The sequence below is a fragment of the Mustelus asterias genome, chromosome X, assembly GCF_964213995.1.
Source record: "Mustelus asterias chromosome X, sMusAst1.hap1.1, whole genome shotgun sequence".
Lineage (NCBI taxonomy): Eukaryota > Metazoa > Chordata > Chondrichthyes > Carcharhiniformes > Triakidae > Mustelus > Mustelus asterias.
The window spans coordinates 7,308,577-7,380,665 of record NC_135834.1 but is presented as its reverse complement, the minus strand read 5'-3'; the positions used below and the strand labels follow the sequence as shown (position 1 = coordinate 7,380,665).

Below are 72,089 nucleotides of genomic sequence, written 5' to 3'. Positions count from 1 at the left end.
AATGCATGACCTCACACTTATCCACGTTAAACTTCATCTGCCACATTTTGGCCCACTCTCCGAACCTATCTATATCCATTTGTAAAGTTCTTATTTCCTCATTGCAACTTACTGCCCCGCCAATTTTTGTGTCAAAATGCCAAAATCGAATAAAGGTGGGGTCCAGGCTAACTTCCTAATATACCCTGGAGTTTCTAATCTGGTTCCGAACAGCCTTGGGAGAGAAGATGGAGAAACACAGGCTGGAACTCTGTTCAGGGTACAATTATTCCCCCCTTCCCCACCTCAAGCCCCCATCACAGAGTTCCAGGTGTTGCTTTTTGCTCCAATAACTGAATCTTCCCTTATATGTGTGCCAAAAACCCAGACAAGTTCAGCCATGAGGATCTGGGCTGTCAGAGCCTGGAACCAGAAGCCTGCCTTTATGTCTGCTGAAGACACAAGGGTGCGTCTGGGATAGTTTCCTCCAACAATATGTCCTCAAGCCTTCAAGGAGGCACACCAGACTAGACTTAGTAATGAGTAATGAGCCAGATTTAGTTAACAGCCTAACGGTGTATGAACACTGATTTAATTGCCGTCATTATATGATTGAGTTCACCATAGTATTTGAAGGAGAGAAATGCGAAATAGCTATTAAGATTCTAGATTTAGTTAAGGCTGTCTCCAATGGGATGAGACCGAGAGTGTCCACAGTAAAGTGGCAGAATCAGTTCATTGATGGATATACAAAAAATCAAAGGGAGGTGTTCATAAATAAGCAACACCTGCCAAAAAAACAACAACTCAAGAGGTAAGAGATGGCATCCAATTCACAGGAAAAGGATAGAAAAACGCAAAGAATAGCGCAGATCCTGGCCAGTGGGGAAGATATAATGAACAATAAAGACCAGTAATGCTCGCGGCGGGACAGTGGCACAGTGGTCAGCACTGCTGCCTCACAGCGCCAATGACCTGGGTTCAATTCCTGGCTTGGGTCACTGTTTGTGTGGAGTCTGCACGTTCTCCCTGTGACTGCGTGAGTTTCCTCCGGGTGCTCCGATTTCCTCCCACAGTCCGAAAGACGTGCGGGTTAGGTTCATTGACCATGGTAAATTGCCCCTTAATGTCCAAAGATGTGCAGGTTTGGTGGATTGGCCATGCTAAATTGCCCCTTAGTGTCCAAAGATTTGTAGATTAGCTGGGTTGGCCATGCTAAATTGCCCCTTAGTGTCCAAAGATGTGTCGATTAGCTGGATTGGCCATGCTAAATTGCCCCTTAGTGTCCAAAGATGTGTAGGTTAGGTGGATTGGCCATGCTAAATTGCCCCTTAGTGTCCAAAGATGTGTAGATTAGCTGGATTGGCCATGCTAAATTGCCCCTTAGTGTCCAAAGATGTGTAGGTTAGGTGGATTGGCCATGCTAAATTGCCCCTTAGTGTCCAAAGATGTGTCGATTAGCTGGATTGGCCATGCTAAATTGCCCCTTAGTGTCCAAAGATGTGTAGGTTAGGTGGATTGGCCATGCTAAATTGCCCCTTAGTGTCCAAAGATGTGTAGATTAGCTGGATTGGCCATGCTAAATTGCCACTTAGTGTCCAAAGATGTGTAGGTTAGGTGGATTGGCCATGCTAAATTGCCCCTTAGTGTCCAAAGATGTGTAGGTTAGGTGGATTGGCCATGCTAAATTGCCCCTTAGTGTCCAAAGATGTGTAGATTAGCTGGATTGGCCATGCTAAATTGCCCCTTAGTGTCCAAAGATGTGTAGGTTAGGTGTATTGGCCATGCTAAATTGCCCCTTAGTGTCCAAAGATGTGTAGGTTAGGTGGATTGGCCATGCTAAATTGCCCCTTAGTGTCCAAAGATGTGTAGATTAGCTGGATTGGCCATGCTAAATTGCCCCTTAGTGTCCAAAGATGTGTAGATTAGCTGGATTGGCCATGCTAAATTGCCCCTTAGTGTCCAAAGATGTGTAGGTTAGGTGGATTGGCCATGCTAAATTGCCCCTTAGTGTCCAAAGATGTGTAGGTTAGGTGGATTGGCCATGCTAAATTGCCCCTTAGTGTCCAAAGATGTGTAGATTAGCTGGATTGGCCATGCTAAATTGCCCCTGAGTGTCCAAAGATGTGTAGGTTAGGTGGATAGGCCATGCTAAATTGTGCCTTAGTGTCCAAAGATGTGTAGATTAGCTGGATTGGCCATGCTAAATTGCCCCTGAGTGTCCAAAGATGTGTAGGTTAGGTGTATTGGCCATGCGAAATTGCCCCTTAGTGTCCAAAGATGTGTAGGTTAGGTGGATTGGCCATGCTAAATTGCCCCTCAGTGTCCAAAGATGTGTAGATTAGCTGGATTGGCCATGCTAAATTGCCCCTTAGTGTCCAAAGATGTGTAGGTTAGGTGTATTGGCCATGCTAAATTGCCCCTTAGTGTCCAAAGATGTGTAGATTAGCTGGATTGGCCATGCTAAATTGCCCCTTAGTGTCCAAAGATGTGTAGATTAGCTGGATTGGCCATGCTAAATTGCCCCTTAGTGTCCAAAGATGTGTAGGTTAGGTGGATTGGCCATGCTAAATTGCCCCTTAGTGTCCAAAGATGTGTAGATTAGCTGGATTGGCCATGCTAAATTGCCCCTTAGTGTCCAAAGATGTGTAGGTTAGGTGTATTGGCCATGCTAAATTGCCCCTTAGTGTCCAAAGATGTGTAGGTTAGGTGGATTGGCCATGCTAAATTGCCCCTTAGTGTCCAAAGATGTGTAGATTAGCTGGATTGGCCATGCTAAATTGCCCCTGAGTGTCCAAAGATGTGTAGGTTAGGTGGATTGGCCATGCTAAATTGTGCCTTAGTGTCCAAAGATGTGTAGGTTAGGTGGATTGGCCATGCTAAATTGCCCCTTAGTGTCCAAAGATGTGTAGATTAGCTGGATTGGCCATGCTAAATTGCCCCTTAGTGTCCAAAGATGTGTAGGTTAGGTGTATTGGCCATGCTAAATTGCCCCTTAGTGTCCAAAGATGTGTAGGTTAGGTGGATTGGCCATGCTAAATTGCCCCTTAGTGTCCAAAGATGTGTAGGTTAGGTGGATTGGCCATGCTAAATTGCCCCTTAGTGTCCAAAGATGTGTAGGTTAGGTGGATTGGCCATGGTAAATTGCCCCTTAGTGTCCAAAGATGTATAGGTTAGGTGGACTGGCCATGCTAATTTGTCCCTTAGTGTCCAAAGATGTGCAGGTTAGGTGGATTGGCCATGCTAAATTGCCCCTTCCTGTCCAAAGATGTACAGGTTAGGTGGACTGGCCATGCTAAACTGCCCCTTAGTGTCCAAAGATGTATAGGTTAGGTGGACTGGCCATGCTAAATTATCCCTTCATGTCCAAAGATATGCAGGTGTCCCCCCGCCCGCCATAGGCCCCGCTCCATCAACAGGCCCTGTCACCCTCTGTCCCTGCCCCCTTGGCACAGCCCGATGCCCAGTGGGAAGTGTCACTTTGGGCGTTGCCACTTTGCCCCTTGGGCAGTGCCAGGGGGCCAGGCTGGCACTGCCAGGCTGGCAATGCCCAGGGGGTACCCCCCCCCCCCATTACCCCTGACCTCCTGAGGGGGCCTCCATGACCTCCCTTCACTCCAGCGGGGTCGGGCCGTCAGAGCCCCGTTAGTGGGAACCTACTGTAAACCCCGCTGGAGTGAACCACTCCTGGATGGGTGAAAGACGCGAGCGGGGCAAGGATCTGAGTCCCAGGCCCGCGAATAGGATTCAAATGCTGATTTTCATATTTACAACAGGTCCACACCAATTTCCGGCAAGGAGATGACGACACCGTAAGTCCGGGTCTTGGAGACACACGTGGCGCCCAGAGGGGAGCCCGCAAAATGGTCTCCGCTGCTATCTCCCGACTGGAAGAATCGCCCCCTCTATCTTTGCAACCTTGATGATATCCTCCACTTAGCAACCAGAGCCCATCACCTCGGCTTTTCAATATATAACTTAAAGAGAAAACTAGAAGGCAGTCAAATTCCTTCAAATTGGTTTTCCTATCGTCACCGTGGGGCCTGTCTTCCGGGTGTAGAAGGTCTCCAACGCCACTTATAAATCGAAGCCAGGCTATGAGTAACCATCTGAGCCACAATCCGAGTATGTTATGAGGGAGGATGTTCAAATGCATTTGATTGTGTGAAAGAGCTGGAAGTATTCCCAGATTAATCTTCATCAACAGATTAGTGAAGACAAGAGATTCTTGTGCAATGTTGCCACCAACATTCTTCATCTCACTGTGATTCTCCGCATTCCTCTCTGCTTTACCATTTGATTGCTGGACCAATCATATGTCAGAACCACTGGGGAACAAAACACCCAGGTATGGGAACCAACGGATTTGAAGATTTTTGTGGGGGGGGGCGGGTGGTGAGGGGGGCAAATGCCCTCTCGTTCTCAAACCTTTTATAAGTGGCAATAATTTCTTCACCAATGTTCCCATTAAGCCTTTCCAACTCCTCGCCCAATTAACATAACCGATTAATGTACCACACCGCTGTTTAAATTATGAGGCCTAGTGGTATTATCGCTAGACTATTAATCCAGAAACTCAACTAATGTCCTGGGGATCTAGGTTCGAATCCCGCCACCGCAGATGGTGGAATTTGAATTCAATAAAAAATATCTGGAATTAACAATCGACTGATGAAACCATTGTCGGAAAAACCCATCCGGTTCACAAATGTCCTTGAGGGAAGGAAATCTGCCATCCTTACCCGGTCTGGCCTACATGTGACTCCAGAGCCACAGCAATGTGGTTGACTCTCAACTGCCCTCGGGCAACTAGGGATGGGCAATAAATGCCCAGCCAGCGACGCCCACGTGTTAAGTTAAAGTTTATTTATTGGTCACAAGTAAGGCTTACATTAACACTGCAATGAAGTTACTGTGAAATTCCCCACGTCACCACACTCCAGCGCCTGTTCGGATGAATGCACCTAGCCAGCATGTCTTTCGGACTGTGGGAGGAAACCGGAGCACCCGGAGGAAACCCACGCAGACACGGGGAGAACGTACAAACTCCACACAGACAGTGACCCAAGCCAGGAATCGAACCAGGCTCCCTGGCGCTGTGAGGCAGCAGTGCTAACCACTGTGCCATCTCACGAATGAGTTAAAAAAAAATGAAAAATAGCATACCTTCTAAGTATCTGGGGGATACCAGCTTACCCATAATAGTTTCCGATGTTGTCGGCAAAACTCCCAGTGGAGCATCGCTGGCAAGTTTGTCAAGATCTTTGGGAGTTGACATTGAACAATGGGAATCCTGCACCTTCCTGGGATGGATTGGGAAACCCAGAGGATATAAAGATGTTGTCTGAATAGAATGCATTATCAACACACACTACCTGCAATTTTTATCTCACTGTAGCATGGCTATGATTCATTCTGAACTTTGTTTCTATGGCGCCGTCAGCCCTGGCCACACACGGAATATAAATCGCACTCCACCGATTTTCCTGCCTAACTCCCCACATAAACTCCGACATAAATACTGCCTGATTGCTTCACACTTCCGCTGAACTCCTTTCACATTAACCGCAGAATGTTAAGGCCGCACGTTTGTAAACTGAGGGATTTTGAGGGGTTTAATTCCCGCCGTTCCAAGGGCAAAATGCGATCGGCGTGTATAGTGCGGAGATGTCAAGGAAGCAGCGATGAGGGAAGTTAAAAACTAAGGCTGGATTCACAGGAGCAGAAAAGGAGGTGGAATCGAAAATAAAGCCTCAACATCATGGAAGGATTCGATGGGGTGAATGAACAAAGAACAAAGAACATGTCCCTCATAATCTTGTCGACTTCTATCAGGTCGCCCCTCAACCTCTGTCATTCCAGTGAGAACAAACCAAGTTTCTCCAATCTCTCCTCATAGCTAATGCCCTCCATACCAGGCAACATCCTGGTAAATCTTTTCTGTACCCTCTCCAAAGCCTCCACATCCTTCTGGTAGTGCGGCGACCAGAACTGAACACTATATTCCAAGTGTGGCCTAGCTAAGGTTCTATAAAGCTGCAGCATGACTTGCCAATTTTTAAACTCAATGCCCCAGCTGATGAAGGCAAGCATGCCGTATGCCTTCTTGACTACCTTCTCCACCTGCATTGCCACTTTCAGTGACTTGTGTATCTGTACACCCAGATCCCTCTGCCTATCAATACTCTTCAGGGTTAGCTGTCAGGTCTTGACATCGAACTCAAAGCAGAGGAACCGGCGTTGTTTATCTTCATGAGGAAGCGAGTGGAAGTCCAAGCACAAAACGTCTGTTCCCCTCTCCACACACCGCTTCCTACCCTCCCCATTGTTTCCAAGATGTCACAAAGGATTTGCTCCATGATAGATTTCCTCGGCTCAGGCCCCCACAGGAACGCAGCCCGAACAAACCTTTGGTTCTGGTTTCAGGGCCATAAGGTGAATGTGTATGAGCAATGTCGCCCAGTCCTCCTTTTCAAGGAACAAAGAACAGTACAGCACAGGAACAGGCCCTTCGGCCCTCCTGCGCCGATCATGATGCCTGCCTAAATTAAAACTGTCTGCACTTAGAGTCCGCATCTGTAATGACTTTAATCAGGCAATTGATGTTCTCCTGTTAGGCGTGTCAGTTCCTCTGGCGCTCCGAGTGTAGACTGCAAACAGAAAACACTCTGTACGCTGTTGTCAGACTTGTAAATAAAGGGAAGTTGGTGGAGGGGCTTCTGCCTCCGAGGACTTATTACAGTATCCTTCCATTACCATCCTATTCATGTATTCATCTAGATGCCCCTTAAATGCCGCTATCATACCCGCTCCCACCACCTCCCCGGGCAGCGCGTTCCAGACATTCACCACCCTCTGTGTAAAAAAAAACTTGCCCCACACATCTCCTCTAAACTTTTCCCCATGCACCTTAAACCTCTGTCCCCTAGAACTTGACTTTTCCACCCTAGGAAAGAGCATCTGACTATCCACTCTGTCCATGCCACTCATAATCTTGTAAACCTCTATCAGGTCGCCCCTCAACCTCCGTCATTCCAGTGAGAATTCCTTTGATGGTCTGGATAGGCTTCCAGCTGTCATTGGACATCTTCAGAGACCTTCACAGACGTGCTCTTGGAGGCTTGATGACGTGACGTCAGATTGTGTGTGTGTGTGGTCTCCTTTAAGGGATGTTCTCTGAGGGAGGAGGCATGTGACCCGCTAGTCTAATCAGGGACAGAGTTGGGGATTCACTGGGACGGGTTGGGACTTGTCCCAGCAGTTGGACCCGGTACTTGAGTATGGAAAGGTTATTTAAAGCACTCTGTAAATAGTTGGTTATAGTTTGTTGTGTTTTATAAGTTAACTGGTGGAGCCAATCCTTGAAGTTATTACAATGTGACACCTCGCTCACACTGTGTCCGATCACATGACGCTTGCCTGGAATTGGCGTCTGTCTCTGTGTCCCAGTGGGTGAGGGTCTCTGCTGGGGCCTCTGTGCCAGGAGCGACTATTTGAAAGGTGCTGAGGGGATTTGAAGAAAGGTTCTCCCGGCTTCCTCAGTGCCGAGGGCATTGATCCGCAGTAGTTCCCGGAGACTCCTGGAAATCCAGGAACATTGCTGACCCTGTGCACTCCGGCTGTGAGTGGCTGGAAAAGAAGGATTGATTGGGTTTAAGAACAAAGAACAAAGAAAATTCCAGCACAGGAACAGGCCCTTCGGCCCTCCAAGCCTGCGCCGACCATGCTGCCCGACTGAACTAAAACCCCCTACCCTTCCGGGGACCATATCCCTCTATTCCCATCCTATTCATAAATGAAGTAAAAGTAAAGTTTATTTATTAGTCACAAGGCTTACATTAACACTGCAATGAAGTTACTGTGAAAATCCCCCAGTCGCCACACTCCTGTTCGGGTCAATACACCTAATCAGCACGTCTTTCAGATCTGTGGGAAAAAACCGGAGCACCCGGAGGAAACCCACGCAGACACGGGGAGAATGTGCAAACTCCACACAGACAGTGACCCAAGCCGGGAATTGAACCCGGGTCCTTGGCTCTGTGAGGCAGCATTGCTAACCCACTGTGCCACCGTGCCGCATCATCCTATTCATGTATTTGTCCAGACGCCCCTTAAAACTCACTATCGTATCTGCTTCCACTACCTCCCCCGGCAATGAGTTCCAGGCACCCACCACCCTCTGTGTAAAAAGACTTGCCTTGTACATCTCCTTTAAACCTTGCCCCTCGCACCTTAAACCTGTGCCCCCCAGTAATTGACTCTTCCACCCTGGGAAAAAGCTTCTGACTATCCACTCTGTCCATGCCCCTCATAATCTTGTAGACTTCTATCAGGTCGCCCCTCAACCTCCGTCGTTCCAGTGAGAACAAACCAAGTTTTTCCAACCTCTCCTCACAGCTAATGCCCTCCATACCAGGCAACATCCTGGTAAATCTTTTCTGTACCCTCTCCAAAGCCTCCACATCCTTCTGGTAGTGTGGTGAGATTAGACAGAGGTCTGATGTGGAGGGAACCAAGCACAAGGGCCTGACTCTTTGTTATTCATTTAGGGGATGTGGGTGTCGCTGGCTGGGCCCAGCATTTACTGCCCATCTCTCATTGCACCTTGAGAAGGTGGTGGTGAGCCACCATCTTGAACCACTGGAGACCATGTGGTGTAGGTACACCCACAGTGCTGTTAGGGAGGGAGTTCCAGGATTGTTATTGGACATCAGTCAGTCCATGTGGTGTAGGTACACCCACAGTGCTGTTAGGGAGGGAGTTCCAGGATTGTTATTGGACATCAGTCAGTCCATGTGGTGTAGGTACACCCACAGTGCTGTTAGGGAGGGAGTTCCAGGATTGTTAATGGACATCAGTCAGTCCATGTGGTGTAGGTACACCCACAGTGCTGTTAGGGAGGGAGTTCCAGGATTGTTATTGGACATCAGTCAGTCCATGTGGTGTAGGTACACCCACAGTGCTGTTAGGGAGGGAGTTCCAGGATTGTTATTGGACATCAGTCAGTCCATGTGGTGTAGGTACACCCACAGTGCTGTTAGGGAGGGAGTTCCAGGATTGTTATTGGACATCAGTCAGTCCATGTGGTGTAGGTACACCCACAGTGCTGTTAGGGAGGGAGTTCCAGGATTGTTATTGGACATCAGTCAGTCCATGTGGTGTAGGTACTCCCACAGTGCTGTTAGGGAGGGAATTCCAGGATTTTGTCCCAGTGACAGTGAGGTGATATATTTCCAAGTCAGGATGGTGAGTGACTTGGAGGGGAACTTGCAGGTGGTGGCGTTCCCAGGTATCTGCTGCCCTTGTCCTTCTGCATGGAAGTGGTCGTGGGTTTGGAAGGTGCTGTCTAAGGATCTTTGATGAATTTCTGCAGTGCGTCTTGTAGAAGACACACACATCATTCAACTGAGCATCTTTGGGCTGAGTGAGGTGGTAAGGTGAGGTGTCGACGAGGTGATCTTTACATAACGTGAGAGGGTTGGCTTATGAGGAGAGACTGAGTAGACTGGGGCTATACTCATTGGAATTCAGAAGAATGAGGGGAGATCTTATCGAAACATATAAGATTATGAAGGGAATAGATAAGATAGAAGCAGGGAGGTTGTTTCCACTGGCAGGTGAAACTAGAACTCGGGGGCATGGCCTCAAAATAAGGGGGAGCAGATTTAGGACTGAGTTGAGGAGCAACGTCTTCACCCAAAGGGTTATGAATCTGTGGAATTCCCTGCCCAGTGAAGCAGTTGAGGCTACCTCGTTGAATGTTTTTAAGGCAAGGATAGATAGATTTTTGAACAGTAAAGGAATTAAGAGTTATGGTGAGCGGGCGGGTAAGTGGAGCTGAGTCCACAAAAAGATCAGCCATGATCTTATTGAATGGCAGAGCAGACTCGAGGGGCCAGATGGCCTACTCCTGCTCCTAGTTCTTACGCTCCAACATTGATTTGGAATTTCAACGAGGAATGTTTTGACCTTCATTTCACCAAAGTGGATTTGTGGTGAGATATATTTCCAATTCAAGGTGCCCCAATTCATTCAAGAATATTGTGAAAGTTATAATGCTCATTGATGTTTTCCTTGCTAAATTCTTTGGGCACTTCATGTGATTTTTCCACCAGTGGAACCAAGATAAAAAGGGTGATTATACAGTGTTCTGTACAGCAGCTCACGAGTTCCAGTTGATGGTCAGAGTGACTGAACAGCAGCTTTTCACTAATAAGTACAGCGTGAATGAAAAGCTGACTTGGTAGGCTAGCTGGGAGATATGGCTGCTCTCAAATCCACCTCCCCACCTGTGTTCCCCATATCCCCTTATCCCTTTCTTTATTAGAAATATATCTATCTCCTTCTTGAAACCAGTTAATGATTCAGATTCCACCGCGCTATGGGGCAGCGAGTTCCACAAATTCACCCCCCTCTGCGAGAAGTAGTTCCTCCTCATCTCAGTTTCAAATCTACCGCCTGCCTCTCAACCAGCGGTTAGCACTGCTGCCTCACAGCGCCAGGGACCCGGGTTCGATTCCCAGCTCGGGTCACTGTCAGTGTGGAGTTTCTCCCCGTGTCTGCGTGGGTTTCCTCCGGGTGCCCCGGTTTCCTCCCACAGTCGAAAGATGTGCACGTTAGGTCCATCGGCCATGCTAAATTGCCCCTTAGTGTCAGGGGAACTAGCTAGGGTAAATATATGGGGTTATGGAGATAAGGCCTGGGTGGGATTGTGGTTGGTGCAGACTCGATGGGCCAAAATGGCCTCCTTCTGCACTGTAAGTTTCTATGATCTATGATCAACCTATACCTGTGACCTCGTGTTCGAGATTGCCCCACAAGAGGAAACATTTGGTCCACATTTACTTCATCAATCCCATATACCTCGATCAGATCCCCCTCATCCTTCTGAACTCCAGCGAGTACAAACCCCAAACTGTTTAATCTCTCCTCATACGTCAACCCTTTCATCCCCGGAATCAATCTGGTGAACCTCCTCTGAACGGCCTCCAATGCCACCCACATCCTTCCTCAAATAAGGGGACCAAAACTGGACACAATACTCCAGATGTGGCCTCACCAACACCCTGTACAATTGCAACAACACTTCTCTACTTTTATACTCCAGTCCCTTTGCAATAAATGCCAACATCCCATTTGCTATTTTAGTACATGCTGCACCTGCATACCGACTTTCTGAGATTCATGAACAAGGACACCCAGATCCCTCTGCACAGACGCGTTTTGAATCTGCTTTCCATTGAGATAATAATTTGCCTTTCTATCCTTTCTGCCAAAATGGATAACCTCACAGTTATACCTCACACTCTGTGAATCACAAACAGTGGTCCCGTTCCTGGTTTTTGACATCATTTAGGGTAGCATGGTGGCACAGTGGTTAGCACTGCTGCCTCACAGCTCCAGGGAGCTGGGTTCAATTCCTGGCTTGGGCCACAGTCTGTGTGCAGTCTGCGCATTCTCCCCATGTCTGCGTGGGTTTGATTTGATTTGATTTATTATTGTCACTTGTATTCACATACAGTGAAAAGTATTGTTTCTTGCGCACTATACAGACAAAGCATACCATTCATAGAGAAGGAAATGAGAGAGTGCAGAATGTAGTGTTACAGTCATAGCTGGGGTGTAGAGAAAGATCAACTTAATGCAAGGTAAGTCCATTCAAAAGTCTGACAGCAGCAGGGAAGAAACTGTTCTTGAGTCGGTTGGTACGTGACCTCAGACTTTTGTATCTTTTTCCCGAAGGAAGAGAGAATGTCCGGGGTGCGTGGGGTCCTTAATTATGCTGGCTGCTTTTCCGAGGCAGCGGGAAGTGTAGACAGAGTCAATGGATGGGAGGCTGGTTTGCGTGATGGATTGGGCTACATTTACGACCGATTGTAGTTCCTTGCGGTCTTGGTCAGAGCAGGAGCCCATACCAAGCTGTGATACAACCAGAAAGAATGCTTTCTATGGTGCATCTGTAAAAGTTGGTGAGACTCGTAGCTGACATGTTTCCTCCCACACGCCAAAGATGTGCGGGTTAGGCGCATTGGCCATGCTAAATTGGCCCTTAGTGTCCCGGGATGCGTTGGTTAGAGGGATTAGTGGGGTAAATATGTGGGGTTATGAGGATAGGGCCTGGGTGGGATTGTTGTCGGTGCAGACTCGATGGGCCGAATGGCCTCCTTCTGCACTGTAGGGATTCTATTCTATGATTTGAAACCTTTGAATCTTCCTTGCAAGATCTCTTTTGGGAAGAGAATTCACGAATTTGAGATTATGTGACATGCGACAAGAGTGATGAATGCATTGATACGTTTTTGTACAACTCCTCTGGATATTATTTCATTGAAGACGGGTTAATACCTCAGAGGCAGTGGGCAAAAGAATGGCATTGAAACGCACGAGTGCGTTTGGTGCCAACCTCTTCTCATTTCAGCCACTTGGTAATTTTCTAACAGCAGTCAAGGTTACAGGAATAAGTTCACTATTTGTTAGCAGACGCCTAATCTAATTGTTACATTTTGAGGACAATAGATTAGAAGGTGCAGTGTGCACGAATCAGAATTGAAAATTAAAGCAGTTTCTCAACTCTGTACTTTCGGATTACTCAAGCGGGCATTTCCTATACAGAAGGGACTGAAGTATTGACCATAGACTCAGAGAGTCTTAGAGATATACACTTGGAATCAGGCCCTTCGGCCCAACTCGTCCATGCTGACCGGATTTCCGAAACTGAACTAGTCCCATTTGCCTGCGTTTGGCCCATATCCCGTTCCCATCCATGTACCTGTCCAAATGTCCTTTAAATGTTGTCATTGTACCCGCCTCTACCACCTCCTCTGGCAGCTTATTCCATACACACACCACCCTCTGTGTGAAAAAGTCGCCCCTCAGGTCCCCTTTCCCCTCTCACTTTCGACCTCTGCCCTCTAGTTTTGGACTCCCCTACCCTGGGGAAAAGAGCGTGGCTTATTCACCTTATCGACGCCCCTCATGATTTTATAAACCTCTATAAGGTCAAACCCTCACCCTCCCACGCTCCAGGGAAAAAAGTCCCAGCCTATCCAGCCTCTCCTTATAATTCAAACCTTCCAGTCCCGCTAGCATCCTTGTCAATCTGTTTTTGCACCCTTTCCAGTTTAACAACATCCTTCCTATAGCAGGGCGAGCAGAATTGTACGCTGTACTCCAAATGTGGCCTCACCAATGTCTTGTACAGTTGTAACAGAACGTCCCAACTCCTGTACTCAGTGCTCTGACCGATGAAGGTAAGTGTGCCAAGCGCCTTCTTCACCACCCTGTCTACCTGTGATTCCACATTGAAAAACTATGTACCTGCACCCCTGGGTCTCTCTGTTCAACAACACTACCCAGGGCCCTGCCATTAACTGTACAAGTCCTACCCTGGTTTGTCTTACCAAAAATGAAACACTTTGCATTTATCTGAATTAAACTCCATCTGCCATTCCTCGGCCCAGTTGATCAAGATCCCGTTGTAGTCTTAGCTGAGGAATATATCAACACAATGGGTGTAAATTGAGAGAGATGGATACTCAGCGAGACCTTGGAGTCCTCGTGCATCAGTCGCTGAAAGTAAGCGTGCAGGTACAGCAGGCAGTAAAGAAGGCAAATGGTATGCTGGCCTTCATAGCGAGAGGATTTGAGTATAGGGATAGGGATGTTTTGCTGCAATTGTACAGGGCGTTGGTGAGGCCACACCTGGAGTATTGTGTGTAGTTTTGGTGTCCTTATCTGAGGAAGGATGTCCTTGCTATAGAGGGAGCGCAGCGAAGGTTTACCAGGCTGATTCCTGGGATGGCAGGTCTGTCATATGAGGAGAGATTAAGTTGGTTAGGATTGTATTCATTGGAGTTTACAAGAGTGAGAGGGGATCTAATAGAAACTTATAAAATTCTAACAGGGTTAGACAGAGTTGATTCAGAAAGAATGTTCCCAGTGGTGGGGGGAGTCCCAAACTAGGGGTCATAGTTTGAGGATAAGGGGTAAAGCTTTTAGGACTGAGGTGAGGAGAAATTTCTTTACCCAGAGAGTGGTGAATGTGTGGAATTCACTCCCACAGAAAGTAGTTTAGGCCAAAACATTGTGTGATTTCCAGAAGGAATTAGATATCGCTCTTGGGGTTAAAGGAATCAAGGGATATGGGAGGAAGGGGGGATCAGGATATTGAATTCGATAATCAGTCATGAGAGAGTGGGGAGAGTGGGGAATGTGTGGAATTCACTACCCAGGGCAGCACGGCGGCACAGTGGTTAGCATTGCTGCCTCACAGTGTCAGGGACCCGGGTTCAATTCCCGGCTTGGGTCACTGCCTGTACGGAGTCAGCATGTACTCCTCGTGTCTGCGTGGGTTTCCTCCGGGTGCTCCGGTTTCCTCCCACAGTCCAAAAGACGTGCTGGTTAGGTGCGTCGGCCGTGCTAAATTCTCCCTCAGTGTACCCGAACAGGTGCCGGCGACTGGGGGATTTTCACAGTAACTTCATTGCAGTGTTAATGTAAGACTACTTGTGACATGAATAAATAAACTTTAATTGCCCCCTTAGTGCCCAAAGATGTATACGTTAGGTGGATTGGCCATGCTAAATTGCCCCTTAGTGTCCAAAGATGTGCAGGTTAGGTGGATTGGCCATGCTAAATTGCCCCTTAGTGTCCAAAGATGTGTAAGTTAGATTGATTAGCCGTGCTAAATTGCCCCTTAGTGTCCAAAGATGTGCAGGTTAGGTGGATTGGCCATGCTAAATTGTCCCTTAGTGTCCAAAGATGTGCAGGTTAGGTGGATTGGCCATGCTAAATTGCCCCTTAGTGTCCAAAGATGTGTAGGTTAGGTGGATTGGCCATGCTAAATTATTCCTTAGTGTCCAAAGATGTGTAGGTTAGGTGGATTGGCCATGCTAAATTGTCCGTTAGTGTCCAAAGATGTGCAGGTTAGGTGGATTGGCCATGCTAAATTGTCCGTTAGTGTCCAAAGATGTGCAGGTTAGGGGGAGTATCAGGGTAAATAGGTGGGGTTACGGGAATAGGGCCTGAGTAAGCTGCTTTGTCGTAGAGTCTGTGCGGATATGCTGAGCCAAATGGCCTCCTTCTGCACTGTACGCATTCGATAATTGTATGAACCTTTGAAAGTGTTATATATTCCTGGAAGTTTTGTCACATGACCTTTCCCCTACACTCCAGCCATTGGTCGGCCAAACATCCCATCCTTGTGACATACTGACCTTCCTGAGCCAATTGGAAAGCAGAAAGACTCATTACCCAATTGGGCAATGCGACTGTCAGCCAAAGAGCCCTGTCCCCCATTTTCAATATTTTTATATCTGCTAAAGAGAAATGGTCAAACAAAATGACCAAAAAAAACCATCTTTATTCTCCAGCCGTGTCCTGGAGATTGGTTTTCGATTCCTGGAGACTCGAGGCCAATCCTGGAGGGTTGGTAACGCTAGGCCCAAATTAGGGGAGATGCCTAACTACTGGGTGCACGTGGTTCCAGTATTAGCATTCCTGAGAGGTGTTACCACTGGTGTCAGAGGGGAACACTTAGACTGAAGGGTGCCCTGATGTGGCAGTTATTCTATGTGAGCTATTGAACTGAGTGAACTCCACTCTGCCCATCAGAATTCCCAGCCCCTTGCTATGTCCCAGTATCCTGAGAGGAGGGTGGAGCAGGACAACTTTTCCCTTCACTTCCTACATTTAAAAAAATCCTGCATTTATATAGCACCATTCACAACCGCTGGCTCCTCAATGTACTTTACAGCCAAGGAAACCCTTTCTCTCTTAGTCACTGCTGTAATGTGGGGTGACACGGTGGCACAGTGGTTAGCATTGCTGCCTCGCAGCGCCAGGGACCCGGGTTCAATTCCCGGCTTGGGTCACTGTGTGGAGTCTGCACATTCTCCCCGTGTCTGCGTGGGTTTCCTCCAATTTCCTCCCACAGTCCGAAAGACGTGCTGGTTAGATGCATTGGCCGTGCTAAATTCTCCCTCAGTGTACCCGAACAGGTGCTGGAGTGTGGTGACTAGGGGATTTTCACAGTAACTTCATTGCAGTGTTCATGTAAGTCTACTTGTGACGCTAATAAATTGATGCGCGTTATCACACACGAGGCTTGATGCTCAGGAAATAAAGGCTTTTATTTGCTGTAACAAGGCAGCTACTAATTATATACACGATCCCAGACTGAGGGGTCCCAGACAGAGCAGAGACCTTTATACCTCTCCCAGGAGGCGGAGCCCGACTGGGATGTACCTCAATAACTATAATACAAAGTGTAACAGCCCAACCCTAACCCCAACAGCAACAAGTAGAACAACCCATCCCTAACCCCAACAGCAACATATATACATACTTGTAGTACTGGCCAGACCCTGGCTCAGTACTATCTAGTGGGAACCAACGATGGTTCACCACATAAATAAACTTTAAATTTTAAAAAACCAAGTACCTACACTCTCACACTCCAAAGATGTGCAGGTTAGGTGGATTGGCCATGCTAAATTGCCCCCTAGTGTCCAAAGATGTGCAGGCTAGGTGGATTGGCCATGCTAAATTGCCCCTTAGTGTCCAAAGATGTGTAGGTTAGGTGGATTGGCCATGCCAAATTGCCCCTTAGTGTCCAAAGATGTGCAGGTTAGGTGGATTGGCCATGCCAAATTGCCCCTTAGTGTCTAAAGATGTGCAGGTTAGGTGAATTGGCCATGCTAAATTGTCCCTTAGTGTCCAAAGATGTGTAGGTTAGGTGGATTGGCCATGCTAAATTGTACCTTGGTGTCAGGAGGACTAACTAGGGCAAATGCATGGGGTTATGAGGATAGGGCCTGGGTGGGATTGTGGTTGGTGCAGACTCGATGGGCTGAATGGCCTCCTTCTGCACTGTAGGCTTTCTATGAAGTACAACCCAGCAAGCTTCAGCAAACTGCGATGTGACAATGACCACAGAATCTGTGACATTTATTGAGGGGTGAATGTTGGCCAGGACACCGAGGAGGTCTCCTTCTTTGAAAAGACCCCTGTGGCATCTATTAACATCGAGCTGAGAAGACGGACAAGGGCTTGTGCACAAGGACCTCCGACAGTGCAGCGCTCCCTCACTACTGCAGTGGTGTGTCAGCCTTGACTTTGTAACTCCGGTCGCCGGACCAGGAACCTTGCAACGCAGAGTGCTGCCACCTGAGCCACACGTGGTACTGTCCAGCCATTGCAACATCTGTAAAGGGAGAGAGCTCTGCAACATTCTCCAGCATTCTGTGTTCATGTCTGCAGCAGAAGCTCTTGCCAGAGCACAGGCATTTCTATAAATAGCAGCCAGCACCTTCTCAGAGCTCCAGCTGCATACAGTTTCCTGACCTGCAGTGGCAGTGAGCTCTCTCTCTCTCCCTGACAGGCCGACACACCAAACTGGGAGCTCCCTACACCTCTTCAATCAGGTTGACTTTGAGAATTGGAAAGGTCAACCTAAGGCCCACCGGGTTCAGTGGCCAAGGCCAGAGAAAAAATAATCGATCCTCCAGTCAGTCAGTCCAAAATGTTCCAGAAACAATTCGCCAGAGCATCGAAGGGGTGGCACGCCGGCACAGTGGTGAGCACTGCTGCCTCACAGCACCAAGGACCCAGGTTCAATTCCAGCCTCGGGTTACTGTCTGAGTGGAGTCTGCACATTCTCCCCGTGTTTGTGTGGGTTTCCTCCGGGTGCTCCGGTTTCCTCCCACACTCCAAGGATATGCAGGTTAGGTGCATTGGCCATGCTAAATTGTCCCATAGTGTCCAAAGATGTGTAGGTTAGGGGGATTGGCCATGCTAAATTGTCCCTTAGTGTCCAAAGATGTGTAGGTTAGGTGGATTGGCCATGCTATATTGCCCCTTAGTGTCCAAAGATGTGCAGGTTAGGTGGATTGGCCATGCTAAATTGCCCCTTAGTGTCCAAAGATGTGCAGGTTAGGTGGATTGGCCATGTTAAATTGTCCCTTAGTGTCCAAAGATGTGCAGGTTAGGTGGATTGGCCATGCTAAATTACCCCTTAGTGTCCAAAGATGTGTGGGTTAGGTGCATTGGCTGAGCTAAATTGTCCCTTAGTGTCCAAAGATGTGCAGGTTAGGTGGATTGGCCATGCTATATTGCCCCTTAGTGTCCAAAGATGTGCAGGTTAGGTGTATTGGCCATGCTAAATTGCCCCTTAATGTCCAAAGATGTGTAGGTTAGGTGGATTGGCCATGCTAAATTGCCCCTCGTGTCCAAAGATGTGCAGGTTAGGTGGACTGACAATGCTAAATTGCTCCTTAATGTCCAAAGGTGAGTGGGTTCGGTGGATTGGTTTGAGTTTTTTTTAAAGTTTATTTATTGGTGTCACAAGTAGACTGACATTAACACTGCAATGAAGCTACTGTGAAAATCCCTTAGTCGCCACACTCCGAAGTCTGTCTGGGTTCAGTGAGGGAGAATTTAGCACGGCCAATGCACCTAACCAGCACGTCTTTCAGACTGTGGGAGAAAACCGGAGCACCCGGAGGGACCCCACGCAGACACGGGAAGAACGTGCAGACTCCGCACAGACAGTGACCCAAGCCGGGAATTGAACCCAGGTCCCTGGCGCTGTGAGGCAGCAGTGCTAACTACTGTTCCAGCGTGTCACCCTATGGCCATTCAAAATTGGACACAAAGCGGCAACTAAGTTGTCCCTCAGTGTCCAAAGATGCGCAGGTTAGGTGGATTGACCATGCTAAATTGTCCCTTAGTGCCCAAAGATGTGCAGGTAAGGGAGGAATTCGCCATGGTAAATGCTTGGGGTGAAGGGAATGGGGTCGGGGAGAGGGCCTGGGTAAGATACTCTGTCAGAGAGTTGGTGCAGAGTTGACGGGCCGAACAGCCTCCTCTGCATTGCTGGGATTCTATGTGTGAAACTTGCTTTGTGAAAGCTAATTTTGCACATCTTTGGACACTAAGAGGCAATTTAGCATGGCCAATCCACCTAACCTGCACATCTTTGGACACTAAGGGGCAATTTAGCATGGCCAATCCACCTAACCTGCACATCTTTGGACACTAAGGGGCAATTTAGCATGGCCAATCCACCTAACCTGCATATCTTTGGACACGAAGGGGCAATTTAGCATGGCCAATCCACCTAACCTGCACATCTTTGGACACTAAGGGGCAATTTAGCATGGTCAATCCACCTAACCTGCACATCTTTGGACACTAAGGGGAAATTTAGCATGACCAATCCACCTAACCTACACATCTTTGGACACTAAGGGGCAATTTAGCATGACCAATCCACCTAACCTGCACATCTTTGGACACTAAGGGGAAATTTAGCATGACCAATCCACCTGACCTACACATCTTTGGACACTAAGGGGCAATTTAGCATGACCAATCCACCTAACCTGCACATCTTTGGACACTAAGGGGCAATTTAGCACGGCCAATCCACCTAACCTGCACATCTTTGGATACTAAGGGGCAATTTAGCACGGCCAATCCACCTAACCTGCACATCTTTGGACACTAAGGGGCAATTTAGCACGGCCAATCCACCTAACCTACACATCTTTGGATGCTAAGGGGCAATTTAGCAAAAAGGTCACTGTCCAATAACTACAGAGCCCGATTTTGTGGCCAATAGCTTCAGAGTCATCACAGATGGATTGGACAGACAAACTGTAAAACCAAATGAAAACAGTCTCGGTGAGACGCTGGTAATTTAAACTGCCCCTTACGGTAATGTCACTGCCTCAGTCTTCCAGAAGACATGTCGCTTCTATCTTCCTCAGTTCATCTTTGTTCATTACTTTGATTTGATTTATTATTGTCACATGTATTGGGATACAGTGAAAAGTATTGTTTCTTGCGCACTATCAGACAAATCATACCATTCATAGAGTACATAGGGGGAGAAGGAAAGGAGAATATAGTGTTACAGTCATAGCTGGGGTGTGGAGAAAGTTCAGCTTGATATATGGTGGAACCACTGAAAAGTCTGATGGCAGCAGGGAGGAAGCTATTCTTGAGTCGGTTGCTACAGACTTTTGTATCTTTTTCCTGACAGAAGAAGGTGGAAGAGAGAATGTCTGGGGTGCGTGGGGTCCTTGATTATACTGCCTGCTTTTCCCGAGGCAGAGGGATGTGTAGACTGAGTCAATGGATGGGAGGCTGGTTTGCGTGATGGACTGGGCTACATTCACAACCCTTTGTGGTTTCTTGCGGTCTTGGTCAGAGCAGGAGCCATACCAAGCTGTGGTAGTGCTGGGCAAGCTAATGGGACTAAGGGTAGACAAGTCTCCTGGCCCTGATGGAATGCATCCCAGGGTACTAAAAGAGATGGCAGGAGAAATAGCAAATGCACTAGTGGTAATTTACCAAAATTCGTTGGATTCTGGGGTGGTTCCTGCAGATTGGAAAACAGCAAATGTGACACCACTGTTTAAAAATGGAGGTAGACAAAAGGCAGATAACTATAGGCTGGTTAGCTTAACTTCTGTAGTAGGGAAAATGCTTCTTCATCAAGGGAGAAATAGCGAGACATCTGGAAACAAATTGTCCCATTGGTAAGACACAGCATGGGTTCATAAAGGGAGGTCATGTTTGACTAATTTGGTGGAAGTCTTTGAGGCCATTACGAGTGTGGCGGACAATGGGGAATCTGTGGATGTGGTGTATCTGGATTTCCAGAAGGCATTTGACAAGGTGCCGCACCAAAGACTGCTGCATAAGATAAAGGTGCACGGTGTTACGGGTAATGTATTAGCATGGATAGAGGATTGGTTAACTAACAGAAAGCAAAAATGTGGGTAAATGGGTGTTTTCCTGGTTGACGATCAGTGACTAGTGGTGTGCCTCAGGGATCAGTGTTGGGACCGCAATTGTTTACAATTTACATAGATGATTTGGAGTTGGGGACCAAGTGTAGTGTGTCAAAACTCACAGATGACACTAAGATGGGTGGAAGAGCAAAGTGTGCAGAGGACGCTGAAAGTCTGCAAAGGGATATACATAGTCTAAGTGAGTGGGCGAGGGTCTGGCAGATGGAGTACAATGTTGGTAAATGTGAGGTCATCCATTTCGGTAGGAATAACAGCAAAATGGACTATTATTTAAATGGTAAAAAATTGCAGCATGCTGCTGTGCAGAGGGACCTGGGTGTCCTTGTGCATGAATCTTAAGGAGTTGGTTTGCAGGTGCAGCAGGTAATTAAGAAGGCAAATGGAATTTTGTCCTTGCTAGAGGGATTGAGTTTAAAGACAAGGAGGTTACGTTCCAGCTGTATAAGATGCTGGTGAGGCCATACCTGAAGTACTGTGTATAGTTTTGGTCTCCTTACTTGAGAAAGGATATACTCATATACCCATTGGAGGGGGTGCAGAGGAGATTCACGAGGTTGATTCCAGAGTTGAGAGGGTTGGTTTATGAGGAGAGACTGAGTAGACTGGAGCTATACTCATTGGAATTCAGAAGAATGAGGGGAGATCTGATAGAAACATATAAGATTATGAAGGGAATAGATAAGATAGAAGCAGGGAGGTTGTTTCCACTGGCGGGTGAAACTAGAACTAGGAGGACACTGCCTCAAAATAAGGGGGAGCAGATTTAGGACTGAGTTGAGGAGGAACTTCTTCACTTAAAGGGTTGGGAATCTGTGGAATTCCCTGCCCAGTGAAGCAGTTGAGGCTACCTCATTGAATGTTTTTAAGACAAGGATAGATAAATTTTTAAACAGTAAAGGAATTAAGGGTTATGGTGAGCGGGCGGGTAAGTGGAGCTGAGTCCACGAAAAGATCAGCCATGATCTTATTGAATAGCGGAGCAGGCTGGAGGGGCCAGATGGCCTACTCCTGCTCTTAGTTCTTATGTTCTTATTAGACTTCCGGAAAGGATGCTTTCTATGGTGCATCTGTAAAAAAATGGTGAGTGTTGTAGCGGACATGCCGAATTTCCTTAGCCTCCTGAGAAAATTGTCACTCCAGTTTATATTCATCCTCCAATGAAAACACTGATGTGTTCAGATTTTTATGTGAAACAAGTTCATATGTGCACTCTGGAAAGCGCCATAAATATTGATGGAAAATATTACATATTAATAGTCTCCCAACTACACATGTTTCATGACCTACATAACTCTTCCCTTCAATGTAGAAATGAGATAGCTCACTCCATTCTAATCTCTTAAATCATCCTAAAAGGCAACTCTCAGCCGGCAGTTTACATTGAGGAATTCATTTCCTCCAGTTACATCAAATTTATTTTATTTCAAAAGGGTTAATCGCCGCATTAAAAGTCTTTCTGCGTTTCCACTAACACTCTTAACTATTACATTGCCGGAGGAACCGAGACTGTCCAAAGGTGCCACATGCAAGGTTAAAAAAAACAAAATTCCTGTTTGCCTCTGCAATTAACTTTGCATTCATACAATCCCTGCAGTGCAGGAGGAGGCCATTCTGCCCCTTGAGCCTTCACCGACCACAATCCCACCCATACCTTGCAACCCCACCTATTTACCCTGCTAATCCCCCTGACACTAAGGGGCAACTTAGCATGGCCAATCCACCTAACCTACACATTTTTGGACACTAAGGGGCAATTTAGCATGGCAAATCCACCTAACCTACACATCTTTGGACACTGAGGGGCAATTTAGTATGGCCAATTCACCTAACCTGCACATCTTTGGACACTAAGGGGCAATTTAGCATGGCAAATCCACCTAACCTACACACCTTTGGACACTAAGGGACAATTTACCATGGCCAGTCCACCTAACCTGCACATCATTGGACTGTGGAAGGAAACTGGAGCATAGAACATAGAAACCCTACAGTGCAGAAGGAGGCCATTCGGCCCACAATCCCACCCAGGCCCTACCCCCACATATTTTACCCGCTAATCCCTCTAACCTACGCATCCCAGGACTCTAAGGGACAATTTTTAACCTGGCCAATCAACCTAACCCGCACATCTTTGGACTGTGGGAGGAAACCGGAGCACCCGGAGAAAACCCACACAGACATGGGGAGAACGTGCAGACTCCACACAGACAGTGAGCCAAGGCCGGTGTTGAACCCGGGTTGTCAGGGAACAACCCAAGGCACTTCACAGGACTTTGATTTGATTTAAAAATCAACACTGAACCAAAGAAGGAGATGGGGTACTAAATGTTCTATTCAAGTGGTGGGTTTTGAGTTGGTTTATTGATTGAGAAAGAGGCAAGAGCGGCATTGGAGAAACGCAGAGCTCTTAATGGTTATCGAGTTGGAGAATGTTGTAAAGGTGACAGAGCGCACAGCCGTACAGGGATGAGAATATGAGGATAACGTTAAAACTTGGTGAAGTGGGAACCAGCGCAAGTCAGCAAGCGCAGAGCTGATAGGTGAATGGGTGTTGGTGTGGAGTAGGATATGGACAACAATGAGTTGGATCAGCTCCAGTTTAAGATGGATGGAAGAATGGAGGCCACCCACTGGAACAGTCACATCTTAAAGCTGATAGGAAGCGACCAGGTTGGGGGGTTTAAATAGAAACCGGAGGAGGCCATTCAGCCCCTCAAACCTGTTCTGCCATTCAATAAGATCATGGTTGATCTGAATGTGACCAATTAAAGGCCAGTGTTTCGTGGGCAATGATTTCGATTGGCATGAGAAATCTTGTGGCTATTGCAAAGTTTCTCAGAAAGGGAGCAGTGTTGTAAAATTAGGGCTTATCTTTGTCGGGCAGAGATGAGGAGAAGTCTTTTTCTGAGGACTTTGGAATTGAGAAGGTGGTGGAGACGGTGTTACTGAACAGGGTTACTGAATATGTTCAAGGCGGAGGCAGATAGATTCTTGTTAGGCAGAAGAATTAAAGGTTATTGAGGGTTGGGGGGTGCGGGTAGATGGGGAATGTGGAATTAGAAACACAAACAAATAACCATGATTTTATCGAATGGAGGAGCAGGTTCGAATCAGAGAATTATTCCAGCGCAGGAGGAGGCCATTCGGCCCATTGTGTCTGCACTGGCTCTCCAAACATCGTGACTTTGTGCAATTTCCCTGCCTTCCCCCCGTACCCCTGCACATTGTTTCTATTCAAATAATCATCTAACACCCTCTCGAACGCCTCGATTGAATCTGCCTCCACCACACTTCCAGGCAGTGCATTCCAGACCCTAACCACTCGCCGGGTGAAAAAGCTTTTTCTCACATCATATTTGCTCCTTTTGCAAATCGCTTTAAATCTGTGCCCCTCTCATTCTCGATCCTGATCCTGTTACGAGCGGGAACGGTTTCTCTCTGTCTGCTCTGTCCAAACCCCTCATGATTTTGAACATCTCTATCTAATCTCCTCTTAGCCTTCTCCTCTCCAAGGAGAACAGTCCCAATCTCTCCAATCTCTCCTCATCACTGAAGTTTCTCATCCCTGGAACCATTCTTGTAAACCTCTTCTGCGCTCTCTCCAATGTGTTCACATCCTTCCTATAGTGTGGCAGCCAGAACTGTACAATTATGAATTGTTAATCAGAGTGTAAGAAAGTCATAGCACGGTGGCACAGTGGGTTAGCACTGCTGCCTCACAGTGCCAGAGACCCGGGTTCAATTCCCGGCTTGGGTCACTGTCTGTGTAGAGTTTGCACATTCTTCACGTGTCTGCGTGGGTTTCCTCCGGGTGCTCCGGTTTCCTCCCACGGTCCAAAGATGTGCGGGTGAGGTGGATTGGCTGTGCTAAATTGCCCCTTAGTGTCAGGGAGATTAGCAGGGTAAATGCATGGGGTTATGCGGATAGGGCCTGGGTGAGATTGTGGTCGGTGCAGACTCGATGGGCCAAAAGGCCTCCTTCTGCACTGTAGGGATTCTATGATTCTATGCCTGAATATAAATTCGAGAATTACATTGAATGTGGATTAGCCTTCATTTCAGAATGAAAACACACACAATGTTTCCCAATGCTAATGTGCAATCACAGTGATACATGCACTGTGACCAGGCATAGACAATCTCCAACAATAGAGGATCTAATCATCGCCTCGAGACATTCAATGGTGTTACCATCACTGAATCCCCCACTGTCAACATCCTTGGGGTTACCATTGACCAGAAACTCAACTGGACTCACCACATAAACACAGTGGCTACAAGAACAGGTCAGAGGCTGGGAATCCTGCGGCGAGTAACTCACCTCCTGACTCCCCAAAGCCTGTCCACCATCTACAAGGCACAAGTCAGGAGTGTGATGGAATATTCCCCACTTGCCTGGATGGTGCGGCTCCAACAACACTCAAGAAGCTCAACACCATCCAGGACAAAGCAGCCCCGCTTGATTGGCCCCCCATCCACAAACATTCACTCCCTCCACCACCGACGCTCAGTAGCAGCAGTGCGTACCATCTACAAGATGCACTGCAGCAACTCACCAACGCTCCTTAGAAAGCACCTTCCAAACCCACGACCACTTCCATCTAGAAGGACAAGGGCAGCAGATACCTGGGAACACCCCCACCTGGAGGTTCCCCTCCAAACCACTCACCATCCTGACTTGGAAATATATCGCCGTTCCTTCACTGTCGCTGGGTCAAAATCCTGGAACTCTCTCCCTAACAGCACTGTGGGTGTACCTACACCACATGGACTGACTGATGTCCAATAACAATCCTGGAACTCTCTCCCTAACAGCACTGTGGGTGTACCTACACCACATGGACTGACTGATGTCCAATAACAATCCTGGAACTCCCTCCCTAACAGCACTGTGGGTGTACCTACACCACATGGACTGACTGATGTCCAATAACAATCCTGGAACTCTCTCCCTAACAGCACTGTGGGTGTACCTACACCACATGGACTGACTGATGTCCAATAACAATCCTGGAACTCCCTCCCTAACAGCACTGTGGGTGTACCTACACCACATGGACTGACTGATGTCCAATAACAATCCTGGAACTCTCTCCCTAACAGCACTGTGGGTGTACCTACACCACATGGACTGACTGATGTCCAATAACAATCCTGGAACTCCCTCCCTAACAGCACTGTGGGTGTACCTACACCACATGGACTGACTGATGTCCAATAACAATCCTGGAACTCTCTCCCTAACAGCACTGTGGGTGTACCTACACCACATGGACTGACTGATGTCCAATAACAATCCTGGAACTCTCTCCCTAACAGCACTGTGGGTGTACCTACACCACATGGACTGACTGATGTCCAATAACAATCCTGGAACTCTCTCCCTAACAGCACTGTGGGTGTACCTACACCACATGGACTGACTGATGTCCAATAACAATCCTGGAACTCCCTCCCTAACAGCACTGTGGGTGTACCTACACCACATGGACTGACTGATGTCCAATAACAATCCTGGAACTCCCTCCCTAACAGCACTGTGGGTGTACCTACACCACATGGACTGACTGATGTCCAATAACAATCCTGGAACTCCCTCCCCTAACAGCACTGTGGGTGTACCTACACGACAGGGACTGCAGCGATTCAAGAAGGCGGCTCACCACCACTTTCTCATGGGGCAATTAGGGATGGGCAATCCTGGGGGGGGGGGTTCTGCTGCCAGGCTGCGGCCGATCGGTGGGGAGGGAGGGGGCAGGGGGGTCCGCCGCCACTCTGCGGGCGATCCCTCCTCCCCACCGGAGGAACGAATCCCTCCTGCCGGAGTGGACGTGCGGCCATGCCATCCCACAAAACCTTCAGGATGACGCCCACATCCTGTACACAAATAAAAAAAGGGTTGCAATAAGTTCAGTTTCTGATATTTGAAACTTTGAGGCAAAATTAAATATTGTATGTTATAGAATCGATGCTTAACATTTATATAATTCTCCACTCTTCCAACTCTTGCACATAATCGACACAATATCAGTCATCTCACTTATAAAAGAAGTGCTTGTAGCAGAGTGGAGAAAACCATTAGGCTCCCAGTACGGCTGATGAGATGGATTGTAGTAATCTTTTCTTATTACATCGATCTCTATTTCGAACAGTCCTTAGGAGCAAAGAAGGAATCACTTTCAGACTCTCTGTGAACCTCACTTCACTGGTAGCAGATCTTACCTCACCACATCTTAGCGTTGCTCCCTCACAGCGCCAGGGACCCGGGTTCGATTCCGTCCTCGGGTCACTGGGCCTGATTTTACCAAAACGTGGTAAAGTTGGGCGTCGGGCCTATACCGCGATCTGCACCCGATTCCGAGCAGATCGCGGCTTTACCGACACCCGATTCGGGTGCAGGTCCGGCCCACGCCCGAATCAGGCGGCCCGACGATTTAAATGCATTTGCATGCATTTAAATCGACTTAATGAACCGCGCGTCCAACTCTACCGCCAAATCCCACTTTACCGTCTTCTGGCCCGATCCGCGTCCGTGCTGTTACCGACCTGCAAAATAAAAGTCTGAAGTCGTCGCTGCAGCTTCCGAAGAGCGGGCTCAGAGACTGCAACGACTCTCTGACCCAGGTCATCCTCTGGTTGGGTTGGGGGGGTGGTGGGAGGAGGAGCGGGGGTGGACCCAGATCATCCTCTGGTCGGGGGGAGGGGTGGGAGGAGGGGGGTGTTGGGACCCAGATCATCCTCTGATCGGTGGGTGGGGGGGGTTCCGCTGCCAGTCTGCGGCCGATCGGTGGGGAGGGAGGGGGCAGGGGGGTCCGCTGCCACTCTGCGGGCGATCCCTCCTCCCCACCGGAGGAACGAATCCCTCCTGCCGGAGTGGACGTGCGGCCATGCCATCCCACAAAACCTTCAGGGTGAAGCGATTCCTCGCTAAGAAGATGAAGCAGAACCGGCCGATTCCACAGTGGATCCGCATGAAAACCGGCTACAAGATCAGTACAAGTCCAAGAGGAGACACTGGAGAAGGTCCAGGCTGGGCCTGTAAAGGGATACACCATCACTGGTACACTACCAGCCACAGATTACTCTTCCCTGCAGGGGTAAGAGAGCGGGAGAGATGGCTGTGGCTGGTAGTGTACCAGTGATGGTGTATCCCTTAACAGGCCCAGCTTGGTCCTTCTCCAGTGTCTCCTCTTGGACTTGTACTGATCTTGTAGCCGGTTTTCATGCGGATCCACTGTGGAATCGGCCGGTTCTGTTTCATCTTCTTAGCGAGGAATCGCTTCATCCTGAAGGTTTTGTGGGATGGCATGGCCGCACATCCACTCCGGCAGGAGGGATTCGTTCCTCCGGTGGCGAGGAGGGATCGCCCGCAGAGTGGCAGCGGACCCCCCTGCCACCTCCCTCCCCACCGATCAGGCGCAGACTGGCAGCGGACCCCCCGCCAACCAGAGGATGATCTGGGTCCCAACCCCCCCACCCCCGCCCCCCCCACCCCGCCCCCCCCCCCCCCCCCCCCCCGTCCCCCGCCCCACCGACCAGAGGATGACCGTGAGAGAGCCGCTCTCTCCACTTTCTGCTTTTTTTTTCTCCGTGCCCGGGCGCTCTGTCAGATTTTTTTCGAACTGCGCATGCGCAGTTCAGAGCTCCGATCGGTCCGCCAGCGCGAAGCCCCGCCCACAGCGCGGATCGGACCAGAGCCGGCAAAACGCATATGGGTGCGCTGGAAAGAGGGTTCCAGGCGCGGATCTATTTGACGCCCAGATTCGGCACTTAGACTCAAAATGGTAAAATCAGGCCCACTGTCTGTGTGGAGTTTGCATGCTCTCCCCGTATCTGTGTGGGTTTCCACCGGGTGCTCCGGTTTCCTCCCACAGTCCAAGAATGCACAGGTAAGGTGGATTGGCCATGCTAAGTTGCCCCTTAGTGTCTAAAGATCTGTTGGCTAGGTGGACTGGCCATGCTAAATTGCTCCTTAGTGTCCAAAGATGTGTAGGTTAGGTGGATTGGCCATGGTAAATTGTCCCTTAGTGCCCAAAGATGAGTAGGTTAGGTGGACTGGCCATGCTAAATTGCCCCTTGGTGTCCAAAGATGTGCAGGTTAGGTGGATTGGCCATGCTAAATTGTCCCTTAGTGTCCAAAGATGTGTAGGTTAGGTGGACTGGCCATGCTAAATTGCCCCTTGGTGTCCAAAGATGTGCAGGTTAGGTGGATTGGCCATGCTAAATTGTCCCTTAGTGTCCAAAGATGGACAGGATAGGTGGATTGGCCATGCTAAATTGCACCTTAGTGTCCAAAGACGTGCAGGTTAGGTGGATTGGCCATACTAAATTGCCCCTTAGTGTCCAAAGATGTGTAGATTAGATGGGTTAGCCATGGGAAATGTGTGGGGTTACGGGGATAGGGTAGAATTATAGAATAGGATCATAGAATCCCGACAGTGCAGAAGGAGGCCATTCGGCCCATCGAGTCTGCACGGACCACAATCACACCCAGACCCTATTCCTGTAACCCCACGTATTTACCGTGCTAATCTTCCTGGCACGAAGGTGAAATTTGGCATGGCCAATCAACCTAACCCGCACACCTTTGGACTGTGGGAGGAAACCGGAGCACCCGGAGGAAACCCACGCAGACACGGGGAGAACGTGCAGACTCCACACAGACAGTGACCCAAGCCGAGAGTCGAATCTGGGTCCCTGGCACTGTGAGGCAGCAGTGCTAACCACTGTGCCGTCGTGGTGCCCCGGGGATAGCGCAGAGGGCCTGGGTAAGATACTCTGGGTAAGATACTCTGGGTAAAGTACAGAGTCAGTGCAGACTCGATGGGCCAAATGGCCTCTTCTGCACTGTAGGAATTCTATGATCTCGTGCCAAGGGCCCATGTTCTAAAAAGCTGTTTATGAGATAGAAATGCAAGAGATAATGAACTTGCATCAATTCCAGACTTTGTGGTCTATTAATTACATTTGAAGGCTATTCACTATTGTTTTGTTGGTAAATGCAAGAAACAATTTACACAATGCCCCTACTGTAGCAATGAGACGAATGATTAGTTCATTTATTTTTGGCAATGTTAGCTGAGGAATGAATTTGACCCAAAATACTGGAAGAATTCCCTGCTCCATAACCACAGAAATTTTATTATTCATTCTTGGGATATGGGCGACGCTGGCCAGCCAGTATTTATTGCCCATCCCTAGTTGCCCGCGGGCAGTTGAGAGTGAACAGACCTACCAGATATTAAGCTGATCTTTCTCTTCACCTTATCTGTAACTGTAACACTACATTCTGCACCCTCTCCTTTCCTTCTCTATGAACGGTATGCTTTGTCAGTATAGCGCGCAAGAAACAATACTTTTCACTGTATCCCAATACATGTGACAATAATAAATCAAATCTAATATTAAGCTGATCTTTCTCTACACCCTAGCTATGACTGCAACACTATATTCTGCACCCTCTCCTTTCCTTCTCCCCTATGTACTCTATGAATGGTATGTTTTGTCTGTATAGCGCGCAAGAAACAATACTTTTCACTGTATCCCAATACATGTGACAATAATAAATCAAATCAAATATTAACCTGATCATTCTCTACACCCTATCTGTGACTGTGACACTACATTCTGCACCCTCTCTATTTCTTCTCTATGAACGGTATGTTTTGTCTATCTAGCGTGCAAGAAACATTGCTGTGGCTCTGGAGTCACATGTCAGTCAGACCACGTAAAGATGGCAGATTTCCTTCCCTAAAAGACATTGGTGAACCAGATGGGTTTTTCCGACAATGGTTTCATGGTCATCAGTAGATTCTTAATTCCAGATATTTTTATTGAATTCAAATTCCACCATCTGCCGTGGCGGGATTCGAACCCGGGTCCCCAGAACATTAGCTGAGTTTCTGGATTCGTAGTCTTGCGATAATACCACTTGGCCAACCATCCCCCAGCAATTTTCTTCCTTGACCTGACAGGTAGACATGACCTTAATTTAACATCTCCTGTGAAAATCAGCACCACTGGCAATGCAGAGCTCCCTTGGCACCGGAAGGTCAAATGGTGTGCTGAGGCCTCTTGAGTTGGGCTTGAACCCACAAACGGCCTAGTGGTGAGAGTGTTATCTTTTGAACAAAGGTTGATCGCGTAGGGAAGAGCTCCGTGTATGTTTTTGTTACTCCTTTCATGTCCGACAGGCATTCACGCCACATAGTGAGAAATGTGACATTAATACGAGGGGGGGCGTTTCCGTCAAAGAAAAATAAATCTGGCTGTAAAGGACTAAATTTTACAGGGCTACATTTTTTTATTATTCATTCGTGGGACATGGGCGTCGCTGGCTGGCCAGCATTTATTGTAAGAGTTTTAACAACACCAGGTTAAAGTCCAACAGGTTTATTTGGTAGCTACCAAATAAACCTGTTGGACTTTAACCTGGTGTTGTTAAAACTCTTACTGTGTTCACCCCAGTCCAACGCCGGCATCTCCACATCAGCATTTATTGCCCATCCCTAGTTGCCCCTTGAGAAGGTGGTGGTGAGCTGCCATCTTGAATCGCTGCAGTCCACGGGCTGTGGGTTGACCCACAATGCCGTTAGGGAGGGAATTCCAGGATTTTGACCCAGCGACTGCAAAGGAATATTTCCAAGTCAGGATGGTGAGTGGCTCGGAGGGGAACTTGCAGGTGGTGGTGTTCCCAGGTATCTGCTGCTCTTGTCCTTCTAGATGGAAGTGGTCGTGGGTTTGGAAGGTGCTGTCTAAGGAGCCTTGGTGAGTTGCTGCAGTGCATCTTGTAGATGGTACACACTGCTGCTACTGAGCGTCGGTGGTGGAGGGAGTGAATGTTTGTGGATGGGGGGCCAATCAAGCGGGGCTGCTTTGTCCTGGATGGTGTCAAGCTTCTTGAGTGTTGTTCGATCTGCACCCATCCAGGCAAGTGGGGAGTATGGACATAAAAAATGTAAAGACTCCAATTAGAAATCATGGAAACCTACAGTGCAGAAGGAGGCCATTCAGCCTGCACTGACTCTACGAAAGAGCATCCGACCCAGGCCCTATCCCCGTAACCTCATGTATTTACCCAACTAATTCCCTTAACTTGAGACAATGAGGGGCAATTTGGAATGGTCAATCCATCTAACCTGCACATTTTTGGACATTAAGGGGCAATTTACCATGGCAAATCCACCTAACCTCTGCTTTTTTGACACTAAGGGACAACATAGCATGGCCAACCCACCTAACCTACATATCTTGGACACTAAGGGGCAATTTAGCATGGCCAATCCACCTAACCTACACATCTTGGACACTAAGGGGCAATTTAGCATGGCCAATCCACCTAACCAGCACATCTTTGGACACTAAGGGGCAATTTACCATGGCCAATCCGCCGAACCTACACATCTTTGGACACTAAGGGGCAATTTAGTGTGACCAATCCACCAAGCCTGCACATCTTTGGACACTAAGGGGTAATTTATCATGGCCAATCCACCTAACCTGCACATCTTTGGACTGTGGGAGGAAACCGGAGCACCCGGGGGAAACCCACGCAGACACGGGGAGAATGTGCAAACTCCGCACAGACAGTGACCCAAGCCGGGAATCGAACCCAGGTCCCTGGCGCTGTGAGGCAACAGTGCCAACGACTGTGCCACCCCTTTAGGCCTGTTCTAACCTTGGAAATATGAAATATGAACAACTGTCTCGTTTCGGTAAGGGAGGCTGTGATTTCAGATCCATCTCTTAGATGTTGTGGTCCATTACTTTGAGTGTTCAGGGAAGTATTTAAAGGTTTTCCTTCATGGAATTTTTCCCCTGTGGTCAGGAAAATAATCAGATAAGGAATAAGACATTACAGTTGAACTGTACCCTGTAAAATAAGTTTTCTTGTACCATTATCTCTGATACTCACATCAGCATTTGGTGTTATTCTCCACAATCAGCAGCATTCGAGGCCGATATAAGGTGGCAAAAGGATAAATTAGACCAATTCAGCAAAATACATGATATAACTGGGTAAAGTTTAACATGCAGTTTCATCCAGTGTCCTCCCTGGTCTGGCCAACATGTGACTCCAGATTCACAGCAATGTGGTTGATTCTTAAATGGCCCAGCATTCTACTCAGTTAAGGGGCAATTAGGAGCAATCAGGGGCGGCATGGTGGCACAGTGGTTAGCATTGCTGCCTCACAGCGCCAGGGACCCGGGTTCCATTCCCAGCTTGGGTCACTGTCTGTATGGAGTCTGCACGTTCTCCCTGTGTCTGCGTGGGTTTCCTCCGGGTGCTCCAGTTTCCTCCCACAGTCCAAAGATGTGCAGGTTAGGTGGATTGGCCGTGCTAAATTGTCCCTTAGTGTCCAAAGATGTGCGGGTTAGGTGGATTAGCCATGCTTAATTGTCTCTTAGTGTCCAAAGATGTGCGGGTTAGGTGGATTAGCCATGCTAAATTGTCCCTTCGTGTCCAAAGATGTGCAGGTTAGGTGGATTGGCCATGCTAAATTGTCCCTTCGTGTCCAAAGATGTGCAGGTTAGGTGGATTGGCCATGCTAAATTGTTCCTTAGTGTCCAAAGATGTGCAGGAATGGAACCCGGGTCCCTGGCGCTGTGAGGCAGCAGTGCTAACCACTGTGCCACGGTGCTGTCCTAATGTGGTGGGCGGGACAGGACAATTCCACCCTATTTATTTGCAATAAGCTATCATCTTGCATCAACTCACAGCGTCGGGGACCTGGGTTCAATTCCAGTCTTAGGTAAGTGTGGAGTGTGTCTGTGTGGAATCTGCACGTTCTCCCCGTCTGTGTGGGTTTCCTCCCACAATCCAAAGATGTGTAGGTTAGGTGGATTTAGATTGGCCATGCTAAATTTCCCCTTAGTATCCAAAGATGTCCAGGTTGGGTAGATTGGCCATGCTAAATTGTCCCTTAGTGTTAGGAACATTAGCAGGGTTAGGGGGATGGGGCCTGGGTGGGATTGTTGTTGGCACAGACTCGATGGGCCAGATGGCCTCCTCTGCACAGCACGGATTCGATAATTCTATGATCTTCACTTTTACATCCACATTGAGTGGTTCCTTCCAGTCGCAAATATTTATTTGAGTTAAAAAGAGATTTTTTGACAGGATTCTTCAACATGAATCTTTAGCCCAGATTGTGTGTACAACCAGTTGGCAAAACTAGCGCCGGCATACAAATTATGAAATGAATGATGCGTGCAGCGAAATTCCCCTCTGTCGAGGTGGCTCCTCCTAACTGAAATGGAATAAAACCAAACATGCCCATAGCAAGCCCGTTTTAAAACAACTCTTTCTTTTTAAACTGCAAAAGTCCATTCATTAAGATTTCTTTTTTAGTTGACAACTTACTAATTTGAATAATGTATCTATATATTTACACATAAACGCATATTCAGTGGCAATTTGCCAGGATTTGCCCCCTCTATACTTGCCGATTTAAAATTTCAAAGTTGTATTGAAAAAAAAATATTGCAGTGATTAGGTTAAACTGCAAATCATATTTTAAAAATCCAAGCCTTGAATGTTTAGCATCATTTTTTTGCAGTCGGCGCAATATGCTTAGGGATCGGGTCAAAATTATAATTTTTTTGAAAAGAGTAGAAAGATGTCATAAGGCTGGGGATGTGTTGTCTGGACATTGAGGCTGGTGGAATCCAGGATGAATGAGCATATTTGAAAGGGTATTGTTCCCATATGAGGCCAGAATTACATCGATACAATATTATCAACACTCAGCAATGGAGTAGTTGGTTGGTTGATGTTTGAAGCGAAGCATGCGGGTGGGATTTTCCCGTCCCGCCTGCCACGGGAATCGTCGCAAGCGGGACACAGACTATGCAAAGGCCCGTTGACCTCAGGCAGGATTTTCCAGTCCTGGGGTGAGCTTCATTGCAGTGTTAATGTAAGCCGACTTGTGACACTAATACTAAAGACACTAAGGATGAGGGGGGATCTTATGGAGACTTATAAGATAATGCGGGGGCTGGATAGGGTGGAGGCGGAGAGATTCTTTCCACTTAGTAAGGAAGTTAAAACTAGAGGACACAGCCTCAAAATAAAGGGGGGTCGGTTTAAGACAGAGTTGAGGAGGAACTTCTTCTCCCAGAGGGTGGTGAATCTCTGGAATTCTCTGCCCACTGAGGTGGTGGAGGCTACCTCGCTGAATATGTTTAAAGCGCGGATGGATGGATTCCTGATCGGTAAGGGAATTAAGGGTTATGGGGATCAGGCGGGTAAGTGGTACTGATCCATGTCAGATCAGCCATGATCTTATTGAATGGCGGGGCAGGCTCGAGGGGCTAGATGGCCTACTCCTGCTCCTATTTCTTATGTTCTTAATACATTTTTAAAAACAGGAATCGTAGCGGGCAGGACACGGACCAAGAAAATCCCACCCATAGAATCATAGAATCGCCACAGTGCAGAAGGAGGCCATTTGGCCCATTGAGTCTGCACTGATTCTCTGACAGGGTGTCTTACACAGGCTCTCTCCTCTGACCTATCCCCGCGATCCCACGCATTTAGCATGGCCAATCCACCATCTGCACATCTTTGGACACTAAGGGGCAATTTAGCATGGCCAATCCACCATCTGCACATCTTTGGACACGAAGGGGCAATTTAGCATGGCCAATCCACCTAACCTACACATCTTTGGACACTAAGGGGCAATTTAGCATGGCCAATCCACCTAACCTACACATCTTTGGACACTAAGGGGCAATTTAGCATGGCCAATCCACCTAACGTGCACATCTTTGGACACTAAGGGACAATTTATCATGGCCAATCCACCTAACCTGCACATCTTTGGACACTAAGGGGCAATTTAGCATGGCCAATCCACCTAACCTAAACATCATTGGGCACTAAGGAGCAATTTAGCATGGCCAATCCACCTAACCTACACATCTTTGGACACGAAGGGACAATTTAGCATGGCCAATCCACCTAACCTACACATCTTTGGACACTAAGGGACAATTTAGCATGGCCAATCCACCTAACCTACACATCTTTGGACACGAAGGGACAATTTAGCATGGCCAATCCACCTAACCTGCACATCTTTGGACACGAAGGGGCAATTTAGCATGGCCAATCCACCTAACCTGCACATCTTTGGACACTAAGGGGCAATTTAGCATAGCCAATCCACCTAACCTAAACATCATTGGGCACTAAGGAGCAATTTAGCATGGCCAATCCACCTAACCTGCACATCTTTGGACACTAAGGGGCAATTTAGCATGGCCAATCCACCTAACCTGCACATCTTTGGACACTAAGGGGCAATTTAGCATGGCCAATCCACCTAACCTGCACATCTTTGGACACTAAGGGGCAATTTAGCATGGCCAATCCACCTAACCTGCACATCTTTGGACACTAAGGGGCAATTTAGCACGGCCAATCCACCTAACCTGCACATCTTTGGACATTAAGGGGCAATTTAGCATGGCCAATCCACCTAACCTGCACATCTTTGGACACTAAGGGGCAATTTAGCATGGCCAATCCACCTAACCTGCACATCTTTGGACACTAAGGGGCAATTTAGCATGGCCAATCCACCTAACCTGCACATCTTTGGACATTAAGGGGCAATTTAGCATGGCCAATCCACCTAACCTGCACATCTTTGGACATTAAGGGGCAATTTAGCATGGCCAATCCACCTAACCTGCACATCTTTGGACATTAAGGGGCAATTTAGCATGTGGTTAGCACTGTGCCACCATGCCGCCCGTGGGAAGTGGCGGAGTGGCTCTATGATCTTTGATTTCATTCATTCTTGAGATGTGGACATCGCTGGTACGCCACCATTTATTGCCCATCCCTAATTGCCCTTGAACTGAGTGGCTTCCATTTGAGAGTCAACCACATTGCTGTGGCTCTGGAGTCCCATGTAGACCAGACCGGGTAAGGATGGCAGATTTCCTTCCCTCAAAGACATTAGTGAACCAGATGGGTTTTTCCGACAATGGTTTCATGGTCACCAGTAGATTCTTAATTCCAGATATTTTTCATTAAATTCAAATTCCACCATCTGCCGTGGTGGGATTCGAACCCGGGTCCCCAGAACATTAGCTAAGTTTCTGGATTACTAAGTTTTTAAAAAAAAGTTTTTATTCGTGTCACAAGTAGGCTGACATTAACACTGCAATTAAGTTACTGTGAAAATCCCCTAGTCACCACACTCTTGTTCAGGTACACTGAGGGAGAATTTAGCATGGCCAATGCACCCTAACCAGCACGACTTCGGAGTGTGGGAGGAAACCGGAGCACCCGGAGGAAACCCACGCAGACACGGGGAGAATGTGCAAACTCCACACAGACAGTGACCCGAGCCAGGAATCAAACCTAGGTCCCTGGTGCTGTGAAGCAGCAGTGCTAACCACTGTGCTGCCGTGCCAGGGAGAGACACTAATAAATAAAAACTTTTTAAAAATCTTAGTAATCCAGAGAACCAGGGTAATGTTCTGGGGACCCGGGTTCGAATCCCGCCACGGCAGATGGTGGAATTTGAAAAAATATCTGGAATTAAGAATCTACTGATGACCATGAAACCATTGTCGTAAAAAACCCACCTGGAGAGTTCTGAAAGAAAAAAATCTTTCAGTGTTCCACTGGTTTGAAAGTCTACCGACTGTCCTGTTAACTGATTCAGGGAACCATTTCCAGTGCTACATCTGATTGAACAACCCAGATGTGAATCTGTGTGCCATTCACCTTGGGTGACGAAGAAATATTTCACCTTTTAATGCTAACATCCCTTCCCTTGACAAGCAGAAGGATTCACCAACATAGATATATATTTTTCATTCATTCACGGGATGTGGGTGTCGCTGGCTGGGCCCAGCATTTACTGCCCATCCCTAATTGCCCCTTGAGAAGGTGGTGGTGAGCCGCCATCTTGAACCCGCTGCAGTCCCAGTGGTGTAGGTACATCCACAGTGCTGTTAGGGAGAGAGTTCCAGGATTGTTATTGGACATCATCAGTTCATGTGATGTAGGTACACCCACAGTGCTGTTAGGGAGGGAGTTCCAGCATTGTGATTGGACATCAGTCAGTCCATGTGGTGTAGGTACACCCACAGTGCTGTTAGGGAGGGAGTTCCAGGATTGTGATTGGACATCAGTCAGTCCATTTAGTGTAGGTACATCCACAGGGCTGTTAGGGAGAGAGTTCCAGGAATGTGATTGGACATCAGTCAGTCCATGTGGTGTAGGTACATCCAGAGTGCTGTTAGGGAGGGAGTTCCAGGATTGTTATTGGACATCAGTCAGTCCATGTGGTGTAGGTACACCCACAGTGCTGTTAGGGAGGGAGTTCCAGGATTGTTATTGGACATCAGTTAGTCCATTTAGTGTAGGTACATCCACAGGGCTGTTAGGGAGAGAGTTCCAGGAATGTGATTGGACATCAGTCAGTCCATGTGGTGTAGGTACATCCACAGTGCTGTTAGGGAGAGAGTTCCAGGATTGTTATTGGACATCATCAGTTCATGTGATGTAGGTACACCCACAGTGCTGTTAGGGAGGGAGTTCCAGCATTGTGATTGGACATCAGTCAGTCCATGTGGTGTAGGTACACCCACAGTGCTGTTAGGGAGGGAGTTCCAGCATTGTGATTGGACATCAGTCAGTCCATTTAGTGTAGGTACATCCACAGGGTTGTTAGGGAGAGAGTTCCAGGAATGTGATTGGACATCAGTCAGTCCATGTGGTGTAGGTACATCCACAGTGCTGTTAGGGAGGGAGTTCCAGGATTGTTATTGGACATCAGTCAGTCCATGTGGTGTAGGTACACCCACAGTGCTGTTAGGGAGGGAGTTCCAGGATTGTTATTGGACATCAGTCAGTCCATGTGGTGTAGGTACACCCACAGTGCTGTTTGGGAGAGAGTTCCAGGAGTTTTGGCCCAGCGACATAAAAGAACGGTGATATATTTCCATTGATGTGCAGGTTAGGTGGATTGACCATGCTAAATTGCCCCTTCGTGTCCCAAGATGTGTCGTACTGGATGGATTATCCATGCTAAATGTGTGGGGTTGCAGGGATAGGCTGGTGTAAGGTACTCTGTCAGTGCAGACTCAGTGGACTGAATGGCCTCCTTTCACAATGTAGGGATTCTATGACTTTATGCTTTTATGATTCTTTGAATTAAGAACCATGAGTGACTTGGAGGGGAACCTCCAGGTGGTGGTGTTCCCAGGTATCTGCTGCCCTTGTCCTTCTTGATGGAAGTGTTCGTGGGTTTGGAAGGTGCTGTCTAAGGAGCCTTGGTGAGTTGCTGCAGTGCATCTTGTAGATGGTACACACTGCTGCTACTGAGCGTCGGTGGTGGAGGGAGTGAATGTTTGTGGATGGGGGGCCAATCAAGCGGGGCTGCTTTGTCCTGGATGGTGTTGAGCTTCTTGAGTGTTGTTGGAGCTGCACCATCCAGGCAAGTGGGGAGTATTCCATCACACTCCTGACTTTATAGAATCATAGAATCCCGACAGTACAGAAGGAGGCCATTGGGCCCATCAAGTCTGCACCAACAACAATCCCACCCAGGCCCGATTCCCAGAACCCCACATATTTACCCTGCTAATCCCTCTGACACGAAGGAACAATTTAGCATGGTCAATCAACCTAACCCGCACGTCTCTGGACTGTGGGAGGAAACTGGAGCACCCGGAGGAAACCCACACAGACACGGGGAGAATGTACAAACTCCACACAGACAGTGACCTGAGGCCAGAATTGAACCCGGGTCCCTGGCGCTGTGAGGCAGCAGTGCTAACCACTGTGTCACCGTGCCTTGCAGATGGTGGACAGGCTTTGGGGAGTCAGGAGGTGAGTTACTCACCGCAGGATTCCCAGCCTCTGACCTGCTCTTGTAGTCACAGTATTTATGTGGCTGGGTCCAGTTCAGTTTCTGATCAATGGTAACCCCCAGGATGTTGGTATAAAAGACAGCTTTAAGTGTACAAAACTGCAACACATTCTCCCTTTCCAAAGCCATCATCACCCAATGGAATTTCACTCACAGAGCATCTGGTCCCATCCCATAATTTATTCTTAACAAATTGGGAACAATTTTACGAGCACACTCATAGGGTGAGATGCTCTGGACGCGCTCGCTCCAAGACCGGAAAATTCCACCCGAGGTCAACTGTCCTGCCTGCTACGATTCCCATGGTGGGCAGGATGTCGATTCTCTCGACAATATTCATCACAGAATTTGTTGAACTACCAAACAATATAGGGAATTAGTTTTTTCTATTCATTCATGGCATGTGGGCGTCGCTGGCTGGGCCAGCATTTATTATCCATCCCTAGTTGAAAGTTAAGTTAAAAAGTATATTTATTGGTCACAAGTAGGCTTACATTAACATTGTAACGAAGTTACTCTGAAAATCCCCGAGTCGCCACACTCTGGTGCCTGTTCGGGTACACTGAGGGAGAATTTAGCTTGGCCAATGCACCTAACCTGCACAAACCGGAGCACCCGGAGGAAACCCACACAGACACGGCGAGAACGTGCAAACTCCACACAGATAGTGACCCGAGGCTGGAATTGAACCTGAGTACCTGGCGCTATGAAGCAGAAGTGCTAACCACCGTGCCACCCCATGTGACAATAATAAATCATACCAAATATTAAGCTGATCTTTCTCTACACCCTAGCTATGACTGTAACACTACATTCTGCACCCTTTCCTTTCCCTCTCCCCTATGTACTCTATGAACGGTATGCTTTGTCTGTATAGTGCGCAAGAAACAATACTTACTTTCATTCCCTCACCCTGCAGTATAAATATTTCCCACTTTCTATGCCTTTTAGCTTTGAGAAAGGGCCTTTTCTCTCCTTGCAGATGCTGCCAGACCGGCTGAGATTTTCCAGCATTTTCTCTTTTGGAAACAATACTTTTCACTGTATCCCAATACATGTGACAATAATAAATCAAATATTAAGCTGATCTTTCTCTACACCCGAGCTATGACTGTAACACTATATTCTGCACCCTCTCCTTTCCTTCCCCCCTATGTACTCTATGAACGGTATGCTTTGTCTGTATAGCGCGCAAGAAACAATACTTTTCACTGTATCCCAATACATGTGACAATAATAAATCAAATATTTTGCAACCTTTCTTTTTTTTAAGACAAGGTGCAAGTTATCTGTGCAGTTTCTTTCACAAGTGACGTTAGTCCCGCCCTGTCTTTTTGTGGGAAGGAGTGTGGGAATTGGGACGAGAGTGGGGGGGAGGTGTAATTTCAGACCAATCAGTGGGCGCTTGTCAATTTCATTCGTCAGTTTCACTTGTCAATTTCAGTGGCGCGGAAAAAAAGTGTTTATTCTCCGCCCAGTGGAGAACCGGGGGAAACACTAAAGTGTTTGTGTCCTGTTTTCCTAGCAGTGAAGATGGCGTTGCTGAGGTTTGTGCTGTGCTGTCTGGTGGAGATTTTGGTTCTGCCGGTGACCCTCCTGCAATTGCTCGGGGTCTGGGACCCCCTGTATAAAAAGTTCTTCCCCTATATGATGCGCAACATTTCAATCAGCATTAACGACAAGATGGGCAAAGTGAAGAAGGAGCTCTTTGATCAGCTGCCAGACTTTGCCAGCTCCTCGGGACTGACCATCCTGGAGGTGGGCTGCGGATCCGGAGCCAACTTCGCTTTCTACCCCTGGGGCTGCAAAGTCATCTGCATCGACCCCAACCCCAACTTCAAGACCTTCCTGGAGAGCAGCGGGGCCAAGAACGAGCATGTCAGGCTGGAGCGCTTCCTGGTGGCCAACGGCGAGGACTTGAGCCAACTGGCGAGCGGTTCGATGGACGCCGTGGTCTGCACTCTTGTCCTCTGCACCGCGGGCAATGTGGACGCTCTGGTGAAGGAGGTACTCCGAGTGCTGAGACCGGTAAGGCAGGTCAGATTAACCCCCCCCTACTATGTGACATTAACACTGAAACATCCGATAAATACATCCTGCATTCCCAGAATTCCATTCAAAAATTAAGCATTTTGTAAATACCAACTCCAAATGTAAGCATATTTGCAAATTATTCACCTGCTAGGGGCCAATAATAGAATGCCTACAGTGCCATTCAGCCCATCATAGAAAAACTACAGCACAAACAGGCCATTCGGCCCCTCAAGTTGTGCCGAACACATCCCTACCTTCTAGACCTACCTATAACCCTCCATCCTATTAAGCTCCTTGTACTCATCCAGGAGTCTCTTAAAAGACCCTATTGAGTTCGCCTCCACCACAACTGACGGCAGCCGATTCCACTCACCCACCACCCTCTGTGTGAAAAACTTACCCCTAACATCTCCCCTGTACCTACCCCCCAGCACCTTAAACCTGTGCCCTCTCGTAGCAGACGTTTCCACCCTGGGAAAAAGCCTCTGAGAGTCCACCCGATCTATGCCTCTCAACATCTTATACACCTCTATTAGGTCTCCTCTCATCCTACGTCTCTCCAAGGAGAAAAGACCGAGCTCCCTCAGCCTATCCTCATAAGGCATGCCACTCAATCCAGGCAACATCCTTGTAAATCTCCTCTGCACCCTTTCAATCTTTTCCACATCCTTCCTACAGTGAGGCGACCAGAACTGAGCACAGTACTCCAAGTGGGGTCTGACGAGGGTCTTATATAGCTGCATCATTATCCCCGGACTCCTGAACTCAATCCCTCGATTGATAAAGGCCAGCACACCATACGCCTTCTTAACCACCTCCTCCACCTGCGGGGCCGATTTCAGAGTCCTATGGACCCGGACCCCAAGGTCCTTCTGATCCTCTACAGTACTAAGAGTCTTTCCCTTTATATTATATCATGGAAATAGTTTGGTCATTGTCAGTCATACGCTGGAATTTTACCACCTCGCCCATCCGAGGCTCGTAAAATCCCACCCAAGGCCAACAGAGAATTCCATTCTGTGAGCCTCGGAGTCGGGGCGGACGTGCCAGTAAAATTCCAGCAATAGAGGTTTACAGCATGGAAACAGGCCCTTCAGCCCAACTTGTCCATGCCGCCCTTTTTTTTAACCACTAAGCTAGTCCCAATTGCCCGCGTTTGGCCCATATCCCTCTATACCCATCTTACCCATGTAACTGTCTAAATGCTTTTTAAAAGACAAAATTGTACCCGCCTCGACTACTACCTCTGGCAGCTCGTTCCACTCACCATCCACTATGCGAAAAAATTGCCCCTCTGGACCCGTTTGTATCTCTCCCCTCTCACCTTAAACCTATGCCCTCTAGTTTTAGACTCTCCTACCTTTGGGAAAAGATGTTGACTATCGAGCTGATCTATGCCCCATATTATTTTATAGACCTCTATAAGATCACCCCTCAGCCTCCTACGCTCCAGGGAAAAAAGTCCCAGTCTATCCAACCTCTCCTTATAACAAAGAACAATACAGCACAGGAACAGGCCCTTCGGCCCTCCAAGCCCGTGCCGCTCCCTGGTCCAAACTAGACCATTCTTTTGTATCCCTCCATTCCCACTCCGTTCATATGGCTGTCTAGATAAGTCTTAAATGTTCCCAGTGTGTCCGCCTCCACCACCTTGCCTGGCAGCGCATTCCAGGCCCCCACCACCCTCTGTGTAAAATATGTCCTTCTGATATCTGTGTTAAACCTCCCCCCCCCTTCACCTTGAACCTATGACCCTTCGTGAACGTCACCACCGACTTAGGGTGAACGGTGGGAAGCTTTTCCCCATCTATGCCTTTCATAATTTTATACACCTCTATTAAGTCTCCCCTCATCCTCCGTCTTTCCAGGGAGAACAACCCCAATTTACCCAATCTCTCCTCATAACTAAGCCCCTCCATACCAGGCAACATCCTGGTAAACCTCCTCTGTACTCTCTCCAAAGCCTCCACGTCCTTCTGGTAGTGTGGCGACCAGAACTGGACACAGTATTCCAAATGCGGCCGAACCAACGTTCTATACATCTGCAACATCAGACCCCAACTTTTATACTCTATGCCCCGTCCTATAAAGGCAAGCATGCCATATGCCTTCTTCACCACCTTCTCCACCTGTGACGTCACCTTCAAGGATCTGTGGACTTGCACACCCAGGTCCCTCTGCGTATCTACACCCTTTATGGTTCTGCCATTTATCGTACAGCTCCTCCCTACATTATTTCTACCAAAATGCATCACTTCGCATTTATCAGGATTTAACTCCATCTGCCATTTCTTTGCCCAAATTTCCAGCCTATCTATATCCTTCTGTAGCTTCTGACAATGCTCCTCACTATCTGCAAGTCCTGCCAACTTTGTGTCATCCGCAAACTTACTGATCACCCCAGTTACACCTTCTTCCAGATAGTTTATATAAATCACAAACAGCAGAGGTCCCAATACAGAGCCCTGCGGAACACCACTAGTCACAGGCCTCCAGCCGGAAAAAGACCCTTCCACTACCACTCTCTGTTTTCTGTGACCAAGCCAGTTCTCCACCCATCTAGCCACCTCCCCCTTTATCCCATGAGATCCAACCTTTTTCACCAGCCTACCATGAGGGACTTTGTCAAACGCTTTACTAAAGTCCAGATAGACGACATCCATGGCCCTTCCCTCGTCAACCATTCTGGTCACTTCTTCAAAAAACACCACCAGGTTAGTGAGGCATGACCTCCCTCTCACAAAACCATGCTGACTATCGTTAATGAGTTTATTCCTTTCTAAATGCGCATACATCCTATCTCTAAGAATCTTCTCCAACAACTTCCCCACCACGGACGTCAAGCTCACCGGCCGATAATTACCTGGGTTATCCTTCCTACCCTTCTTAAATAACGGGACCACATTAGCTATCCTCCAATCCTCTGGGACCTCACCGGCGTCTAGTGACGAGACAAAGATTTGCGTCAGAGGCCCAGCGATTTCATCTCTCGTCTCCCTGAGCAGCCTTGGATAGATTCCATCAGGCTGGGGATTTGTTAGTCTTTATATTCTCTAACAAACCTAACACTTCCTCCTTTGTAATGGAGATTTTCTCCAACGGTTCAACACTCTCCTCCGAGACACTCCCAGTCAACACATCCCTCTCCTTTGTGAATACCGACGCAAAGTATTCATTTAGGATCTCCCCACTTCTTTGGGCTCCAAGCATAATTCCCCACTTTTGTCCCTGAGAGGTCCGATTTTTTTCCCTGACAACCCTTTTGTTCCTAATGTATGAATAAAATGCCTTTGGATTCTCCTTAATCCTGTCTGCCAAGGACATTTCATGACCCCTTTTTGCCCTTCTAATTCCCCGTTTGAGTTCTTTCCTACTTTCTTTGTACTCCTCCAGAGCTCCCTCCGTTTTTAGCTGCCTGGACCTAACACAAACCATCAAGTCCCGGTGGCACCCTAGTAAATCTTTTTAGTTTAATATCCTTTCTATAATAGGGCGACCAGAACTGTACATTATATAATGCACAAACCTTTCTTGGATGAAGGGTCATCCAGACTCGAAACATTGGCAATATTCTTTCCCCACAGATGCTGTCAGACCTGCTGAGATTTTCCAGCGTTTTCTGTTTTTGTTTCAGGTTCCAGCATCTTGCCATTAACCTTTCTCGACGCTTTTATTTGCAAATGGGAGCCCTACAAAATTGGCTATAACTGAACGATGGGCAACCTAGGCTGGTGTGTGGGCAGCGTGAGTGACCCTCCTCCATCTCAGTGGGCCGCGCGATTGAAATCGGGTTGGTTCACTCACCGTGTCCCCATGAATAAGATTCAATACATTTAATCCACACCGAATATTCCACAATGAGTTATAGAAAATGCTTCATCATTTCTATATTAATGGAACTGTCATCAACTTCCAATGGTAAAAACAAAAGAAATATTGACACTTTGGACACAGCGCACGGCTCTCACACTCAATGTTGTGTGGAATCAGCACACACCTCACTTCACTCACCCTTGCTTTACGTACGAATCACTTCAGTCACACCGGTAGGAAAAAAACGACACGGACGGGAATCAGCGGAATGGGGCAACCCTGCGCCCGGGGCAACGGTCAACAAAATGTCTCGTGGGGGCCGCACTCAAAGGCCGAATGTGGCCCCCCCCAGGCCGCAGGTTGCCCACTGTTGCTATAGATAGTGAACTCATGCAGGAAATAGCCTGGGCCTCTGGATTATTTGTGTAGTGACATTACCGCTATGCCACCCTATCGCCCAGATAGCTTGGCACTCCAAACCTGTAACACTCTTGCCATGTTGCCCTCCGAGCTTGCCACGTTGCTCCTTTGTTTATCTCGAATGGCACTTTATGAACAGGTGTGTTATTGTTCATGGACAATGTGATAGACTTACGACCGGCAGTACAGTTCAGGCGGCTATTCTAGAACCCACTCCATTCCCATCCCAAATGCCAGTTTGACATTTGGCAGCAAGATAGAAATCTACTTTAGCGTTTAAAATGGCCTTGGCCTATGGTCGTCCACAAGTTGTATGTGTACAATCCCTTTCATAGTATAGAAATGTCCAAAGGTGCTTCTCGGGAGCTTTATAAGAGACGATCGCCTGAATTCTATCACCTCGCCTGCCACAAATCGATGCTTGGGCAGGAATTTCCAGTCTTGTTTGAGCAAGGCCTTAAAATTCCACCCAATGTGTCACTGAGTCACAAAAGGAGATATTAGGTCAGATGACCAAAAAATCTTGCTCATGAAGATAGGTTTTGAGGAGTGTTATAAAGGAGGTTGCAGCTTTATAGAACATTAGTTAGGCCACACTTGGAATATAGTGTTCAATTCTGGTCGCCACACTACCAGAAGGATGTGGAGGCTTTGGAGAAGGTACAGAAAAGATTTCCCAGGATGTTGCCTGGTCACGGAGGGCATTAGCTATGAGGAGAGGTTGGAAAAACTTGGTTTGTTCTCACTGGAACGACGGAGGTTGAGGGGGCGACCTGATAGAAGTCTACAAGATTATGAGGGACATGGACAGAGTGGATAGTCAGACGCTTTTTCCTAGGGTGGAAGAGTCAATTACTAGGGGGCACAGGTTTAAGGTGCGAGGGGCAAGGTTTAAAGGAGATGTACGAGGCAGATTTTTTACAGAGGGTGGTGGGTGCCTGGAACCCGCTGCCGGGGGAGGTAGTGGAAGCAGATATAATAGTGAGTTTTAAGGGGCGTCTGGACAAATACATGAATAGGATGGGAATAGAGGGATATGGTCCCCGGAAGGGTAGGGGGTTTTAGTTCAGTCGGGCAGCATGGTCGGTGCAGGCTTGGAGGGCCGAAGGGCCTGTTCCTGTGCTGTAATTTTCTTTGTTCTTTGAAAGTGCGGCAGAGAGGTTTCGGGAGGGAATTCCAGAGCTTGGGGCCCAGGCAGCTGAAGGCATGGTCGCCAATGGCGGAACGATTAAAATCAAGGATGTTCACCAGAGGCCAGAATTGGAGGAACACGTATCTTTGGAGGGTTGTTATTTATTTTTACTAGTGTCACAAGTTGGCTCACATTAACGCTGCAATTAAGTTACTGTGAAAATCCCCTAGTCGCCACACTCCTGTTTGGGTACACAGAAGGAGAATTTAGCACGGTCAATCCTCCTAACCCGCACACCTTTGGACTGTGGGACGAAATCGGCGCACCCGGAGGAAACCCACGCAGACGCGGGGAGAACGTGCAAACTCCTCACAGACAGTGACCCAAGCCGGGAATCAAACCCGGGTCCCTGGCGCTGCGAGACAGCATTGCTAACCCACTGTGCCACCCTTGTTGTGGGTCTGTTGGAGATGGCGAGGCCTTGGAGGGATTTGAAAATAAGGATGAGAATTTTAAAATCGAGGTGTTAATTGGCCGGGAGCCAGTGTAGGTCAGCGGGCAAGGGGGGTGATAGAGGAATAGGACTTGGTGCGAGTTAGGACACGGGCAGCAGAAGTTTGGATGACTTCACATTTACAGAGGGTAGAATGTGGGACATAAGGTGCTGTCCAAATGCAAGTCTTTGGGGGAGACAGTGATGTCGTGGTATTGTCACTGGATCAGTAATCCTGAGGCCCGGGCGAATATTCTGGGGACCCGGGCTTGAATCCCACCACGGCAGATGGTGAAATTCGAAGTCTGGAATTAAAAGTCTACTAATGACCATGAAACCATTGTTGGAAAAACCCATTTGGTTCACTAATGTCCCTTTAGGGAAGGAAATCTGCTGTCCTTACCCGGTCTGGCCTACATGTGGCTCCAGAGCCACAGCAATGTGGTTGACTCTCAACTGCTTTCTGAAATGGCCAAACAAGACACTCAGTCCAAGTGCAGTGAGTGATGGGTAATGAATGCTGGCCCAGCCAGCCACATCCCATGAGAGAAAAGAAACATCGTGTCACTTGCTTGGTGAGAAGATTCTTGCCTGCAATCCATCTCTTGTTGGCTTGCTTAGGCACCCCAGGAATGAGGCATTCTGGGCAGGCTCTTATCTGTGGCTCCAGAAGTTATTGGGAGTGTTTTTTTTTAACTTTGGGCCTTTGAGGTAGGCTTGGGTCAGATCAGCCGGGTTTCTCAAATAGGAAGCGTGCACATTGGGATTAGCTCAACGCAATCCTGGCACTAAGGAGTAGCTCGCCAGTGGTGACTGCCTCAGTCGGAACGTTGGGCACTTGACGGGCGGGTCAGTTGGCATCTGGGGCACCTGGTTAGAGTCTGCCCCCTCTAGGATGTAGTTTGATGGGTAATGAAAGGGAATGGAAATGGTCAGAGAGGAAGACTCCATTCTGATGTAGTTTGTCAGCATTATTAGATACAAGTGTGATTGTATATGGGGGAGGCAGCGGCGTAGTGGTATTATCACTGGATTAGTGATCCAGGGTGATGCTCTGGGGACCCGGGTTCGAATCCCCGTAACCCCACATGTTTACCCTGCTAATCTCTCTAACCTACGCATCCCGGGTCACTAAGGGTCCATTCAGCATGGCCAATCCACCCAACCTGCACATCTTTGGATTGTGGGAGGAAACCGGAGCACCCGGAGGAAACCCACGCAGACATGGGGAGAACGTGCAGACTCCGCACAGACAGTAACCCGAGGCCGGGAATCGAACCCGGGTTCCTGGCGCTGAGAGGCAACAGTGGAATTTTGAATCCCACCACAACAGATGGTGGAATTTGAATTCAGTAAAAAAAAAAATCTGGTATTAAGAATCTACTGATGACCACGAAACATTGTCGATTGTCGGAAAAACCCATCTGGTTCACTAACATCCTTTAGGGAAGGAAATCTGCCGTCCTTACCTGGTCTGGCCCACACATGGCTCCATAGCAATGTGGCTGAGCGAGATTCTCAGTTGCCGGGACAGGAGTTGAGAGTGGTGAGATTCTCAGTTGGGGCAGGAGTTGAGAGTGGTGAGATTCTCAGTTGGGGCAGGAGTTGAGAGTGGCGAGATTCTCAATTGGGGCAGGAGTTGAGAGTGGCGAGATTCTCAATTGGGGCAGGAGTTGAGAGTGGCGAGATTCTCAGTTGGGGCAGGAGTTGAGAGTGGTGAGATTCTCAGTTGGGGCAGGAGTTGAGAGTGGTGAGATTCTCAGTTGGGGCAGGAGTTGAGAGTGGCGAGATTCTCAATTGGGGCAGGAGTTGAGAGTGGCGAGATTCTCAGTTGGGGCAGGAGTTGAGAGTGGCGAGATTCTCAGTTGGGGCAGGAGTTGAGAGTGGTGAGATTCTCAGTTGACGGGGCAGGAGTTGAGAGTGGTGAGATTCTCAGTTGGGGCAGGAGTTGAGAGTGGTGAGATTCTCAGTTGGGGCAGGAGTTGAGAGTGGCGAGATTCTCAGTTGGGGCAGGAGTTGAGAGTGGCGAGATTCTCAGTTGGGGCAGGAGTTGAGAGTGGCGAGATTCTCAGTTGGGGCAGGAGTTGAGAGTGGTGAGATTCTCAGTTGACGGGGGCAGGAGTTGAGAGTGGCGAGATTCTCAGTTGACGGGGCAGGAGTTGAGAGTGGTGAGATTCTCAGTTGACGGGGCAGGAGTTGAGAGTGGTGAGATTCTCAGTTGACGGGGCAGGAGTTGGCTCCCACACTCCATGAATGAATATTTTAAAAAAGAAAAATTCAATTTGATGGTGACCATTCGGAGACAGATAGCAGGAAAATTAGCCTCCGGTGTGCAGTGCCAATCCTGTTCACCAAGCATTGCCGTGGTATCAGTAGACCAGTTGAACAATATAAAGAAGGTGCGTTTGAGTACACAGTACAATGCTCAGATTTGGGCAGAAAGGGACATGATACGCCTCTGGCTGGAACAATTTCAGGACTGTTGTCGTCCCCGACAGAGATGACGAAGTGTTTGCAGCCAAATTCCAACCTCCCTGGAAATGCGACCAAAATTCAAGAGAAAAGTCTCGAACCACAGTGAGATCCATAACTGGAACACACGAGTTTGGGGAAATGACGGTGAGAAGCAAGCACATGCTTTTGTTTGAAATGATTCAATTGCTGTCATCAGAATTTGCCGATTTGATAAAATGATAGGCACTGACGATGACCGAGGGCCATTTAGTCCCCTCTGATGAAGGGTCATCCAGACTCAAAACGTTGGCTCTATTCTCTCTCCACAGATGCTATCAGACCTGCTGAGATTTTTCCAGCATTTTCTGTTTTTGTTTCAGATTCCAGCATCCGCAGAATTTTGCGTTTATATTATGGCCATTTAGTCCAACCTGGTTCATTCAGAATGATCATGCAATCTGCCTTCATCCCAAGATTTCATAGAATCATAGAATCCTACAGTGCAGAAGGAGGCCATTTGGCCTATTGAGTCTGCACCGACAACAATCCCACCTAGGCCCTATCTCCGTAACCCCACATATTTACCCTGCTAATCCCCATGCAGTAAGGGGCAAGTGAGTATGGCCAATCCATCTAATCTGCGCATCTTTGGACACTAAGGGACAATTTAGCATGGCCAATCCACCTAACCTGCACATCTTTGGACACTAAGGGACAATTTAGCATGGCCAATCCACCTAACCTACACATCTTTGGACACTAAGGGACAATTTAGCATGGCCAATCCACCTAACCTGCACATCTTTGGCCACTAAGGGCCAGTATTGCTGCCTCACAGTGCCAGGGACCCGGGTTCGATTCCGGCCTTGGGTGACTGTCTGTGTGGAGTTTGCACCTTTCCTCCCACAGTCCAAAGATGTGTAGATTAGGTTGATTGGGAGTCCAGAACTAGGGGGTCATAGTTTGAGGATAAGGGGTAAACCTTTTAGGACTGAGGTGAGGAGAAATTTCTTCACCCAGAGGGTGGTGAATGTGTGGGATTCACTCCCACAGAAAGTAGTTGAGGCCAAAACGTTGTGTGATTTCAAGAAGAAATTAGATGTCGCTCTTGGGGCTAAAGGGATCGAGGGATATGGGGGAAGGGGGGATCAGGATATTGAATTCGATGATCAGCCATGATCAAAATGAATGGCAGAGCAGGATCGAAGGGCTGACTGGCCTACTCCTGCTTCTAGTTTCAATGATTGGCCACACTAAACTCCCCCTTAGGGTCCAAAGATGTGTAGGTTAGGTGGATTGGCCATGGTAAATTGCCCCTTAGTGTCCAAAGATGTGTAGGTTAGGTGGATTGGCCATGGTAAATTGCCCTTAGTATCTCGAGATGTGTAGGTTAGGTGGATTAGCGGGGTAAATATGTGGGGTTACGGGGATGGGGACTGGGTAAGATGCTCTGTCAGGGAGTTGGTGCAGACTCGATGGGCCGAATGGCCTCCTTCTGCACTGTAGGCATTCTGTGATTATGTAATAATTTGGCTTTGTAGTAGCTGTTAAAGGATTATAGCATCACCTTAGCATATGGTGCATTAAATGGTAAAAGACTATATCCTTAGAAGATATTATCTGATTTACAATGAGCAACGTTAGTTAGGCCACAACCTTTGATTACTATATGCAGTTCTGGCCACCTCATCCCAGGAAAGGTGTAATTGCATTTGAGAGGGGACAGAGCAAATTTACAAGGATGTTGCCACCCAGATCTGAAAAATTGCAGCGATGAGGAAAGATTGAATAGGCTGGGGTTGTTCTCGTTGGATCAGAGGAGGCTGAGGGGAGATTTGATTGCGATGTACAAAATTGAGAGGAGCCTGGATAGACTGGATGGAAAGGGCCTATTGCTTTAACAGAGAGGTCAGGGACCAGGGGGCATGGATTTAAAGTGATCGGGAGAAAGATTAGAGGGGAGGTGGGGAAAGTGTTTTCACCCAGAGGGTTGGGGTGGGAGGGGGTCTGGAACTCGCTGCCGGAAAGGGTGATAGAGATGGAAACCCTCAACCCATTTAAATGGTGTCCAGATATGGACTTCAAGTGCCGTAACCTGCAGGGCTGGGGAACAAATTCTGGAAAGTGGGATGAGGCTGGCTGGCTTGTTTTTATGCTGGCAGAGATGTGATGGACCAAGTGGCCTCTTTCTCTGTGTCATAAACTTTCTATTACTCGATATACCAGAAGAGACCGACTCAAGTCTTTGTGTCTGTGTCCCTTTTTATAATTTAAGCAGTTCAATTTAAAAATAATCCAGTCGTCAAGGCAGAACTCCGCACAGTCACCCGAGGCCGGAATCGAACCCGTGGGTCCCTGGCGCTGGAAGGCTTTCCTTTCCATTTGACAAGATTTGATTTGATGTATTGTTATAAAATTCTAACAGGACTAGACAGGGTGGATGCAGGGAGGATGTTCCCGATGGTGGGGGAGTCCAGAACCAGGGGTCACAGTCTGAGGATTCGGGGTAGACCATTTAGGACGGAGGTGAGGAGACATTTCTTCACCCGGTGAGCCTGTGGAATTCATTCCCACAGGAAGTAGTTGATGCCAAAACATTGAATGTATTCAAGAGGCGGCTGGATATAGCACTTGGGGCGAATGGGGTTAAAGGTTATGGAGAGAAAGCAGGCTTAGACTATTGAGTTGGATGATCAGCCATGATCGTGATGAATGGCGGAGCAGGCTCGAAGGGCCGAATGGCCTCCTTCTGCTCCTATCTTCCATGTTTCTATTGTCAGGTGTATTGGTATACAGAGAGAAGTATTGTTTCTTGCGCGCTATACAGACAAAGCATCCCGTTTATAGAGAAGCAAAGGAGAGAGTGCAGAATGTAGTGTTACAGTCATAGCTAGGGTGTAGAGAAAGATCAACTTAATGCAAAGTAGGTCCATTCAAAGGTCTGACAGCAGCAGGGAAGAAGCTGTTCTTGAGTCGGTTGGTACGTGACCTCAGACCTTTGTATCTTTTTCCCGACGGAAGAAGGTGGAAGAGAGAATGTCCAGGGTGCGTGGGGTCCTTGATTATGCTGGCTGCTTTCCTGAGGCAGCGGGAAGTATAGACAGAGTCAATGGATGGGAGGCTGGTTTGTGTGATGGGTTGGGCTTCATTCATGACCTTTTGTAGTTCCTTGCAGTCTTCGGCAGAGCAGGAGCCCAGACCAAGCTGTGATACAACCAGAAAGAATGCTTTCTATGGCGCATCTGTAAAAGTTGGTGAGAGGCGTAGGGGACATGCTGAATTTCCTGAGCCTTCCGAGAAAGTAGAGGTATTGGTGGGCTTTCTTAACTATAGTGTTGATGTGGGGGACCAGACAGGTTGTTGGTGATCTGGACACCCTAAAAACCTGAGATTGGCCTTTCACAGTGTTTGCTGGATCTTTAAAGTTCATTTATTATTTATTAGTTACAAGTAAGGCTTATATTAACACTGCAATGAAGTTACTGTGAAATTCCCCGAGTTGCCACACTCCGGCGCCTGTATGGTCAATGCACTTTACCAGCACGTCTTTCAGAATGTGGGAGGAAACCGGAGCACCCGGAGGAAACCCACGCAGACACGGGGAGAACGTGCAAACTCCACACAGACAGTGACCCGAGGCCGGCAATCGAACCCGGGTCCCTGGCACTGTGAGGCAGCAGTGCTAACCACTGTGCCACCGTACCGCCCGTTGCCACCATGGTGCCCGTATAAGGATCTTGCTCCTTCTAATCGTGCCTCTTCAATTGAAACACTTAAAAAGAAATACTCCCTTAAAACAGAGTAGGTAACTGTAATAACTAGCGGCACAGTAGCACAGTGGTTAGCACTGCAGCCTCACAGTGCCAGGGACATGGGTTCGATTCCCAGCTTGCGGTCACCGTCTGTGCGGAGTTTGCACATTCTCCCCGTGTCTGCGTGGGTTTCCTCCCACAGTCTGAAAGACGTGCTGGTTAGGGTGCATTGACCCGAACAGGCGCCAGAGTGTGGCGACTGAGGGATTTTCACAATAACTTCATTGCAGTGTTAATGTAAGCGTTACTTGTGACACTAATAAATAAACTTTGCTTTAATAACTGTTTCTAATAAGCTTCTAAGATGTGGTAAAATTCGCCAGCTTTTTGTCCTGACACTTTTACTTAACAAAAAGTTGATTATATTTATTTTTTGCAGTTTTTTTACAACCAATTATGTTTGACAAAGCTCCAGAACTTCCCAGGTGAATATTTATGATCTGTGCAGTGACAAAACTTCCGTTCTTTTTGTTGTATTGTCGCTGCAGGACAATTGGTGAAATCCGATGATGGTAATTTAATTCTTTAATGTACGGCATTGGGGAAAAACCTGTAATCCAGAAATCAAAAGGACTTGTTTGACGACTTCTGAGGAGGTCTTTAGCAAGCGTCTTTTTAAAGCAATGTTTGCAACCCACACCCAATTCGAAATCGCGGCATTTCCTTTTTCCACGGCGACCCAGTGGTGGGCCACCGGCGGCCCATCTGGGTTCTGAGTGTTTAGTCTATCGTTCATTTATTAGTGTCACAAGTCGGCTTACATTAACACTGCAATGAAGTCACTGTGAAAATCCCCTAGCCGCCACACTCCTGTTCGGGTACACTGAGGGAGAATTTAGCATGGCCAATCCACCTAACCAGCACATCTTTCGGACTGTGGGAGGAAACCGGAGTGCCCGGAGGAAACCCACGCAGACACGGGGAGAACGTGCAGACTCCACACAGACAGTGACCCGAGCTGGGAATTGAACCCGGGTCCCTGGGCACTGTGAGGCAGCTGTGCTAACTACTGTGGCACCGTGCCGCCCCATTCTGCTGATTCCTGTCCGTGTAGTTTATTTCCTACCGGTGTGACTGAAGCGATTCACACGTAAAGCGAGGGTGAGTGAAGTGAGGTGTGCGCTGATTCCACACAACATTGAGTGTGAGAGCCGTGCGCTGTGTCCAAAGTGTCAACATTTCTTTTGTTTTTACCATTGGAAGTTGATGACAGTTCCATTACTCTCGAAATGATGAAGCATTTTCTATAACTCATTATGGAATATCCAGTGTGTATTATAAGTACTTTTAAAAAATTCATTCATGGGACATGGGCGTCACTGGCTGGCCAGCATTTGCATAAACCGATTACAATTTGTTCTGAAGTCATTGATATCCAATTACAACTAATAGTTCTAATCCCTTCATTTATGTCAGGCAAACATAGTCAACCAGTTACAGCCTCTGAATGCTTGTCTAATTATGATGACTAATGACTAACTAGGTCTGCCCACAGGGCCACACCATCCAAACATTCACACCTGCAGTTATAGCTCCCACCCCGTGGCTATCGGAGATATCGGCTTCCTGTCCATTCCTCATCTTGTTTGTGAAAGTGTGAGAACTGCACAGAAACATCCTCCTCCTTCCCAGGGAACTTTGATTTTTGATTTGATTTATTATTATGTATTGGGATAGAGTGAAAAGTATTGTTTATTGCGCGCTATACAAAGCATACTGTTCATAGAGTACATAGGGGTGAAGGAAAGGAGAGGGTGCAGAATGTAGTGTTACAGTCATAGCTAGGGTGTAGAGAAAGATCAGCTTAATATTTGATTTATTATTGTCACATGTATTGGGATACAGTGAAAAGTATTGTTTCTTGCGCGCTATACAGACAAAGCATACCGTTCATAGAGAAGGAAAGGAGAGGGTGCAGAATGTAGTGTTACAGTTAGGCCAGTGAACTTGACGTCCGTGGTAGGGAAGTTGTTGGAGAGGATTCTTAGAGACAGGATGTATGCGCATTTAGAACGGAACAATCTCATTAGTGACAGACAGCATGGTTTTGTAAGAGGGAGGTCGTGCCTTACAAATTTGGTGGAGTTTTTTGAGGAAGTGACAAAAACGGTTGACGAAGGAAGGGCCGTGGATGTCGTCTATATGGATTTCAGTAAGGCATTTGACAAAGTCCCTCATGGCAGGTTGGTTAAGAAGGTTAAGGCTCATGGGATACAAGGAGAGGTGGCGAGATGGGTAGAAAACTGGCTTGGCCACAGGAGACAGAGGGTAGCAGTCGAAGGGTCTTTTTCCGGCTGGAGGTCTGTGACCAGTGGTGTTCCGCAGGGCTCTGTACTGGGACCTCTGCTATTTGTGATATATATAAATGATTTGGAAGAAGGTGTAACTGGTGTTATCAGCAAGTTTGCGGATGACACGAAGATGGCTGGACTTGCGGATAGCGATGAACATTGTCGGACAATACAGCAGGATATAGATAGGCTGGAAAATTGGGCGGAGAAATGGCAGATGGAATTTAATCCAGATAAAGGCAAAGTGATGCATTTTGGAAGAACTAATGTAGGGGGGAGTTATACAATAAATGGCAGAGCCATCAAGAGTATAGAAACACAGAGGGACCTAGGTGTGCAAGTCCACAAATCCTTGAAGGTGGCAGCACAGGTGGAGAAGGTGGTGAAGAAGGCATATGGTATGCTTGCCTTTATAGGATGGGGTATAGGGTATAAAAGCTGGAGTCTGATGTTGCAGCTGTTTCGAACGCTGGTTAGGCCACATTTGGAGTACTGCGTCCAGAAGGACGTGGAGGCTTTAGAGAGAGTGCAGAGAAGGTTTACCAGGATGTTGCCTGGTATGGAGGGTCTTAGCAATGAGGAGAGATTGGGTAAACTGGGCTTGTTCTCCCTGGAAAGACGGAGAATGAGGGGAGAACTAATAGAGGTGTACAAAATTATGAAGGGTATAGATAGGGTGAACAGTGGGAAGCTTTTTCCCAGGTCGGAGGTGACGATCACGAGGGGTCACGGGCTCAAGGTGAGAGGGGCGAGGTATAACTCAGATATCAGAGGGATGTTTTTACACAGAGAGTGGTGGGGGTCTGGAATGCGCTGCCAAGTAGGGTGGTGGAGGCAGACACGCTGGCATCGTTTAAGGCTTACCTGGATAGTCACATGAACAGTCTGGGAATGGAGGGATACAAACGAATGGTCTAGTTGGACCAATGAGCGGCACAGGCTTGGAGGGCCGAAGGGCCTGTTTCCTGTGCTGTACTGTTCTTTGTTCTTTGTCATAGCTAGGGTGTAGAGAAAGATCAACTTAATATTTAATTTATTATTGTCACATGTATTGGGATACAGTGGAAAGTATTGTTTCTTGCACGCTGTACAAAGCATACCGCTCATAGAGTACATAGGGGAGAAGGAAAGGAGAGGGTGCAGAATGTAGTGTTACAGTCATAGTTAGGGTGTAGAGAAAGACCAACTTAATATTTGATTTGATTTATTCTTGTCACATGTATTTGGATACAGTGAAAAGTATTGTTTCTTGCGCGCTATACAGACAAAGCATACCGTTCATAGAGTACATAGAGGAGAAGGAAAACAGAGGGTGCAGAATATAGTGCTACAGTGACAGATAGCGTGTCCTATGCGGAATTGCATAGGAGCTCTATCAGTGTCTAAGGTAACATTTTCTGGATATAAATGCTGCCTTTACCAGTTGGGTCAAATATCCTGTTGATAAAACAGTAACAAATAACATTTTTGGGCAGTTAGTTGGAGATTAAAAATCAGAGGAAAGGGGGAGAATTGCACTGGTGAACTTAGTACAGTTAGGACCACTTGACCCGTTCGCCTATTTGCTTACAAAATTTAAGTGGAGCAAAGTTCAATCTCCTGAGAGGTGTGCAATAGTGATAATGGTCAGTCATTACTGGGTGGGCCTGTCTGGCACAAGTGTAGAATTGCAGCATCGTAAGATTCTTATCTCTCGTTGCTCGGCTTATTATTTGTGAACCAAATTCCCCCACCCTCCAGTTCCAGAGTGGCGAGTTGGCCCTTTCCTACATGTGACCCCGTTCAGTTTCACTTGCCTTGGTCCAAATGTGGACTAAACTGAATATTCGAGGTCCGGGCAAGAGTGACTGCCCTCGACGTCCGTAACAGTGCCAGCCGTGTGTGCCATCCACAAGATGCACTGCAGCGACCTCACCCGAGGCTCCTTCGACAGCACCTTCCGAACCCGTGACCTCGACCACCTAGCAGGGCAAGGGCAGTAGGGTTCGTGGGGACGTCATCACCTGCCAGTTCCCCTCCCAAGCCACTCGCCATCCTGACTTGGAACGGTGTTGCTGTTCCTTTACTGTCGCTGGGTTAAAATTGTGGAAAAGCAACGGAGTCCAGTGGTTGAGGAAGGCGGTTCACTTGTCGAGGGCAAAAAACATGAACGTAGAAGCTAGAAGCAGGAGGAGGCCACTCGGCCCTTCGAGCCTGTTCTGCTATTCATTCTGATCATGGCTGATCATCAAATTCAATATCCTGATCCCCCCTGCCCCCCCCATATCCCTCGATCCCTTTAGCCCCAAGAGCGATATCTAATTTCTTCTTGAAATCACAGTGAATTCCACACATTCACCACCCTCTGGGTGAAGAAATTTCTCCTCACCTCAGTCCTAAAAGGTTTACCCCTTATCCTCAAACTATGATCCCTAGTTAGGGCGGCACAGTGGCACAGTGGTTAGCACTGCTGCTTCATAGCTCCATGGACTGAGGTTCGATTCCCGGCTCGGGTCACTGTCTGTGTGGAGTTTGCACATTCTCCTCGTGTCTGCGTGGGTTTCCTCCGGGTGCTCCGGTTTCCTCCCATAGTCCAAAGATGTGCGGGTTAGGTTGATTGGCCATACTCAAAATTGCCCTTAGTGTCCTGAGATGCGTAGGTTAGAGGGATTAGTGGGTAAATATGTAGGGATATGGGGGTAGGGCCTGGGTGGGATTGTGGTCGGTGCAGACTCGATGGGCCGAATGGCCTCTTTCTGTACTGTAGGGTTTCTATGATTTCTATTTCTATGATTCTAGTTCTGGACTCCCCCACCATCGGGAACATTCTTTCTGAATCTACCCTGTCTAACCCTGTTAGAATTTTATAAGTTTTTGTGAGATCCCCTCGCACTCTCCTAAACTCCAGTGAATATAATCCTAACCGACTTAGTCTCTCCTCGTATGACAGACCTGCTATCCCAGGAATCAGCCTGGTAAACCTTCGCTGCACTCCCTCGATAGCAAGGACATCCTTCCTCAGATAAGGACACCAAAACTGCACACAATGCTCCAGGTGTGGTCTCACCAACAGACTTTACCAGTGACCCAGACATCCCATCTATTTATTTAAGGTTTATTTATTCATGTCACAAGTAGGCTTACATTAACGCTGCAATGAAGTTACTGTGAAAATCCCTGAGTCGCCACACTCCTGTTTGGGTACACTGAGGGAGAATTTATCATGGCCAATGCACCCTAACCAGCACGTCTTTCGGACTGTGGGAGGAAACCGGAGCACCCGGAGGAAACCCATGCAGACACGGGGAGAACATGCAGACTCCCCACACAGTGACCCAAGCCGGAATTGAACCCGGGTCCTTGGAACTGTGAGGCAGTAGTGCTAACCACTGTGGCACCGTGCCGCCCCATCAATGCATCAAAAATTAAGCAATATACATCAGGATATCAAGCTAGACTATAGATCTGTGTTGAATTTACTGATTTGAATCTCTCAATCATAATCCAGGATATTCTTATTGGAAAACGGACCATGACATAGAACATAGAAAAGCTACAGCACAAACAGGCCCTTCGGCCCACAAGTTGCGCTGAACATGTCCCTACCTACTAGGCTCACCTATAACCCTCTATCTTACTAACTTCCATGAACTTATCCAAAAGTCTCTTAAAAGACCCTATGGAATCCGCCTCCACCACCACTACCAGCAGCCGATTCCATGCACCCACCACCCTCTGAGTGAAAAACTTACCCCTAACATCTCCTCTGTACCTACTCCCCAGCACCCTAAACCTGTGACCTCTTGTGGCAACCATTTCAGCCCTGGGTAAACGCCTCTGAGAATCCACTCTATCAATACCCCTCAACATCTTATACACCTCTATCAGGTCACCTCTCATCCTTCGCCTCTCCAAGGAGAAAAGACCTAGCTCTCTCAACCTATCCTCATAAGGCATGCCACCTAATCCAGGCAACATCCTTGTAAATCTCCTCTGCACCCTTTCTATGGCTTCCACATCCTTTCTGTAATGAGGCGACCAGAACTGGGCACAGTACTCCAGGTGGAGTCTGACCAGGGTCCTATACAGCTGCAGCATTATCTCCCGATTTCTAAACTCAATTCCTCTATTGATGAAGGCCAGTATTCCATACGCCTTCTTAACCACAGCCTCTACCTGCAACGTTGCTTTGAGCGTCCTATGAACCCGGACCCCAAGATCCTTCTGATCTTCCACACTGCCAAGCATCTTACCCTTAATATTATATTCTTTCATCCTATTCAACCTGCCAAAATTAACCACCACACACTTATCTGGGTTGAAGTCCATCTGCCACTTCTCCGCCCAGTCTTGCATCTTATCTATGTCTCGTTGCAACTGCTGACATCCCTCTACACTATCCACAACACCACCAACCTTTGTGTCATCAGCAAACTTGCCAACCCATCCTTCCACATCCTCATCCAGGTCATTTATAAAAATCACAAAGAGCAAGGGTCCCAGAACAGATCCCTGGGGCACCCCACTGGTGACCGACCTCCATGCTGAAAAAGACCCATCTACAACCACTCTTTGCCTTCTGTGGGTAAGCCAGTTCTGAATCCACAAGGCAATGTCCCCTTGTATCCCATGCCCCTTCACTTTCTCAATGAGCCTTGCATGGGGCACCTTATCCAACGCCTTGCTGAAATCCATATAAACTACATCTACCGCTCTTCCCTCGTCTGTGTCTCGTTACATCTTCAAAAAATTCAATTAGGCTCGTAAGGCATGATCTGCCTTGGACAAAGCCGTGCTGGCTATTTCTGATCATACTATTCCTCTCCAGATGTTCATAAATCCTGTCTCTCAGGATCTTCTCCATCAACTTACCAACCACTGAGGTTAGACTCACCGGTCTATAATTTACCGGGCTATCTCTTCTCCCTTTCTTGAATAGCGGAACCACATCCGCAATCCTCCAATCCTCTGGATCCTCTCCCGTCTCCATTGATGATGCAAAGATCATCGCCAGAGGCTCAGCAATCTCTTCCCTCGCCTCCCACAGTAACCTGGGGTACATCACATCCGGTCCTGGCGATTTATCTAACTTGATGCTTTTCAAAAGCTCCAACATATCCTCTTTCCTAATGTCCACATGCTCAATCTTCTCAGTCCACTGCAAGTCTGCACTGCAACTACCAAGATCCTTTTCCACTGTGAATACTGAAGCAAAGTATTCATTGAGTACCTCTGCCATTTCTACCGGTTCTATACAGCCTTTCCCACCGTCACATTTGATAGGTCCTACTCCTTCACATCTTATCCTCTTGCTCTTAACATACTTGTAGAATGCCTTGGGGTTTTCCTTTATCCTGTCTGCCAAGGCCTTCTCATGACCACTTCTTGCTCTTCTAATTTCCCTCTTAAGTTCCTTCCTACTAGTCGTATACTCTTCTAGATTTCTAACATTACCTAGCTCCCTGAACCTTTTGTAGGCTTTTCTTTTCTTCTTGACTAAATTCGTTACAGCTTTCGTGCACCATGGTTCCTGTAACCTACCGTAACTCCCCTGTCTCATTGGAACATTGCTGTGTAGAGCTCCAGACAAATTTTCCTTGAAAATTTGCCACACGTCATCGAACAAAGAGGAACTTGGCTGGAAAGTCCTTACCTTTTAAGGAAAGATATATTATCATTGGAGACAGGACAGAGGGAGTTTACTGGGATGATCCCGGGTATGGAGGAGCTGCTATATGAGGGAATATAAACAAGTTGGGTCTGTACTCCTTGCAGTTCAGAAGAATGAGAGATGATATGGTTGAAATATTGAAGATTCTCAGGGGGTTAGACAGGGTAAAGGTTGAGAGGATGTATCCACTCATGGGGGAGTCTAGCACCAGAGGGCATAGTCACAGAATAAGGGGGTGCTCACTTAAGATGGTTTTGAGGAAGAATTCCTTCTCTGAGTGGAGAATCTTTGGAATTCTTTACCCCAGCTGTGGAGGTTGGGTCATAGAATCTCTACAGTGCAGAAGGAGGCCATTCGACCATCGAGTCTGTCCCGACTGTCCCTCTAATTCCCCTAACCTGCACATCTTTGGACACTAAGGGGCAATTTAGCATGGCCAATCCACCTAACCTGCCCATCTTGGGACACCAAGGGATAATTTAACATGGCTAATCCCCCCTAACCTGCACATCTTTGGACATTCAGGGCTAATTTAGCATAGCCAATCCACCTAAACTGCACATCTTTGGACTGTGGGAGGGAATCGGAGCACCCGGAGGAAACCCAAGTAGACACGGGGAGAATGTACAAACTCCACACAGACAGTTACCCAAGCCGGGAATTGAACCCGGGTCCCTGGTGCTGTGAAGCAGCAGTGCTCACCACTGTGCCGCCTCTTGAACATGTCCAAGGTTGAAATGGATAGGATTTTAGTCGGTTGGGGAATGAAAGGTTATGGAGATAAGGCAGGAAAATGGACTTTGTGAGTGTTAGATTGGCCATGATCTTAATAAATGGCGGAGCATGCGATGAAGAGGCGATGGCCGAGTGGTATTATCGCTCGACTATTAATCCAGAAACTCAGCTAATGCTCTGGGGGGTCCCGGGTTCGAATCCCGCCACGGCAGATGGTGGAATTTGAATTCAATAAAAAATATCTGGAATTAAGAATCTACTGATGACCATGAAACCATTGTCGGAAAAACCCATCTGGTTCACTCATGTCCTTTAGGGAAGGAAATCTGCCGTCCTTACCCGGTCTGGCCTATCTGTGACTCCAGAGCCACAGCAATGTGGTTGACTCTCAACTGCCCTTGGGCAACTAGGGATGGGCAATAAATGCTGACCCAGCCAGTAACACCCATGTCCCACAAATGAATAAAAGGGCAGAATGGCCTCCTCCTATTCCGATTTCTTATGGCCATCCCATTCCTCCAGTCAAAATAGGATTGTTCCCATGCTCTAAAGTACACAAAAGATGCATGGCCACATCATGCCCAATGTGACTGTTTTGTAGCCATACTTTACGAACGCCTTCAGGACAAGGCGAACAATTGACAATAAAGCAGTGATATTATTTTTCCTGAGTTTATCTACCCTCTCATTTGAAGATTAGAACAGAAAGGAATCGATTGAATCCAGCAGACCCATTCTGCGCACAATGCTTTTGTTTGGTTTCCGTAGCAACACCTGGCCTGTCAAGACAGGCCACGGAGAACAAACCCATGACCTTTTCCACCTGCTCCCAGTCCCGCCCCGAGCATGCCGACGGATCAGGTTCCTCTTGTGTAGTCTTTCGGAAACGCAATCAGTGGAAATCAGGTGTCGGGGCCTCTGGAGCGGATTGCAGAGAAAAGGATTAGGTTTCCATACAGTTGGCTTTCGAAGAAATGCCTCAAAAGGCACAGCGGCACAGTGGTTAGCACTGCTGCCTCACAGCGCCAGAGACCCGGGTTCAATTCCAGCCTCGGGTCACTGTCTGTGTGGAGTTTGCACGTTCTCCCTGTGTCTGCGTGGGTTTCCTCCGGGTGCTCCGGTTTCCTCCCACAGTCCAAAGATATGCAGGTTGGGGGATTCGCCATGCTAAATTACCCCTTAGTGTCCAAAGTTGTGCAGGTTAGGTGGATTGGCCATGCTAAATTGCCCCTTAGTGTCCAAAGATGTGTAGGTTAGGTGGATTGGCCATGCTAAATTCTCCCTCAGTGTACCCAAACAGGAGTGTGGCGACTAGGGGCTTTTCACAGTAACTTCATTGCAGTGTTAATGTAAGCCGACTTGTGACACTAATAAATAAACTTTTAAAAACGTACAATGCATTACACTGCAAAACCATAATGATTGTTGTGAAAATGAGGCCGCCATTTTGCGCACAGCATGATTCCACAAATAGAAATTAGTTCATAAGATATAGGAGCAGAATTAGGCCATTCGGCCCATCAAGTCTGCTCCGCCATTCGATCATGGCTGATGTGCTCCTCATCCCCATTTTCCTGCCTTCTCCCCATAACCTTTCAACCCATTCCCAATTAAAAATCTGTCTAACTCCTCCTTAAATGTACTCACTGTCCCAACATCCACCGCACTTTGTGTCCCCAGATGTGTAAGTGAAGGGGTAAAAGCGTGGGAGTTACAGGGATAGGGGGTGGGCAAGGGAAAGATGCTCTGTCGGAGAGTCAGTGCAGATTCGATGGGCTGAAAGGCCTCCTTTTGAGCTGTAGGGATTCTATGATCCGGGAGTGGGGCTTGCACCCAGGGCTCTCGGACTCATGGGTAAGAGGACGACACACCGAACAAGAGCTGACAACGAATAGCGTGCTTTATTTTCACTTGGTTGCTCATTTCCGCTCATCTGCTGATGCAAAGCGCACACTGGGCCCAGTCAGCAACACGTAACCGCTCTCGAGGGATCCAGTCAACATGACCACCATTTTGGAAAGACAGGCAGAGAACTCCATAAACAAAATTCCATCCAGAATCTCAGCCACATACCGTTGCAGACCTGGCATCACTGCTGTGCATCTGACACTGACTTTAGCCAGCGCTAATGTGCAATGAATGATTTAAGAAGGCGCGATTCTGAAGCGAGCTGCCACTGTTGTTGGAAGAGCAGTGTGAGACATGTTTTCAAATGACAGGGCAGTTAAATTCAAATGCAAGGTGAGTTAACATTCAAGATAATCAGTCACTGGCTTTGTCTGCAGTTCAACATCGAACCAGAGAACCTCCACAGTGCAGAAGGAGGCCATTCGGCCCATCGAGTCTGCACCGGCTCTCTGACAGAGCATCTAATCCAGGCCCTCTCCCCTGCCTATCCCCCTAACCCCACACATTTCCCATGGCCAATCCACCGAACCTACACATCTTTGGACACTAAGGGGCAATTTAGCATGGCCAATCCACCGAACCTACACATCTTTGGACACTAAGGGACAATTTAGCATGGCCAATCCACCTAACCTGCACATCTTTGGACACTAAGGGACAATTTAGCATGGCCAATCCCCCTAACCTCCACATCTTTGGACACTAAGGAGCAATTTAGCATGGCCAATCCACCTAACCTGCACATCTTTGGACACTAAGGGACAATTTAGCATGGCCAATCCACCTAACCTGCACATCTTTGGACACTAAGGGGCAATTTAGCATGGCCAATCCACCTAACCCGCACATCTTGGGACTGTGGCAGGAAACCGGAGCACCCGGAGGAAACCCACGCAGACGCTGGGAGAACGTGCAAACTCCACACAGACAGCGACCCGAGGCTGGAATCGAACCCGGGTCCCTGGCGCTGTGAGGCAGCAGCGCTAACCACTATGCCAGGGCAGGGAACAAGATGTTTCAGCGGCATTGTAAATATAATACAGGTCTGAGTGTGGCGAGGTGCTGGTACTTTTAAACTGAGCAGCCTCTCCTCTGCAAGCGCGCTTCCCACTGATTTCCCCTCCCAACACTGCTGAACCCAGCCTACCTTGAACTTGCCTGAGTATTGACTTCAAGAATGGCTTGCGGCCTTCGAGGCACACATTGACGCTAAAACGGCAAGAATAATACATCATGGCTTCCTGCTCGTGTGTCACATGGTACAGATGTCAATCAGTGCTAAGGTCCTGGCGGATTTCGAGTTGGGTGGTTGGAGCCGCGGGTGGTTTGGACCAAGTCCAGTCGGGTGGGGGTCGACGGTCACTTGGAGCATGGGTGCAGATTGGCACGCAAGCAGTGCAGCAGGCAATGCGTGTGGCGTAGCCAGTGCCACTGTGTGCCAGTGCAGTGCCTAGCCAGATTGTGATTTTAAAAAAATAAATATTTATTCGACTCAAAATTTGATGGTGACACATTCGGAAAAAGTAGCCAGTTGTCAGACAACCCAAATTTGAGACACTGTACTTGCTTTTTTTTACCCCTGACAAAATAAAGAACAAAGAAAATTACAGCACAGGAACAGGCCCTTCAGCCCTCCAAGCCTGCACCGACCATGCTGCCCCTCTGAACTAAAACCCCCTACCCTTCCAGGGACCATATCCCTCCATTCCCATCCTGTTAGCACTGCTGCCTCACAGCGCCAGGGACCCGGGTTCGATTCCCGGCTTGGGTCACTGTCTGTGTGGAGTTTGCACGTTCTCCCCGTGTCTGCGTGGGTTTCCTCCGGGTGCTCCAGTTTCCTCCCACAGTCTGAAAGACGTGCAGGTTAGGGTGCATTGGCCGTGCTAAATTCTCCCTCAGTGTAACCCGAACAGGAGTGTGACGACTAGGGGATTTTCACAGTAACTTCATTGCAGTGTTAATGTAAGCCTGCTTGTGACAAATAAATAAACTTTAAAACTTTTACTTTATTCATGTATTTGTTAAGACGCCCCTTAAGAGCCACTATCATATCTGCTTCCACTACCTCCCCCGGCAGCGAGTTCCGGGCACCCACCACCCTCTGTGTAAAAAAAAAACTTGCCTCGTATATCTCCTTTGAACCTTGTCCCTCTGAACAGCGTCAAGGGAGACCCTCTGGTCGTGTATTCTGAAACAATTCTGTAGGCACACTGCAGACATCACAAAATTGTCACGGCGCAAAAGGAGGCCATTTGGCCCATCATATCTGCACTCCATTCCATTTCTGTTCCAAAGACGCTCTGAAATGCCAAGTGCCTTGTCAACGGCAGTCGCGAATACAACCCGACAATTAAAACTGAACAACCGGAATATTCGTTGACTTAACAATTTGTCCGCGCGGCCGAAAGGGTTAAGAGCTCCAGATTCGCCGATAATTACTGTCTGCATTTAATGGCACAACACTCCTATTCGTTCTAGAACAGGTAATGTCTAATTTAATTAGCAAGGGACTGTTCATTAAAACCATTACGGCCTACCTTGTCACCGAAGCCTGGTTTTGTAGAATTTGAAAATGGCAGAACCCTGAAGAGTATTGATAAGCAGAGGGATCTGGGTGTACAGGTACACAGGCCACTGAAAGTGGCAATGCAGGTGGAGAAGGTAGTCAAGAAGGCATACGGCATGCTTGCCTTCATCGACCGGGGTATTGAGTTTAAAAATTGGCAACTCATGTTGCAGCTTTATAGAACCTTAGTTCGGCCGCACTTGGAATATAGTGTTCAATTCTGGTCGCCGCACTACCAGAAGGATGTGGAGGCTTTGGAGAGGGTACAGAAAAGATTTACCAGGATGTTGCCTGGTATGGAGGGCATTAGCTATGAGGAGAGGTTGGAGGAACTTGGTTTGTTCTCACTGGAACGACGGAGGTTGAGGGGGCGACCTGATAGAAGTCTACAAGATTATGAGGGGCATGGACGGAGTGGATAGTCAGAAGCTTTTTCCCAGTGTGGAAGAGTCAATTACTGGGGGGCACAGGTTTAAGGTGCGAGGGGCAAGGTTTAAAGGAGATGTTCGAGGCAGATTTTTTACACAGAGGGTGGTGGGTGCCTGGAACTCGTTGCCGGGGGCGGTAGTGGAAGCAGATACGATAGTGACTTTTAAGGGGCGTCTGGACAAATACATGAATAGGATGGGAATGGAGGGATATGGTCCCCGGAAGGGTAGGGGGTTTTAGTTCAGATGGGAGCAGCATGGTCGGTGCAGGCTTGGAGGGCCAAAGGGCCTGTTCCTGTGCTGTAATTTTCTTTGTTCTTAATTGGCCTGTGGCCCTCCAGTTTGATTGGCCCGCCTCCCTGCTGTGCATCGGCGCGTTTGACGGGGAGCTTTGTTTCTGCAGGGCGGGGCGTTTTTCTTCATCGAGCACGTGGTTGCGGACGACAAGACGTGGCTCCACTTCATCCAGCACGTGATCCAGCCGGTCTGGCGTTACTTTGGCGACGGTTGCTACCTGACCAGGGACACCCGGGCAACCCTCGAGAGAGCCAACTTCTCCAAGTTGCATGTCAAGCACATCGTTGCGCCCCTGACGAACGTGATCAAACATCAAATCGTCGGCTACGGAGTCAAATAAAATCTTGTGAGCACCATTCCTTGTATCCACTTGTCTGCGACTTGTTAATTTTAGTGTTGCAATAATCCCTTTCTTGTCAATTCATTTTACTCAGATTAATGCTTTTAGATGTGCCTTTCTAATCCACAGTATCGCGTACAGGGAATTTTTTTAATCCACTCCTTCATTCAACAATCTAATCGAACTCCCGAATGTGCATCAATCTTCAGGATCAGTTTTCCCGTTTGCTTTTCGAGATAAGTACCGATTGAAATAATCCCACTCTGAACCAGATGATCGACACATCTTTTAAATAAAAACAAGCAGTCAATTCTCTGAATTTCGAGTGACCCGTTGCTGCTGCGCAAATGCTAAACTCTGGTTTGAATTCTGACACAGTGGTTAGCTCTGCTGCCTCACAGCGCCAGGGACCCAGGTTCGATTCCCGGCTCGGGTCGCTGTCTGGGTGGAATTTGCACGTTCTCCCTGTGTCTGCGTGGGTTTCCTCCGGGTGCTCCGGTTTCCTCTCACACTCCAAAGACGTGTGGGTTAGGTGGATTGGCCATGCTAAACTGTCCTTTAGTATCCAAAGATGAGTAGGTTAGGTGGATTGGCCATGCTAAATTGTCCCTTAGTGTCCAAAGATGTGTAGGTTAGGTGGATTGGCCATGCTAAATTGTCCCTTAGTGTCCAAAGATGTGCAGGTTAGGTGGATTGGCCATGCTAAATTGCCCCTTAGTGTCCAAAGTTGTGCAGGTTAGGTGGATTGGCCATGCTAAATTATCGCTTAGTGTCCAAAGATGTGCAGGTTAGGTGGATTGGCCATGTTAAATTGTCCCTTAGGGGGGGATCTTACCAAAAAAAAGTCTAAATGCCGAACGAGTCTGAAAACTGGAGAGAATTGCGCCCTTTTTTTTTGGGCAAGCTCCCAGACGCAATCGTACGGCACCTAGAAAATAAAAAGAGCTCAAGTGTGATTCTCGCCAGTAGGGAGTGTGTGGAACCTATTCATGCCGGGAAGCTGGCTGCTGAGCTCTCGGTGCGCCATTGCGCAGGTGAACCGATTTCCCAGTACGCTGTCTACAGTTGTGTGCGCTGGGAGATCTGTCACAAGCCCCGACCCCCCCCAAGACATCGCTGCTCTGGCTGATCTCTGCCCCCTTGGTCCTGCCCAGTATCTGGAGGGCAGTGCAAGTGTGCCAGCCTGGCACTGCCCGGCCCTGCAGCTGACCGCCTGGGGGGGCTTCAATGGCCTCCGGTTCACTAATGTCCCTTCAGGGAAAGAAATGTGCCGTCCTTACCCGGTCTGGTCGACATGTGACTCCAGACCCACAGCAAAGTGGCTAGCACTGTAAATGCCCTCTGAACAAGGGCAATTAGGGATGCCCAGTGACCCCCACATCCCACAAACAAATAAAAAGGCCTGTGAAATGTTCTGTGTAGAAGTCTTGCTTTGTTCAGCAGTTGGAGCTGATGAGTGTTGGACCACAAGTTTTGTGTGTCCCAGCCTCATGAGATTAACCCCTCCAAGGACGTCATGATAGATCGGGGGCAATGGACTTCTGTTAAAATTGGAAGTTATCGCAGTTAATTGGATGAGTGCGTGTGGAAAGAGGTCGTTTCTCAAACAACCAGAAAGGTTTTCTGACGGGTGATGTTCGAAAAGGAAATTCAGAATTCGAAAAGGCTTGATCAGCCCATTGCTAATCCTCTTGCACATGGTACTGTGTGTATGACCCTGGGTACCTATGTAAATATTAATATTCATGATTATCGTTGCACACATCTAATAGTTACTGTTTACCTATGTCATTCTTTTGCAAGACAATAAAAGCATTTGAAACTTCTTATCTTGTGAAATCATTTCTAAATGTGTAACAACATCAGGGCGGTGGCACAGTGTTTGGCACTGCTGCCTCACCGCGCTGAGGACTGGGGTTCAATTCCAGCCTCGGGTGACTCTGTCTGTGTGGAGTCTGCACGTTCTCCCCGTGTCTGTGTGGGTTTCCCCTGGGCGCTCCGGTTTTCTCCCACAGTCCAAAGATGTGTAGGTTAGGCGGATTGGCCATGCTAAATTGCCCCTTGGTGTCCAAAAATGCGCAGGTTAGGTGGATTGGCCATGTTAAATTGTCCGTTAGTGTCCAAAGATGTGTAGGTTAGGTGGATTGGCCGTGCTAAATTGCCCCTTGGTGTCCAAAGATGTGCAGGTTAGGTGGATTGGCCATGGTAAATTGTCCCTTAGTGTCCAAAGATGTGTAGGTTAGGTGGATTGGCCATGCTAAATTGTCCCTTCGTGTCAGGGGAACTAGTAGGGTTAATATATGGGGTTATGGGGATAGGGTCTGGGTGCAATTGTTGTCGGTGCAGACTCGATGGGCCGAATGGCCTCCTCCTCCACTGTAAATTTTTTAAAGTGGTGCCGAACTGGCGGTACCCAGGTGGCACCGCAAGACTCTCCGGTGGTCACTGCTGAGCACTGCTAGTGTGCCAAGTGGGCTGTGCCAGGGAGCCACTGCCCAATGGGCACCGCCCGGTCCAGCTTTCCATGGCCTCGGAGCTCCCCTGGCGTGCCCATCGCGCCAGCTCTCTGCCAGTGGTGATTCTTGCCGTTATCACACCCCGCCCGAAGGTGAGTGAATTCCGTGCACTGGGATTCATACGGGCTGCGCAAATTGAAACGCTACTTTAAATATGCTAATCGGTCTCTGCCGGGACAATCACAAACTGTCTGGGCACCGGGTGCGTAACGGATTTTTAGGGCCGCACGCCATTCTCCGCGGCTGGCGCGACCTACGCACGACGCAGTGAGGTTGGAGAATTAACCCAACATCTACAACAGGATCAGACAGGACGGGGGCGATTCTCCCACCCCGCCTCGCTCGTCTTCCAGCACAGCGTGGTGGGAGAAACTTGCGTCCGGGTATTCGTGGGATTTGCACATGCATTTCCGCCACGCGCGCGTCTCCCAGCACTGGATTTCCAGCGCCGTGTGATTCGTGCTGGAAACCAGCGGGAACACCAGGTAAGTACTTAACCTCATACTTCAATGTAATTTGAATGTTATTATCGGGCCCGGCACTGAATTTTCCAGGCCCACTAGCATCTCCCACCCCGCCAGTACAATTTCACCCTGGCGGGGTTTAGAGTAGCTCCCCATGTTCGGGGAACAAACGGGAGACCCCACCGGAGTGAAGGGGGGGCAGTCAGGGGTCGGGCAGTGAGCGGTGGTGCCCCCTGGGCATGGGCACTCTGGCAGTGCCAGCCTGTGTCCCTGACACTGCCCAAGGGGCAAAGTGCCCATGCCCAGGAGACACTACTGGGCATGGGGCAGTGCCAAGCGGATGCTGCCTATGGGGTGAGGTCCAGGGTGCAATTGGTAGGGGTGGGGCGGTCCCACTGCCACTCTGCGTGGGTGCAGGAGGGAGGCCAGCGATCGGGGGGGGGTCAACAAGGGGGTGGTGTCTGCCGGGGGAGTCCCACTGCCACTCTGCGTGGGGGCAGGAGGGAGGCCAGCGATCGGGGGGGGGGTCAACAAGGGGGGGTGGTGTCTGCCGGGGGGGGAGTGGCCCGCCTGCGGGAGAGGGTGGTGTTTGGCACAGCTGGGGGAGGGGGGAGGAGAGCTGGAGGTCGGAACAGGCTGGAGAGGGGGTCTGCCTGCTGGGGGGTCATCACTACTTGGGGAGGGGGGGGAGGGTGCTGAAGATCGGGGCGGTCTGGACGGGTAGGGGCGGGGTCCAGGCTGGCGTGGGAATGGATGAAGGGCTGTGATTGGACCATGGAGGGGAGTTGGAGGGGTAGCACTGCAGGGGAGGCTGACCGTTCTGGGCCAGTGCGCATGTGCAGAGTTCCGCTGGTCTCAGCCTCCCGCGCAGGAATAGGCCCCGCCCCCTGAAATCTAATGCGATACACACTGGTGGCCTCTGCATTGCACAGAGTGCGGGCGATTCTAGTCTGAACTCCCACTGAAAAAACAGCGTGAATTACTCCAGTTTTCCCACGAATTTGACACTTAGAACTTGTTTTGGGAGAATCAACCCCAA

At 48.2% G+C, this 72,089-nt stretch overlaps 1 protein-coding gene across 1 annotated transcript; it reads left to right on the top strand.

Annotated features, from left to right (window-relative positions):
• The first annotated feature begins 41,128 nt into the window (after positions 1 to 41,128).
• LOC144481897 (thiol S-methyltransferase TMT1A-like) lies at positions 41,129 to 69,896 on the top strand. The gene is made up of 2 exons (XM_078201061.1): positions 41,129 to 41,725; positions 67,837 to 69,896. Exons 1-2 carry the CDS (start codon positions 41,231 to 41,233, stop codon positions 68,068 to 68,070), a joined length of 729 nt encoding a protein of 242 aa, XP_078057187.1. The 5' UTR covers positions 41,129 to 41,230; the 3' UTR covers positions 68,071 to 69,896.
• Positions 69,897 to 72,089: the final 2,193 nt, after the last annotated feature.

What these genes read in the sequence shown, in the direction of transcription:
- LOC144481897 (XM_078201061.1), top strand. Translation starts at nt 41,231, where the DNA reads ATGGCGTTGCTGAGGTTTGTGCTGTGCTGTCTGGTGGAGATTTTGGTT. An exon ending in TACTCCGAGTGCTGAGACCG is followed by an intron (nt 41,726 to 67,836) that starts GTAAGGCAGGTC and finishes TTGTTTCTGCAG; the next exon opens with GGCGGGGCGTTTTTCTTCAT.